The sequence below is a fragment of the Chiloscyllium punctatum genome, chromosome 36, assembly GCF_047496795.1.
Source record: "Chiloscyllium punctatum isolate Juve2018m chromosome 36, sChiPun1.3, whole genome shotgun sequence".
In the NCBI taxonomy this organism is placed as follows: Eukaryota; Metazoa; Chordata; class Chondrichthyes; order Orectolobiformes; family Hemiscylliidae; genus Chiloscyllium; species Chiloscyllium punctatum.
Genome location: NC_092774.1, coordinates 7,612,097 through 7,684,185, shown reverse-complemented (window position 1 = coordinate 7,684,185; position 72,089 = coordinate 7,612,097).

Below are 72,089 nucleotides of genomic sequence, written 5' to 3'. Positions count from 1 at the left end.
GATCTTTCCCAATATTTCTGTACCTCTGATCATTTTAAAAAAAATAATCTATGAACAAAATAATTTTTTAAAGAGACAGCTTTGCCACACTGTTGATCACTCTTCCTAAGTATTTTTTATCAATAGTGTGACCAAGTTACTAAACGTGCTATCCATGGCTCTTTCCATCTCACTGAAGCTCCAAAGTGAGTCCACCGGCATCTACAGAGCTATCAAAGTGTCAGACAGGGGCTGCATCTGGACGCACATCCTTCATATGAAGGAATCAGGGACATGGGAACTGCCCTTGAATTACCAAATTGCATTGCAGGCGCATAACACTAGGATCTCCTACCAAAATTTAACGCTTAAGTTAACAACAGGAGCAAAGTAAAGCGAAAGGAAATAAGAAACAATCACACCACTTCGTACAACAGAAAAAGTTAGCGTCGGCGTACTGGGAACAAAATGTAATCATGCAGTGGGAAATACAAATGAGTTTCGATTCATAAAAGAAAGCAGAAGGATCAGCGAGAGAAAAGGCAACTATGATAGTTACTTTTGATGGCGAGTTAATAACTGTTTGTAGATGTGTCTGTTGTACTTAACGAGGAGGGTCTCAGCCTGGTTTATGTCTGATCTGTGCTGAAATAATCAGTATTCATGCAGTAAGAAACCAGGGTTTCTCGATATTTTCAGCTTGAGCAGTCAGAAGCTGTTTGTAGTCCCAGAAGAGCTGGATGCTTCAGTGAATGATTCTGAGCTGCTACTTTTTCTGAAATCTCTCTTGATGTTGTTCCCTCTTATATTGGAGAAGTACATGAAAAAAACCTGTCTTTGAATTGACCTCTTTGCCAAGAGGTGGGTTGAGAATACAATGTAATAAATCAGAACTTAATATAACAAAATAGAATAGAATAGCATATTCGTTATTGTAACATGCAATCCATTGCGAGAATTTAGTGAAACTGTTTTAAACTGTCAGCCTTCTGAAGACGACATCTTAAGTACACGTGCCTCGGTAGAAATCCTGCATACATCAAGAGGTATACAAGTAGTTGCATTACTTTACAAAGTTTAAAACTAAGATCGAAAAAGAACATATTTAAAGGTTTGACATTACAGCAAGATAAGACATTTCAAATACACATGACATCGTTGCAGCTCAGCATAGCGCATCCAAGTCGATTCCAATCTACCAGCCGTCTGTGCTCCACTCCAAGCCTCCAGTCCGCTCCATTCTGGCACTCAGTTGCTCCAAGGTAAGTTCAAGTACTGCTTTCCCCACGTCAGACTTGGTCCAGAGCTCGTTTCTTACTCACGCGTCGGAGGCGATTTTTTTTTCTGGGGGTCACAACTCACGTGATGCTTGGAGACTTGATCCCATGCGCTGCTCAAGGGATTCTGGGTCCTTGCAACCTTCACGATAATTTTGAGCTTGCAGAACCCGGCTCTCTGTCAGGCCTCATTGCTCTAGTACTTGCTACGCATGCCTGCTGCTGCAAAACGATTCGGTTTTGGGGTTCAGGGGAGAACAAGAAAAAAAATAGAAAACTAACCGAAGTGAAGAAAAAGAATAGGCGTGGTAGAAGAGCTCCAGCAGGAACATTTTCTCGAATACTGTCTTGCCAGGGTACTGTTATGGTAGTTACTGTATTCGACCAATTAATTAGCAAATTGTACTTTATGTATTAATCGGTTATGTTTTTCACTCGTTAAGTTATTCTAAATTATGTTTTCTTTTGTTTGCATTTTACTTCAATGCATAAATTAATTGTGTTTTGTTTAATGTTGTGTTATTTCATCAATCACATCACATCTGGAACAATGAGTTCGTATCTATTTTTACAATAAGAAAATGTTAGGGTCTTGGCACCCTTCTTCAGATATTTTTACGTGCTCTCGGTCCCGTCCATAAGAACTGTAACACCGGGAATGAAGAGCTGATATTATAAAAATATTCAAATTACGCATGTGTTCAAAGACACAGAATTAGAAATTCCCTATTTAGTGGGTTGGTGAAGAATAAAGAACGACCAATCCATCAGTTCAATAACAGCAAAGTTAGAGAAAGGAATATTTTTGTTACCGAATCACATCAGACCTCATTGACAGTAGAGTGCATGGAATTCGTGGAGGTGATGTCAGGAGAAGAAAAATTACAGTGGGGAGAATGGAAGAGAAGAGCACGACGCCTTGGTGAAACTGGGTTGCTGTGGTTAGAGCGGTGAACCTTAATTGAAGAGTACAAAATTCTGTCATTCTCCAGTTGACAGTAGATTAGTCCACCTCTGTCCTGAGCATTGTACATAATGTAAAACTCAGAGTTTCGTGGAGCACCGGCCAGAATCAGGAATTTTTTTTTTGTCGGGAATTTAAGTTGTTGAGGACGTAGAAGTTGCACTTACTCGTGAGTAACAGTAAAACCACAACAGAACCTGCACAAACAGAATCTAACTGACAGTTGAGTCTTCCGGGCAGGTTCTCACGATGGTGTAAAACCTCAAACTAACCAAAATTATTTTATTCAAGGAATACATATGACAAAATAAAATTAACTTCTAAATTCAAATTAAGGTGAAGTGGAAAAATCTGCTCCCTTCAAGGAGGAATACACCTTCCATGACAATTAAAGTAATAAATGGAAATGGTTAGTTGTTGATGATGGAAACTCAGCTAAGCAGAATCTATCGTTTTCATCTAATTTTTCTGTGAACAGTAAGAAACACAGTTTGTGCATTCACATAAAATCTTGCTAGAAAGTACTTGTATAACTGGGATTCATTTCCCCCCAAAAGTATAAATATAAATTTAAATCAAATATTTATGCATTTGTCATATTGTTATTATCTCTGCTCTCTGAAGCAGTATTACCCCGACTCTTTCTGTTTCTCCAGAACTCCACAAATTTGAACAAATTCTGTAACTGTTCATTGAATCTGCTTTCTCGCTTGTCTCCCTTTGTAGAAGAGAACAAACCGTCTTCCCCAAGTACCAATTTTCTAAGGAAAGTATTCAAAAATGCAGAAAGTAATTTCTAAAATTATTTTTTACAAAATCACAATCTCATTCATGTAATTATCATCTTTCCGTTATGTACGTGGGATTACCACACAATGAATAAAGTTTCTATGCTGCTGTCCGAGATTTCAAATTTCCCATTTCCCTCAACTGCAAACCACTTCATTTGTTTGTACAGCTGTCTCTGTTCTCTGTATTGCTGTTGCTGTAATCGTCAGTACGTTCAGGTTTTGCTACAGCTCTCTGTGCTCTGCATCACTGTGTCCTTATCGTTAGTATGGTTATGTTTTTGTACAGCTCTCTCCGTCATTTTGATCATAGTGTTTGCTGAGCGCCGACTCAGTGCACAGTAATAAACAGCAGAGTCACTTTGTTGAATTGTGGCGATATATAATCGAGTAATTTTCGCTGCAGAGTCAATATCGGCAGAAATTCTTTCTGCAGCTGCATTTTTGTTATTCTGCTGTCCTGAAGTGTATCTCTGAAGCAGGTATTCCAGAGCCTGTCCTGGGGCATGACGGTACAAGTAAACTGTGTATTGACAGAATCCTGAATACTTACAGCTTAAAGTAATTGTGTCACCTGCAACTGAGGTTTTGACAGTAGGGCTGTGAGACACCAGGGACGGGGAATCTGTGGAATATATTAAAAAAAGATTTTAGAGCAGTGGTTGTGCTGAAAACCTGGAACTCGTGCAAAGAGTTCTGTTATTAAGATATTTTTCTGACTTTAACGCAGCTTTGACATTGTCTTCAACTTAATTAACAAATTAATATCTAGATGTTGCAATTTCTTGTTGTTGGCAGAGTGCGTTGTTATAACCAGATTCAAACATTAGAATGCATTATAAGAATTCAGAGTTTGGACTAAATTTCAAACGGTATTTGCAAATGAACTGCAACAGGGAAGGATCTGAGGAGAACGGGTAAAAATTACGGAATGGCAGGATATTTTTTTTGAAGTATTTGCACATGCACTACGGATACTGTGGTGTCTGCTTCAATCGATTTTATTAAAAATATTCTTCTGTATTTCTGTTAAATGTACATCTGGGAAAATAAATAGTTCATGCTCCTCCTCACTCAGATGATCACTTTGCAGATTTACATAATGGGCAATTACCCCCGCCAGGTTACATCTTTATGGTCAGTAAGATCCATCAGAACGTCATAAAACTCATCAGCAATTATTGATCTGTAGGCCACCGTATTCGGGAATAGAATTAAAGAACACTACTGGCACAGCAGAAGGTCATTCGGTCTGACGTGCACATACTGTATCTCTGAATGAGGAATTCAATGGTTACCACTTCCCACAATCTGCCAGCGGCCGACACACTCTTCCTTCTTAGATAATTATACAATTTGCTCTAGAACACCTTGGCCAAGTTTGCCTTTGTTGCAGTCTCCGGGATTACATTATACATCACAACCATTCAAATTAAATTCCCTTTACTTAAGTCGTCATTGATTCTTTTATCTATTCTGTTCAATGCGTTTGTTTCAGTTTTCAAGCTTTCCACCAAAGGGAGCAGTTTGACTTTATCTGCTCTGTCCACACTGTCCATGATTTTGATTATCTTCATTACGTAGGGAGGAAGCGAATGGTTTGGGGACCATACTAAAACTGTTCGACAGGACTTCCCTGGATTGGAGGATTTTAGCCGTGAAGAAAGTTTGGGTAGAATGGGTTTGTTGTCACAGGAACGCAGGAGATTGCAGGGCAATCTGACAGACGTCTGTAAGGTTATGAATTGCACAAAGAGAATGGAAAGTATTGGGCTTTTTTTGCCCAGGGCGGAGGGGTGAATTCCTCGGCAAAACAGGTGCAAGGTGCGAGGAGGGAGATCATGGAAGAGGTATGCGAGCCATGTTTTTCACACAAAGAGAGGGGAGTGCCGGGATTGTGTTGCAAGAGGAGACGATGGAAGCAGGCACAGTAGCAGATTTTAACAAGCACCTGGACGAATACACTAAAAGGAAGGAATGAAAAGATACAGATGATGTGTGTAGACAGTTTGGTGTGGAAGGGAAAAATGTGTCAATGGAAACTCAGAGAAGTGAAGGCCCTGATCTTGTGCTGTATTGTTCTTTGTTTTCGAGTTTTTTTCGAACTCCACTTCTTGAAGAAAAGTAGCCAGAATATCTTCAATCCATCGCCAGCTCCAAAGTCCTTGTACTGTGAAATAATTCATGTAAATGTTTCTGCATGCTCTCTCATGTCTTCACATCCGTCCAAAATGATGTTTCCCACTAACCAGTACAATGTTCTCGTTGGTTTCAAAGCATGTTCTACAGATTTAACAGTGTATTTGCTTTTGGACTCAATGCCCCTCCTAATACAGCTTATGAGCATTATTTTGCAATTTCTCACGACAGTTTCATTATTTTATGCCTGTATGTCAACGTTCTGCGACATTCCATAACCACACTGTAGCTCCAGGCTAACTTTGGAACTATTCGTCTTTCCATACAGCAGGAAACTAATATCGCTTGATTTCACTTCTCTGCTAATTGCTTCTAATCATTTCGTTTCAAAACCTATAACTCTCATTTTGTGACGTTGGCTTGCTGTTTCCCATCCTGTGAATTGGTCCCAGAGTCACACAATTTACATTTAGGTTCAGGCATTGCCACTTACACTGTGGTTTTTCCCTCACTGAGAACTAGATTCGCAGGGTATCTGACAATTTCAAGTGCCTCACTCATTTGATGAGCAGTTCTCCGAGATTCCTAGCAACGTGTTCTCTGAAATTTGCATCACATGGAGACATCAGATCAAGAATAGTTCATTCAGGGCAATTGACTGCATCTGTCTTTGGGCACTCCATATTCCTTCTCCCTCCCAAACTGTAACTAACACGTTTCTAACTGATTCCTGTTTCCGTCCATTCCCTTCCAGTTATCTTTCTCTGTTTTGCAATGATGCCATCATCATAATGAACCATTCATTCCAACCACTCCACTTGTCAGCCAGCTCCACATTCTGAACTGTCTCAGTTCAAATAAATTCCTCTGAATATATCTATCTATTGTCTTGGCGCTTCATGTATTGTAAGGCGCTTTCCTATTGAGTGACATACAATTGGACCAATCTCCACATGCATTTGGTTTCACTATTAACCGAAGTTCAAAGAATTCTCTGGAACCTCTCCATTCTGCCAACTTTCGAGAGGAGCCCCAGGCTTTTCAAACTTACCAAATGACATGCAATTCTGCTCAACCCTTTATTGAATGGTGTAAAATAAAATCAAGTTGATGATGCAAAAATCTGAACAGGAGAGGCCATTCCTCCCTTACATAGGGCCAGAAAATTGAGGACTATCAGCGTGGCTCATCTGTCTTCACATTCTGCCCCCCGCTGTTTCCAAATACTTTGACCATCGTTTGCATTAAAACATCTATCATAATGGGGATTATTTATCAGATCCCTTAAGAAATGCATACGTTTTTATGAAGTACAGTCGTTTTCATAAATTATGGTTAATATAATACAACTCCCTGTAATCCTATAGGTAACTGTGACCCTGTGCTTGCAGTTGAAATTTCAGCTTCATAGATTCAAAGAGATGTGTAGCATGGAAACAGACCGATCAGACCAATTCGTCTATGACGACCAGGAATCTTCAATTAATCTCGTCCCACTTGCCAGCATTTATCCCACATCCCACGTCAGCCATCCTATTCAAATGCCTATCCTGTTGACTTTCAAATGTTGCAATTGTAACTGCGTCTGTTCGTTGCTCAGGCAGTTCATTCCATAAATGCGCCACACTCAACATGAGAAAGTTAACGTTTAGGTCCGGTTTAAATCTCCCCCCTCGCATGAAAGCGATGCTCTCTAATTTTGGAGTCCCTCATGCTGTGGAAAAGATATTGGCTAGTCACGCTATCTATTCTGCTCATTATTTTATAAACTTCTGTCATGTTACACCACAGCCTCTGAATCTCAAGGGAGAAAAACCTCAGTGCATTCTGTGTCTGCTTATGCCTCAAACCCTCCAAGCCTTGGAACATGCGTGCAAATCTCTTCTGAGTCCTTTTTAAGTTTCACAATATCTTTCCTATAGCAGGGATAACAGAATTGAACGCAGTATACGAATGGCCTAACAATGTCCTGTTCAGGTGCAACGTGACCCTTCTAACTGCTATATTTAATACACTGACAAAGAATGGGAACCTTCGGAAACTCCCTCTCCACTGTACTGTCTACCTGCGACTCCAATTACGAAGAACCCTTACTACACCTTCTCTTTATTTGTCAAGGCTCACCAAGTCCTTAGCACTGAATGTAGACGTCTGCCCTGTTTTGCCCTGAAAAAGGTTGCACCTCATCTTTCATCTAGTCTAAACACTGTTTGCCATTCCACAACCCATCAACCGTCTGACCAAGATCGAGTTGTATTCTGAGGTAAATTTTTTTGTCGACTATATCACCAACTTTGGTGTTACTTGGAATCTTATTAACTAGTCCTCCGTTATTCACATTCCAAAAGCAGTTCACCCAGCACCGATCCTTGTGACACACCGCTGGTCACAGTCCCCCAGTTCTCAGAGCAGCACTGCACCACCGCCATCTGACCAAACAATAGATCCGCTTACTGTGAAAGGAAGAAGCAAAACGAAACACAAGGCCTTAGCAACCCACTGATATTAAAGGTTACTTCGCCTCTGTATTTAGACTGATTCAACATACGGTGGATAGTTATGTCTCCTGTTTTCAAGACTGTTAAATTAATGAGTTCAGTGGTATAAGAGTGTTGTTCAAGGGTGGCATGACATCAACCTGGAAAAAAAGTGTCGTTATAAAAGAAGGACTTTGGAGACGTCTACAGTGACAAATCGGGCAACATCTTAAAACCAGACATCGCTTGGAGGGGTCCTTGAGTGCAAAAGTCAGAAAATACCATGAATTATCAGATTGAAACAAGCCAGTTTATCATGATCGGGCATTATCTAGATTCTAGTCAAACTGTTAAATACTGCGTTGACTGTCTGCTTTCTATGAATTGAAAAGTTGAACATAAAGGGAAAGTTGCATTCGTTTCTAATTTGGCTGCTTGTGCTTTGCCAGGAAATTCGAGATCCCAGTCGAAAAAAGCCAGCATCAGTATTTCAAACATTAACATTTACGAAGGGTGGGTGCCTGAAGCTATTCGTTACCTTTCTAAGGGAGGAAATGGATGAACTTAATGCGAATATTAAGGCAACAGAAAGAAACATCAGAAAGGATAAAATTAAGTTCTGTCACTGATTGCCCAATTGTAAAATTCTGCCAGGACTAAACCTAGGACATCTGTAGCTTGCTCTAACATGTTCTCAGTTTTGTGCCACTCAGACAAATCATTGCAAAACAAGGCGCTTTTTCCAGATTCCTCATTCCCATTGCCAGGATCAGTCAGAAAACCTTTGCACATAAGACAGATCCTTTGTTCACAGTAACATCCAATTCAACATGTGTGCTTGGGACTTAGCAGTTTGATAACCTGAATCCATTTAGAACAATTGACATTGAGAGTGAGAGACTGGGATCATGTTTGCATTATCTTATGTCCTTTTTATACTAAGAATGTTACAGATCATGTCAACCCAACCTATTGTCTCTTGTATCGGGTTTTACTCCCAGCCGTGACTCATACTGCTAATTCTGCTCTCAAATCTAAAATTGCAATGAAAAGTTGCCTTAGAAAAGTGTTATTTTAGATGAAATTATGTTGATGGAATATAGATCTCAAGAATTCAGTAAGTGGTTTCCTGCACAGTGTTGAACACGAGCTGAAAATGTGTTGCTGGAAAAATCCAGCAGGCCAGGCAGCATCCAAGGAACAGGAGAATCGACGTTTCGGGCATAAACCCTTCTTCAGGACACAGTGTTGAACACGATAGGAATGAATTCACTTACCAGCTGTGACAGTCAGCATTGTCCCAGATCCATCCACCGTGTCTTCGTAGTACCACAACGACAAGCTTCTCGGTCACACCTACGCAAAACACTACTTACACACCAATCTCTTTGGTAAAAATCATCACTCGGTTTTACCTTATTATCGAGTTGCCTTGAGTCAGTACACTCAATTCCAATTTGGATATAATACGTCAGTTCAAGTTGTCCTTGAGGAATTCCTAAAATCTTACAGACAAGGCACAAGAACCTGAACTGGAGATTAGCTCTTCGAAAAAATTGAGTGTAATGTAAAAGATCCAGAATAGAAGTCAGAAAGTACAGTAACATCAAACCAGGACGCCAACTTCTTCTAATGCATACGTAGCCACGGGCCACAGAACATTGATTGCAATTGGACATGATATTTGTTTAGGTCTCATTCACTGTGTAATTCCAACCAGCCACACAATGTTTCTCGTCAGTATCAAATCTCCCGGTATTAGTCAGATGCGATTTTTTTTTGTTTTAAAAGCGGGTCCAGGTCCCAGCATCAGAATTGGATCCCATTTGTTATTAGTGACGCTTTAAAGGGATCTGTCATACTCAACACGGATTCATTAACAGCGATCCAATAAAATACATCACTAACGAACGTTTCAGCATTTACAAAACTCAAAATGATAGCAGCGACAACCTAGTTTTAGTATAAACTGGACTGTGGAGTTGGTGGTTAGAGGCGGAGATGTGGGGACTTCAAGGCTAATGGGCTTCAGAATTTCATTTACTTCTGTGATAATATGCGGAGAGAGATTTGGTATGGTGGGAGGCAGGGTCAAATCACTGTGTGCTATATTCATACCAAGCTTTACAATAATAGGTGGCAGTGTCTTTAACATTCACATCCTGAACCTCCAGCGAAAATGTCTTTTCTGCTTTATTCGTCCTCACAACAAACCGTCCTCCTGACAAGATCCGCTCTCGCTTTGTTCCAGTCGGTGTTTGTTTGAAGAACTCCCCCCGCCGCAAAGGATATGCAAAGAAGCCACCGTAGAAAACGCAGTTGATGGTGAAAGACTGGCACTCTTCCTTGATGTCCGCTGGTGGGGAATGTACCACTGACTGACAGAAGGATTCTGGAAATTAAATGGAGAGATATTAGTTCGTACAGTGGAACTCAACCAGAGACAATGCCTGAAAATTTTTTCATGGATTCGGGAAGCTTTGTACTACTTGTGCACCATGTTGGATTGTTGGATCCGTACTAACCGTGTATATAGGCACACAGTAAAAGGACAAGAATACCTCCCATCGCGCTGCTGCTTGGTGCAACAGACGATTCATGCAGTTTGGAAGCTGACTGCTCCTCTGGGAGACGGCAGCTCAGAGCTGGACGAAAATGAAGCAGAATGATCAAGTTAATTTGCAGATGCAGCTGTCCTTGATCCGGATGTGAAATCATTGCTAACATGACGCTGACGTACAGGGGGTGGGGTTGGAAACTGTTGTGTGAGTAGAGGCTGCATCTCCGCCCACCCAGAGAGCTGAGCAAAAAGGTTGGTCATCTGGTTTCATCTGTGCTTTTCTTTGAGTTTGAAATGTTGTTCCAGGACTCGGGGTATATTTGACAATCTGGAAACCCCACTCGCTACATTCTGTTACTAACACGGAGTCATTAATATTCCCCTGAATTGTTTGGCATGATTTTGGTACAATATATAATCAAGAGGAGCACGTCTTAGACTGAGTCAATCCGTATCTGTCTGACCTCTGAGTCTTAGGTTCATGTGTGAGATAACTCAGTTAAATTGTCAACATCGTGAAACACAGTATGGGGGGAACATCTTCAAGTATTCATTTTGCGAAGGGTTTCATTCCAATGTACAGTTTGACAGTTGGATTAATCAACTCAAGCCCGTCGTGACGTTTGAAAAGTCCAAGATTTATCTGAATTCTCCGCATTCCCATCGACTGACAATTAAGATCCATGCTTTTTTAAAAGCAAGAATGTATCAAAATTTGCCTTAAAATATTCAAATACCTGTTGTACTGCCTTTTGAGAAAGAGAGTTCCAAAACCTCACAGACCTCTGTGAGGAAATAAATCATCTTTATTTGTGTAGTAAATATTCGAATCCTCACCATCTATCTGGGATTCCGAGTTCAAGATTCACCAAGAAGATAGATCATTCTTTATATACTTACCTTGTCAAAACCTCCCAAGGTCTTATATTTGCGAGTGAAATGGACTCTTTCTCTTCTGGTCTACAATGAACAAGTCTCAACTGTTCATGCTGACTTCGCAAGTCAACCATTCGAGACATTGCTTCAGTATAATTTCGGTGTACTGCTTTCAATACATTCTCACTCTTCTGAACTAAAGAGTTCAGTACAGTGCATAGAACGACAGTTGTGTTCACAGAAACAAATGTGAATCTGAAGCAGAACCTTCTGAATGCTGCATAAGTTTCTGTTTAGAATAGAATGTGAGAAAGTGTTCCAACTCCCGAAATATTCGAGAGTCAGCAGACACAGATTTAACAGTGCGTGGGCCAAAAGCCTCAGAGCACCGTTTGAACCAATAGCCCCGAAGCAGCCCATGGCCCACGACCCCGGGAACTGCATAAGGTTTGCCGATTTTGAAGCAGGGGAACAGAATAGTGCGTGGAAGCAGTCCTACAGCAGCATGCCAGCAACCAGCCACAGAACACCGTATAGGCAGTGAGTCACAGGCAGACACCGGTACGGAGGAAGCAGTCCATGAATTACCCTGGAACAGTTGAATGCCGGTATGAAACGAACTGTGGCTTAGAGTAGAGCGAGGATTGCTGGTGGATGGTGGAGTGAGATCTGGCGCGTTTGGTCTAACCACATACAGAGACACTGTGCTGAGCTGCTGTGACATAATGTCGATTTGTATTTTTAAACGTGTTAAACTTGGTGTAATAATGCAATTCCTTCTTTTTCACTGTTGTATTCAAGAATTGCACTGAAAACGCGTACCCCTAATATTTCGCCATAGGAAGGCAGCCATTGCTAATGATTTTCAGTGTACTCTTGCAATGTGCACGTGACAATAAAATTATATTCTAATCTTGTAATATTCCAGAAGAAGCATTGCAAAAAAGGTAATGTGAGGATGAGATAAACTCTTTTTCACACAATGAACCATATACTTATGGATGAAAAGCCGAGGAGAGGCTGCAGACAGTTTTAAAAGGGATACTAAAGAGGGCATTGGATATTCTATATCAAAAAAAGTGCGAAGGTTATGTGCAGAAGTTTCATGAGTTTGATACTAAGCTGTTGAATAGCCGCCTCTGGTCAGTAAGAAAACGCGAATCTATTGCTCTATGAGTTCCATTGGGCAAAAATGAAAATATTCTATGAATCTTCCTAATTATTTCCTGCACATCTGTCCTAACCTGCCATTCTTCATGGACTGTCACACCCTTCTGCATCTCAGAGCTCTGCAACTCTCGCCATTCAGATAATGTACTTCTTTTTTTATTTTCCTACCCTATTGGACAACTTCAAATGTTTACGCGCATTGCTTTATCTTCCAGATCTTTCTGCAGTCGCTGAACCTATCTGTATTCGTCTTGTCCTTTGTTTTTATGTTAATCAACTTACTCAGCTTCTTCTTCTTGAGAGTCACTAATGTCACATTTTCACTATATTCAGATCCTGGTGACACTTACCTCACTGAACTGAATTCCAGTAACCTGGACTGCATTGTTCTGAAGGTGTCACTGTGAATCAGTGGTTAGCATTGTCGCCAGGTACTCGGTTCGATACTAACCTCGATTGACTGTCAATGTGGAGTTTGCATATTTTCCCTGCATCTGCGTGGGTTTTCTCTATGCGCTTCAGTTTCCTCCCACATCCAAACATGTGCAGGTTTGGTGAATTGGCAGTGATAAATTGCTCATTGTTCAGGGGTAATTATAAGATAATCGGGTTGGTGAATCTGTCTGGGTGGGTTACTTTGCTGAGGGTCGTTGTGGGCCTGTTTCCACACTGTAGTGATTCTCTATGAGAAGACGACAGCTATGCTTCAAGATGTTCAATATTCGCAGGTATTCACAGACAATCTGAGCAATGGGTTACGCAAAACAAAAAAACCCCCAAAAACTTGCCAATCTGTCGATACCAATCTGCAGACCATTATATCTGAATACGACTATTCAGAATAGATCTGCATGCTTAATTTTCATTGATAGTTGTATTGTTGAAACCAGGAGTTAAGCACACTCTTGTGTAAATAATGACCGAGCAATTAGATGCCATTGCAGAAAGAACTTTGAAGTCTTCTGTTCATCTTCATATTATCGATTCTTTAATCTTTGGCACAACACAGCACAAGTTTAAATTTTGATCCGATCTCGACTTTAAAGGCCACCGTTTTAAATTCAACAATGAAACTGATATGCCAGCAGCTTTAAATTCAAAGTCTTAACAAAAACTGTTGCCTTTTTTATGGAGAATATTTTATCTTTGTATTAAAATGTAAACTTTGTTTGTTCTCTGGCCTCCAGACGCTTGCATTATCTCTGATATCTAGAACACATAATTTGACCGACAATGATTAATTGTTACGAAATTAATTAGGTTTTAAATAGATGCAACCACAAAGTTACTCACTAAAATCTAGGATTTTAACACATAGTTATAAATAATATGTTGTTCTGTTACTCATATAATTTGAATAATCTTCATTCCCTTTAATTCTCAAATTAAACCTTGTTCAATCCCACAAAGGAAAAAACATTATATTCCTCCAAATCATCAAAGTCATTCGAGCAGCAGCTGCAATTATTTGTCTCCTGAAACAAATGTAATTAGGTCAAATCATCAAACCAACTCATAACCTCGCTGCAGCCTGGTATTATGAATAATAGCGAACAGTTTAGTACATTGCACAGCACACTCAGAGCCTCTGTTAAAAATGCACAGAACACCAGCATTTGTGGGATTTGCCATTTATTATCCTTTCCAAGGAGCTAAGGGAATTCCAGATAAAGTATTGTCGAGAGTTTGCAGGTGAGAGTATCATTGGTTCTAGTAATGCTACAATTTAACCTGAAGCACATCTATACGTTCTAGTTTAACATGCTTTTTTTCTTTGCATTCCATGGCAAGAATTCTCTTTCACATCATTGTCCAATATAATGATATTAATTTGCCAGTTGAGTTTATTTTTGGTATGAATGTTATAATTGCACTCCTTTAAACGTGGAATTTCTTCTTGTTAAGAAGAATGTACATGATCAAAGTCTTTTCCCGGCTTCAACTTAATGCTATCTTCTTGTGACTTTTGCAATTTGACTGTTTGAACGGTGTCACTGATTTTACGAGAATAGGACGAAATATATTTACTTCTACCGTTTTAACGGACAGAGACATATTGAATGAATTATGACACTGTTGTCGTTATTTAATGACTATTACAGGCCGTCACTGACAATGTGGGTGAATTACTGACGTAATATTATCATTGTTATTATTATGCAAACATAACTGGAATGTGACATTATCACTGTCCTGTATTGAATTGGCATAATGTTCCTACAGTTTAGATTACCTACAGATTACCCTTCGGCCCAACCCGTCGCTCCGAAGAGTAAACCACCCGGACCCACTTCCCTCTGACTCATGCACATAACACTATGGGTAATTTAACATGGCCAAATCACCTGGCCAGCATATCTTTGGACTGTAGGAGGCAAACCATACAGACAGGAGGACAATATGCAAATTCCACGCAAAAAAAAAACACCCAAGGCTAGCATCGAACCTGGCTATCTGGTCCTGCGAAGCAGCAGGGCTAACCACCGAGCCACCATGCCGCAGCTGCATGGATTGCTGTTATCTTATACATTCCTTGTTACTTCCTTAGATTTAATGCTTTCAGAATATGATAACATTCCATTAACCTGGCACATAGAACTTATATTTTAATGGTAGAATGTTTGTTTAAGGCGTAAGAATAATTTCTTACATCGGATCACATCTTAAATAAATGCTTCCAAAATGGAATTCTGCAAGATAGTCAGGAGATTTGACTGGGATCTGAACCTGTAACGATCCTGTTCTGCATTAATGACGCACAAAATGTCTCTCTTCCTCTCTTTTTATCGTTGTCTATCATTCACTTTCTTTCTCTATCCCTCTTTTTATATATCAACGAACGAATTCAGTGATTGTGCTGCATGTTTCTAGTTTTGCTTGTGTCTGCTGATTTCTTTGTTTGTGGCGGAATTTTAGTCATGATCATAACTGCAATGTCAAACTGGATTCTTTAATTCATTTCCCTTTTTAGTTTTCTATCTAGTAGACTCAAGCAATTTGCATCTTTTCTTAAATCCTCCACCTTTTGCCAATTCGCCTTGGTTAAAGTTCGTTTACATTTTAATTGATTTCTTTGTCCTGCATTCAAGCAAGTGGGAATGACACATTACACACAGAGGTGATTGCATGCATTAATATGAGCAACGTTAAAAATAAAAAGATCATGTGTTTCTAAGTTCAAATGCACATGGTTTAATGAAAGAATACAATTGTACATTGAGTTGCTCATGGATATGTAAGCAGTACAAGTTGAACGCTTTTAGAAACCCTTCATTATTTCCTAAAGCTCAATATTTTCATTGTGATTCTCTGAGCAATTCCTTAGGTTGACCTTCTATCACTTCAACAGTGAATTTTTTTGCAATAGTTTGTTTTTTGGGGCAGATTTTGGTCTTCAGAAAAGTATGATACTTGTTCTTTTTAGTTTCCTGATTTCTTTTGGATTATTTTCCTATTTCTCAGCAAGAATATATTTCCATACTTTGTTAGTATGACCATAATAAATCTTATTGCCCTTAATTTCATGACACTAATGAAAACTTTACATGTATTTTGCTGTCTGGTGTGTGTGTGTCATCATATTATTTTGCGTTCTTGTTCCATCGTTCTGTTTGTGTTCAAATCAGGAATCATGGCATCCGGGCAGTGCAGATAGAGACAATTCAACCAATTATGTGTGTTCTCACTCTCGGAAGATCCACCTACCAAATCCCCATAAACCCACACTCATCATCGTTAATGCACCTAACCCAAACTTTCCTGGACGCTATGGGATAATACAGCACAGCCAATGAAAATAACCTGCACATCTTTTCACGGTGAAAGGAAGTCGGAGCACCCAGAGGAAACGCACACAGACATGGGGAGAACGTGCAAACTCGACACATGCAATCGACCAAGACTGGAATCAAACATGGGTTCTTGTTGATATGAAATAGCAGGGCCCGCCAATCTGCCATGGTGTCGCCCAAAGACATGTGCTTCACAGGTAGTATGTGAAATGGTAATTTCTAATTCAAGTTCATGTCTCAAAAGCTTCGATTTCATTCAAGACCTTGTAGAACAGTCTCGTTATCTGCTCATCTCAGATGTTCTTTCTCCTCTGCTTTCTACATTTCCGTGTATATATTTTTATAACAGCTAACCTGACAGTGTTTATGATTCTTGCCCAAAGAAAATGCAGTCTTTCTAGTTGCATCACTTAATTACTTGGCTTCCAATGTAATGGCTGATCTCTTGGTCTGGTAACTGCTGTAATATTGAATTGCATTTCTGGAATTTACTTCCCATCAAATTTCTTGTTCATCACTCCAATATTCAGTCTCCATGATGCCATCATGTACAGAGCTATTGATTTTTCAGCGTGGTTGGTGGCTGCGTTCATCTTTGATAGATTTGTGGCCATTTCGTTTCAGAAGCTGAAAAGGAACTACTGCAGAGTACAGGCAGCAGCGCTGCCCACTGGAATCGTGATATCACTGAGCTGCATAAAAAGTTCCTTTTTGTCTGTTTTGAAATAAACTTATCTATGTAGTTCATAATTTACCCTGGTACTGCGACATAATGTTAATATTGAGTATGTCACTGGCATGGGCACCTTCTGATTGGATTTGTACCATTTTAAACCTTGTCTCCCATTCATTCTGATGTTCCATCTCAACTCTTTGAATGTTAGACATCTTACAGTGGTCAATCCGACCTACAGGAGACTCCGAATTCAGTGAAGAGGAGAACATCAAAGGGATTCACAAATGGAAAAATGCAAACACGTCCATGCCTTTTCTCTTCTCCATCTCTCGCAGCTTCATCCTGTTATATATTTTATTTTTCATAAAGCCCATCTATGTCTGAATTGCGAACCTACCTTATTTTTCAGAATTCAATTAAAGTCAGTTGTATTTTATTCAACAGGACCGTGGATACCTGCTTCAGTTTATGAATTCCTGCACCAAACTATTTATGAATCCTCAGACCCAGAGTAAATTCAGAGCCGAGTGAAAGAATGGTTTGAAGTATCCACTTGGGTTCCTTATGAAATCGTGTAACTTTTGAAAACAAGAACACCCAACATAAATCGATGTTAAATTGCAACTTTCATCTTATTAACCATAATTCTCAGACATTCCTTTCCAAGTCACATGCATTCTCATCTCCTTACCAAATAGGTGATTTCGGGTATTCCGACGGCATTACCCTTTGGCATCACCACACAACTCTGATTGGTAACTGTCCTGAATTAGATTCTCGTTTTTTTCGCCCATAATGGAACTGATCTATTCATCTCTCAAATCTTCAAGGATGCTGAGTTGATTTGCAGTAATCGGTAATGAACCTTGCAGTCACGAGTATTTCTTTCAAATATCATTTCTGGTTCACCCCGAAGGGCAGTTTACAGACAACCACGTTGCTGTGCGACTGGAGTAATGTGCACTCCTCATCAGGTAAGAATGGCATCCAGTCAAGCAGATGCTACCACTTAATACCATTTTTCTTTTTTTTGAATTGAATTTCGACCAATTGCCATGGTGAATAGTGAAACTTAGTCCGAGATCATACCCTGGTTTCTGGATGCACAGCCCAGCGGCAATGCCACCTGGCAATCGCCTCCTTCTTCGTTCAAGGGATGCATGTTTGTATATCCAGTGTGTGTGCCCTGCTTGAATGTATTTTCCCAGTTTTGAGTTCTCCCTGCATTCAGAGCTATGATTGTCTCTTCTATCGTTCATGGATGGATGCGCAGACTCTCATGGTAAAAGTGACATATGTGTCTTTATCTACCACTACTTTTCCAATTCCGACCACTTTGCTTGCAAATGCCTATGAATGCTATCAGCCTGTTGGTGAACACTGTTGCGCCCGAACATATTACTCTCTGCTGGAGGAGTGACTTCATTTCACAAACTGAGAAAACAAAACTTTTCAGGATTCAAGCAGAAGGAGCGAAACATCAGGTTGCACCACAGCCGGAGGCGGGAATGGCCGCATAGCGTTATCACTAACTGTCAATCCAAGCTGCCAGGTAAAATTCTGATGACCTCAATTCGAATTTAGCCCGTGGGACTTGAATGAATGAAAGAGTCTAATGATGAAAGTGAATCGTTAACCAGGGAAAAAAAATGCATTTTGTTTACTAATGTCCTGCAGGAAGGTAACTGCCAGTCTTACCTGGTCTGACTACATGAGAACACCAGACCAACAGCAATGCGGTTGACTCCTAATTGCTGTCAGGGCAATTAGACATCGGTAATAAATGTTAGATTTGCCACAGACGTCCTCATACATTGAATGAAATAATTTTTAAAATGGTATTGGTCTCAAATCACACGCTGAATCAGATTAGTGATTAATTGAACACTTCTGGAAATACTCAACATTGCAAATGAAATGTGATATATGCTGACAAATAGCATACAGTCATAGGGCGATGTACTCTCGCTGGGGCCCACATAAATCTAAACCTTCATAGTTTGCTGACAGTTACACTTTGTCTGTACTTTTGTATTTATTCTGAACTTTATCTATCATCATGCTATTTAAACTCCGAATTTTACACTTAAACGTATAAATATATCGTTTGCCTTCTCTTCCTTTACCTCTGCACCCATTATGTCTTCATTAAAGGGGAATTCATGCCTGACAAACTTAAAGGAATTCGTGGATGGCATGGAGGTAGGAAAATAAAACAAAATTAGGAGATATAATGTAATTGCAATTTCGGTCGACGTTTGATAAGGTGCCACATTTTAATGAAATAATTGCGGTGATCTGATAGTGAATAGACGACTGGATAACTAACAGAAGACCATATGTTGAGCAAGCACTTTCCTTAGTTTTGTTATTTGCTGATGGCATCACTAAATGATGCAGTCAGTGAGCATGGAACGGAATCCCCAAAAACTAAAACGGGACCCCTCAGAAAAACAAGCCAAGAGGAGCCCTAAAAACAGTGCTGCTGTGCAATAGCGCAGATTCGTCAGCAGGTTGGAGCATTGCATTATTTTAGTCGGGATAGCAATCATCGGACAGAGAGGCTTTGACATTTTAATTCATTCAACCTCCAGTCTAAGCATATGTCATTACTTGCAGAGATGAAAACCGAAGCATAGACATATTGACATACACACACGAATTAGAAACGTGAAGAGGAACGACCACAAACAAATCTCAAATCTTCTCTTGGTGTGTAAACAGTTCAGGACTGATGTATGGGATCATGCCAGATTGTTGTATTTTGTCAGTACACGGAAGTTCGACAGAAGGATCAGTTCCCATGCTGGACAATGATGACGTTATAAAAGCGGAGCACAGCAAAAGGCCAGTAAAGTGGTATTTTCGCATGGGCGTTGTGGGCAGGGATGACGTGTAAAATTAATACTACTGCATCTATATTCACAAATGATGGTATGACCTTCTCAGCCATTGTGACAGAGGACGAAATGGTTTCACCAGAAGAGTTCAAAATTTAGAAAAGGCAGTACTTAGATAAATTATGGAAATTTAAATTTGACAAGGCACTGGGATTGAACGAGATACATCGAAGGACATGGAACGAAATCATGATATAAATTGCCGGGACACTGGTAATAGTCTTTCAGTCTTCTATGGCTTCGAGGCACACCAGCAGTCTCGACACGCTGACTTTGTTTCTCCCTCCACAGATGGTGCCACTCCTCCTCAGCCACTTCATAATGTTCTGTTTTCATTTCTGAAGAATTGTTTCATTTATCGGTTTGAAAGCGGCCTCTGATAGACACTGACTGGAATTCACAGTGCAGGGTTTTTGACAGGGTTCTAAATATTTCTGCAGATGTGTGGGCTCCCTGGTACATGTATAGATATGATGTATAGAGATTTATAGATATGAAAATCCGGGGGCCGGAGATTTTGAAAGCAACGGGTTTGTTTGCTTTCATTAAATTTTCAGCGCTCCTTCCTGTTAAAAGTGGAGACTTCTTTTATCTCCTCGTGTTGTATAGTTTCAGTAAATATTTCAGAACTTCGTGGTGATACCTGATTTACAAGAACATGGTTGTACTGGATTAGGTTGCCAAATAACGGAAGCCCAGATTTATGATATCTCATTCTGAATCGTTAATTTAAATTGATCTTGTGACATTGACCCTTTGCAATTCGGTGCTGTAATACAGTTTCGAGATGTTTCAAAAGACAAGTAATAAATAAAATACCTGCGACGTGCAGTAAGTATTTCGCAACAAATTGACCAGGCAACAACGCAATTATCTTCATTAAGGATGATAGGGAACACGTGTCTGTTTCCGTGTTACGGCTTGGGGTAAACGCTCCTGCTTAATTTAAAGCCAACAACACAGAAAAGATTTATCCCATGTAGTAATCTGTAAAATATCGAGTGGCCAAGAACTATTTAAAGTTAAAATTAACAAGTTTCTTTCTTAAAGAATAACAGAGAACAATTAACTAGCCACTATTTACAATTTCCTTCTCCGAACTGTCGTTTACTTTCCCTTCTATAATGTTAGTCCAATAAAACTCCCAACTATGACTTGCAAAACAGAACTTCTTATCATAAAACCAGGCAGCTGTAGGTTCTTGTTTTTGGGCCTTCCTGTGTCTTCTTTATTCCTTGTCAGGAATTTCTACCTCAAAGGTTACTAATAGAAAAGGTACTTTTAAGGCTTTTGCTTTTTTACACAGTCTGTTACATGCAAGGACTTGGCAGTTGTCCTCACAACTGTTCAATTTTCCTCTGGTCCTATTCCTCAGAGTATCGGATTGTGTCATTGGCCTTTAAGATTGTCAATATACTAAATTCAAATTTGAGTTGATATTGGGTTTTTTGCGGAGTATAATTTAATCTGATTGTCCAAATTCGAGTTTGTTTTTGTCTCCAGGCAACGAGCTAATCAAGTCGTTCGACTAAATGTTACATACATTGATGCCGCATTGAGGAGACTTGGTCTTGTATCGATAATTCTGCTGCTTTTAACTATCTTAAAGTACACCCACATCTTCATAACACCTCTTCTCTTAAGAATAAAATGAACCATCAAAATAAAAAGACGGCTTCAGGTTTTCTACCTTTAAAATGCATTAACCTAACATACCGATAACATTCATATAATGACACCTTAATTTGTTCCCTATACTTACACCCGTACATAAAACATTAAGCAAAGATAAATCTCATCTAAACTCTATCTGTTCAATCTGCGATTAAACGATTATATTCTTCTGACACGACATCTATGATTTTTAAATTAAAAGTCTGTAACATAAGACTCCAATGATAAAGTATCATATTCTTAGCTTCAAAACATTCTAAGAATGTAAACGGATTGTGGTCAATGTACACAATCGTCTCCGAGACATTACTCGTGACATACACATTAAAATGCTGTAAGGACAGTACCAAATTCAAAAGTTCCTTTCGATTGTGGAATATTTCCTCAGGTGGATGTTGATCTTCGAAAATTAATCAATCCCGTCCTCATTTTCCTGTTGTAGGACAACTCCAACTCCAATATCACTAGCATCAATGGCGACTTTGTTTTGAACAGTGTGTTCGAGCTAAAATTGGTTTGGTGGTTAATATCAATTTGAAAAAGTCGATTGTCTTCTGGCATGATTCTGTCCACCGAAACTTTGTGTTCTTCTTCAGTAAATGGGTTAACTGTGTCATTAGACTGCTAAGGTTTGGAACAAACTTCCGATAGTATCTGCTGAGTCCGAAGAATCGAAGTGCCTCTTTCTTCAAGGGTGGTCGTGGAGATTCCTCGATAGCCTTCTTGTTGCATTCCGTGGGGTCAGCCTTCCATTACCAATGTTATGTCCCAAGAACGTCACCTCTGTTTTTGCATATTCCGTTTAATTCGGTAATTCACCAGGTTTGCTTCTGGTAATTGTTCAAAGAGTTCTGACAACTGTACTATGTAATGGTTCCAGGCCTTACTAAAGTTCACCTCATCGTTCAAATCGACTGCACACTTTGTTAACCCAGCCACAACATTTCATGGGTCTTTGGAATATGGCGGGTGCGTTCTTCATTCGAAAGAGCATCGCTTTAAACTGATATAGACCATTTGGGTTTACAAAAGCAGAAATTTCTTCAGCCAACTCTGATAAATGCACCTGCCAGTAACCAGGCATTAAGTCCAACTTTGTGATGTGACTGGCTTGTCAAAATTTCCCGATACAGTCCTGCAATCTAGGAATTGGATATGAATCCGATTTTGTAACAGCACTGAACTTCCGATAATCCATGCAGAATCTTTGAGTCCCATCCGGTTTGGGAACTACGATGATCAGCAAACCCCACTTGCTCTGGCTTGGTTCGAAGATGTTCTCCACCTCGAGCATGGCCTCCACCTCCACTGGACCTGTCTGGCTTTGAGAGATTAAGACGATAGGGGTGTTGTTGTATTGGAGTAGCATTCCCTACGTCTGCTTTATGTACAATAGCATTAGTCCTCCCCATCTGATTCTTACACTATCCTTATAGTGTAGTAGTGCTCTTTCAAATCCGTTCTATGCTCCTGCTACAGAGAGATAACTAATCTATCTCGCTTCTCAAGGACTTCGTCATTTTAAAAAGTTTTTTGAGCACCTAAAAATCCATGTCATCTGATTTTGATTTCTCACTCCGCGGGGCAGTAACTAACACCTGTTTCTCCAGTTCACTCTCTCTCATGTAAATCAGTTTCAACTTTTCATATGACATACATGATACCTTTTTTCCTATCTGGCATCTTTACGAAATAGTTCACCCTGACTCAACTTTTTCTCAATTTGATAGGGTCGACTAAACCTGGCTTTGAAAGGATCTTCTATCATTGGTAACAGTAGTGACACAATATCCCGTTGGGAAAACCTCCGAGTGCCAAAGGTTTAATCTGCCACGTGCTTCATTGCACACTGTGCCATCTTTAGATGCTGGTCAACTAACCTACCTACTCGATTTGAACTCTCCCTCACCTCTGATACATAATCTAATTGTGAGATCTCCGACTTTGGACCTGTCAATTGTTTCCTTCATTAATTTCAAAGGGCTTCTCACTTCATGACCGAACATTAACTCAAAGGGAGTGAACTGATTTGATTCGTTTGGGGTATCTGGAATGGCAAACAACACGAATGGGATACCTTCATCCCAATCATACGGGTAATACTCACAGTATGCACTTTAAATAGTCTTCAAGGTCTGATATTACCTTACTAAAGCTCCCTGGGATTCAGGATGATTTAATGTGCTGTATACCGAAGCTATCCATGCGATAATTAAAAAGGTCAGCAGTTACAATTACTTCCTTGGTCCGATTGAATCTCCTCTGGGTAGCCCATACCTTGTGAAGAAAACTACCAACTCCTCTACCACATTTTATTGCCCTGAAAATCCGGGATGGAATTGCCTCTAGAAATCTGGTAGACACATCCATTATGCTAAACCAGTACTGGTTCGCACATTTAGTTCTCTGGAGGGGACCGACACAATCAATTATAACCCACGTGAAAAGTTTTTCAAATGTTGAAATCGGCAACAACGGTTCTGGTTTTATTACCTACCATTTGGCATGTACGACACGTACGGGAAACTTTAACCACATCCTTGTGCATTCCAGGCAATTAAAAATAATTTTGCACCTTGGCCTGAATCTTTCGTACCCCAGGTGACCTCCAACAGGTAGTTCTTGTGCGACCTGCAACATTTTCTGTCTGTATGCTACCGGCAACAAAATCTGGTGCACCTCGGCCCATTTGTCCTCTGCACTAACCTGCCGTGGTCTCCATTTCCGTCTGAGGATTCCATCTTTCAAAAAATAACCCTCTAAAATATTCTCTGCCTCCTTTTCAGGGTGCACATTCACACATGTATCTTTTATCGTCTTGTCCTGCTGTTGAAAACTCTTTGACTTTTAGGACAAAACACTTCTGTCTGACCTTCTGCCTGTTCAGGTTTTTCCTGCAAAATTACCTCAAACAGGGTATCCATTAAATGAACCTTAACTCCTTTGTCTTTTTCTTTATTTTTCACTTCGTGCAGTGAGTTTTGATAGTGATCTCTGTTTACCACACAATCTGGGAAAATATCAGGATATTTCGGTTTTTAACTCCTCAGTCTCTTGGTCTTCTTGGGCTTTTCTACAACAAGGGGTAACACTCCCACCTTGGATCTTGCCAAGTCATTCCCAAGAACAAACCTAATTCCTGAAACTGACATTCTTTCAATCACTCCCACTGTAATTTCCCCAGTCGCCAACCTGAGCTTACACAATGGAATGAGAAATTTCTGTCCATCTATCACACAAATGATCACGTTCTCGGGTAACAAATTAAATAGAGTGCGTATGCGCTCCTCCCTTACGATCAGCGACTGGTTAGATCCGGTATCTCTCAAAATTAATCTTCTTCTCCTTCTTCCCCTGTTGTTTCTGAGTAAACTTTACCCGCAGAGGCGACTTCTTTGTTGATATAAGGTATTTACTCCATACCCAGCCCCTGTCTAGGTTGTGGACTCTCCTGCAGCTGCTCGGCTTTTCTTGGGGTATCCTTTACTACCTTCCCCAATGACACTGGCTTAGGTTCTTTTACCACATATTTTCCCACAGCGCCCATTCCTAATGCCCTGCATTGTTTCTTTACAATCGTGCTTTAGTACAATGGAAACATTTGAGGCCTTTCGCCTCTTTTCCATACTCTTCGGCATTTTTTTCATCCTGTGGTAAAATCTTACCAGTGCTCTCTTCTCTTGGTTTAGTAGTCTAGCATATCCACTTCTCCCAACTTCTATCCCTCACAGGACGAAATACCAGCTGGAAGCCTGTCTTATGCATCAGCATGTACTCGTCTAATAAGTTTGCTGACATTCTGACTTCCTATCTTTCTGTTCCTCCAGGTGAATTCTTACCGTCTCAGGAAGTGAGTTTTTAAACTCCTCCTGCAGGATAATCTCTCAAATTACCTATCTGTTTTCAAAGCACACAGCCATGGATCATAGAGTCAGCAATGTACAGCATGGAAAAAGACCCTTCGGTCCAACCCATGCCGACCAGATATCCCAACCCAAACTAGTCCCACTAGCCACGTCCCAGCCCTTATCCCTCCAAACACTTCCTGTTTATAAACCCATCCAACTGGCTCTTAAATGTTGCAATTGTACCAGCCTCCACACCTCTGGCAGCTCATTCCATACATGTACCACCCTTTGCGTGAAAAGGTTGCCCCTTAGGTCTCTGTTACATCTTTCCCCTCTCACCCTAAATCTGTACCCTCTAGTTCTGCACTCCCAGACCTCAGGGAAAAGACTTTGCCGATTTATCCTAATCATAATTTGGTAAACGTCGAGAAGGTCACCCCTCAACCTCCGACGCTCAAGGGAAAAAAGCCCCAGCTCGTTCAGATTCTCCCTATAGCTCAAATCCTCCAACCCTGGCAACATTCTTATAAACCTTTTCTGAATCCTTTCAAGTCTCATAACATCTTTCCGATAGGAAGGAGACCTGAATTGCATGCAATATTCCAACAGTGGCCTAACCACTTTCATGTACAGCCGCAACAGGACCTCCCAACGCCTATACTCAATACTCTGACCAATAAAGGAAAGCATACCAAACGCCTTCTTCACTATCCTATCTACCTGCGACCCAACTTTCAAGGAGCTATGAACCTCCACTCCAAGGTCTCTTTGTTCAGCAACCCTCCCTAGGACCTTACCATTAAGTGTATCAGTCCTGCTAAGATTTGCTTTCCAAAAGTGCAGCACCTCACATTTATCTGACTTAAACTCCATCTGCCACTTCTCAGCCCATTGGCCCATCTGGTTCAGATCCTGTTGTAATCTGAGGTAACCCTCTTCGCTGTCCACTACATCTCCAATTGTGGTGTCATCTGCAAACTTACTAACTGTACCTCTTATGCTCGCATCCAAATCATTTACGGAAATGACAAAAGGTAGAGGACCCAGCACCGATCCTTGTGGCATTCCAATGGTCACAGACCTCCAGTCTGAAAAACAACCCACCACCACCACCCTCTGTCTTCCACCTCTGAGCCAGCTCTGTATCCAAGTTGATAGTTCTCCCTGAGATCCAACCTTGACATTTAACCTTGCTAATCAGTCTCACATGAGGAACCTTGTCGAACGCCTTACTGAAGTCTATATAGCTCACATCTACTGCTCTCCCCTCATCAATCCTCGTTGTTAATTCTTCAAAAAACTCAAGCAAGTTTTGAGACATGACTTCCCACGCACAAGACCATGTTGACTATCCCTAATCAGTCCTTGCTTTACCAAGTACACGTACATTCTGTCTCTCACTTGCCCACCACCGTGGTCAGGCTTACCTGTCTATAGTTCCCTGACTTGTCTTTACCGCCCTTCTTAAACAGTGACACCACGATCGCCAACCTCCAACTTCCGGCACCTCAACTGTGACTATTGATAATACAAATATTCTCCACAAGAGTCCCAGCAATCACTTCTCTAGCTTCCCTCAGAGTTCTCGGGTACAACTGATCAGGTCCTAGGGATTTACCCACCTTTACCCTTTTCAAGACGTCCAGCATTTCCTCCTCTGTAATCTAAACATTTTGCAAGCTGTCACCATCTATTTCCATACAGTCTACATCTTTCATATCCTTTACCAAGGTAAGTACTGATTCAAAATATTCATTTAGGATCTCCCCCATGTTCTGTTGCTCCACACAAATGTCGCCTTGCTGATCTTTGAGGGGCCCTATTCTCTCCCTAGTTCACTTTTGTCCTTAATATGTTTGTAAAAACCCTTTGGATGTTCCTTAATTCTGTTTGCCATAGCTATCTCATGTCCCTATTTGCCCTCCTGATATCCCTCTTAAGTATACTCCGACTGTCTTTATACTCTTCTAAGTATTCACTTGATCTATGCTGTCTATAGTTGACATATGCTTCCTTCTTTTTCTTAAACAAATTCTCAACTTCTTTAGTCATCCAGCATGTCCTATACCTACCAGCCTTTCTTTTCATCCTAATAGGAACATACTTTCTCTGGATTCTTGTTGCCTCATTTCTAAAGGCTTCGCATTTTGCAGCTGTCCCTTTACTTGCGAACATCTTCCTCCAATCAGCTTTCGAATGTTCTTGCTTAATGCCGTCAAAATGGGCCTTTCTCCATATTAGAATTTCAATTTTTAGATCTGGTCTAGGCTTTTCCAACACGATTTTAAAACGAATAGAATTATGGTCGCTGGCCCCTAAGTGCTCCCGCACTGACACCTCAGTCACCTGCCCTGCCTTATTTCCCAAAAGTAGGTCAAGGTGCACCTTCTCTAGTAGGTACATACACATATGAATCAGAAAATTGTCTTGAACGCTCTTAAGAAATTCCTCTCCATCTAAACATTTAACACTATGGCAGTCCCAGTCGATGTTTGGCAAGTTAAATTCGTTGATCATAATCACCCTATTAATCTTACAGATAGTTGAGATCTCCTTACAAGTTTTGCTTCTCAATTTCTCTCTGACTATTAAGGGTTATATAATACAATCCCAGTAAGGTTTTCATACCTTTCTTATTTCTCAGTTCCACCCAAATAACTTCCCTGGATGTATTTCCGGGGATACCCTCCCTCAGCACACCTGTAATGCTATCCCTTATCAAAAATGCCACTCCCCGTCCTCTCTTGCCTCCCTTTCTATCCTCCCTGTCGCATTTGTATCCTGGAACATTAAGCTGCCAGTCCTGCCCATCCCTGCGCCATGTTTCTGTGATTGCTATGATATCCCAGTCCCATGTTCCTAACCATGCCCTGAGTTCATCTGCCTTCCCTGTTATGCCCCTTGCATTGAAATAAATGCAGTCTAATTTATTCGCCCTACCTTGTTCCTGCCTGCCCTGACTGTTTGACTCATTTCTGTTCTCAACTGTACCAGTCTCAGATCGACCTCTTTCCTCACAACTCCCTACAACCGCCCCCCCCCCGCCCCACCCCCGACACCTTACTAACTTAAAACCTCCAGAGGAGTTCTGGCAAATTTCCCTGCCAGTATATTAGTCCCCTTCCAATTGAGGTGCAATCCGTCCTTCATGTCCAGGTCACTTCTATCCCAAAAGAGATTCAAATGATCCAAAAATGTGAATCCTTCTCCAATACACCAGCTCCTCAGCCATGCATTCATTTACTCTCTCCTGCATTTCCTGCCAATTGACTATGCCAACTCTTTCGAACTCAAATAAGTCTAACCTGGTTCCTTCTTTGTGTTTCTGAACCACTGTCTGTATGCTTCTGGCACCAATTCATAAGCACTTAAAACAGCCTGTTTAACCTCTTCATAATCACTTGACACCTTATCTGGCAATGCAGCATGTGCCTCATTAGTTCTGCCTGCCAATTTACTCTGAAATAGCATTACCCATAAATCATCAGACGACACCATCTGCCTCGCCAATTTTTTAAAGGAAATAAGGAAAGCTTCAACATCTTCCTCATAAAAATGAGGCAGTTTTGGCATATTTACATATGTCACTAACTTGCGTTTTAATCTCCATCCTGTTAACTTGATTTTGCTAACTAATCCGCAACTTCTCAAGTACAAATACTCTCTCCCCTCTCTCTCTTTCTCTCGTCCTTTCTTCTCTCTCTTCTCATTTTTGTCTCCCTTTCCTCTTTCTGCGTCTTTGCTCAGCCAAGGACCGTCTCTCTCTTTTTCCTTTTATTCTTTTTCTTCTGTCTCTTTCTCTTCTTTTCTCTGTCTCTCTTTCCTCTCAATCTTTATGTTTGTATTCTAACTCCATTTTCCACAATTGTAATGTAAGTGTTTTCTACCTTTACTGCATTTGTCTGTTTCCCTGAGGTGTTTGAGTAATTCCCTTACAATTTCTTACAATTTCAGGTTTACTTTTGTCCTTGGTTAAATCAAAATCTAATTTTTTCACTAATTCTAAAAGTATGGAATTTTTCATTCATTCTAAACTTTCTTGGAAAACCTGAGAACCATTTTCAAATCCCGTAACATCTTTAGCAACTTTAAAAGCCATTTCTCTCACTTTTAATTTAATCAATCACAAGTCACCAAAATTTAACCAAATTGTCCCCCCTGCGTTTTATTAAAATATCTCGACCATTAACCTGCAACTGCTTAAATCTGTTGGGAGTTTTCGTACTCCCAAATCTGTTCAAATCTGTCTAAGCAAGTTCAAATCACGGACCGGAGTCGCCAATCTGTTACATCATGGAATAAACTCTCTTCCTTAATTTAAAGCCAGCAACGCAGAAAAGATTTATCCCATGCAGTAATCCGTAAGAATTCGAGTGGCCAAGCAGTATTTAAAGTTAAAATTAAAAACTTTATTTCATAAAGTATAACAGACAATAAGTAACTAACCACTATTTACAATTTCTACCTTTAATCGATGTTTTAGCTTCCCTTTTACAATACTATCCCAACAAATCTCCCAACTAAGATTTACAAAATAGCACGTCTTATCGAATGCCAGTCAGCTGTTAGTTCCTGTCTTCAGATCTTCCTGTGACTTATTTTTTCCTTGTTAGAAATTTCTGCGTTGCAGGTTACTGATCGTAGAGTTACGTTTAAGACAATTTTTGTCATGCAATCCATGACATGATAGGACTTGGCAGTTCTCCTCTTAACTGTTCAATTTCCCATCGGTCTTATAGCCCCCCAGAGTATCGGACTCTGTCAATGGTTTTAAGACTGTCAATATTCTCAATTCAAACTTGATGGGAAATTGTCTTCTTTCGTGGTATAATTTAAAATGATTGGCCGAAATCTAATCAAACTTTTCGGCCCAGCGTTGCATACATTATTGCATTATTGAGAACATGTGATGTTGTATTCAGTCCTTCTTCTACTTTTAACTCTCTTGAAGTACACCCTAGTCTTCATACCATTTGGAATTGAACAGAAAATATGCGAATTTCATTCGACTTAAAATATAATGCAGATCAGCATCAGACTTTGCTCTCTGTGAATATGGGGCATTCCTTCGAAGCACGATTGGCTGCCCTGTCAGCGCTGATGGCAACTACGTGATAATTAGTGAAACCTATTGACATTAACTTCCTCCGTTTATTACTTTGTCATTCTCAACATCCCTTTTTCTTTTCCTGTTTGTCTCGATCTCTGTCACACTGGTGAAACAAGCTCCACTTCAAATATACATCCTTTTTGCTGTAAAATACGTTACAACAAAGACAGGATAGATAATGGTTGAAATGAACAGAGTTTGACAGCTTAAAGAAATATAAACCAAAGTCTACCAGCAGAACGTGAAGAAACCCATGCGAAGTTTTTATTTATCATCCATATCGAAGTTAATCCATAAATGTTGTTTTAGCTTGTATGGCACCAATGCAGCAATAATGATGAAGGACCATAGCGACAGCACCCTATAATTAAAATTATGAAGCACTGAATGAATGTCTGAAGAAGACACGTAGTCAAAGATGCATCAACGAAAGTGTTCATGAATTCTGAGACAACGAATCAGAGAAAAATATAATAATATCAGATCTAAAGTTCTTAAATGGCGGTAATTATTTCATTTGAAATTTGAGCAAGATTAAATATTTTTGACGTACTCCATCCACTGCTGCACAATTAGAGAGAAGGGGAGGGAGGGAGGGGGAGAGAGAGAGAGTCAGAGGTAGTGCCATTCTTTTCTCTTCTGATTTCAACAGGTAGCCAATTCATGAGTGTGATAGTAAATGAAGTCTGATGATTACAGTCCATAAAAAATCCAGTTGTTGAGAATGTTGCTCACCATTCTCGCTATATATGAGGAGAATGTCAAACTCTCCCCTTTGCTCCTTCAGCGCCATCGCTGAGATCCTGGTATCGCCAGGAACTCCTGGGTTGGAAACAACAGACTAATTGACTTGCGTCTTTTGCATCTTCATGGCCATGAGCAGAATATCCTGCAATCACTTATTCCCATTTGGAGCTCTAATGTACTTCATATTTTGTGAGTTTTATTTTTCACTCAGACACCTTGTTTTACCATTCCGCAAATCCTTGTGGTTGAATGTTGGTTCTTTTGTTATAGCACTTTTCTGTAAGAATCAGAGCTCAAAAGCTGATCAGATGTTGTCCCTCGAAAGAGGACGGGTTGCACTTCATTGTAAGCTCTCCAATGGTACTGAGGATATGATTGCTTGGTACCGACAAACACTGCCAAAGGCTCTGACATTTACCGACTCGACATACGAGGGCAATCAGACCACAGGCTGCTACACACTGTCTTTTGACCGTGTGAAGACGGTCAATATCATCTCGATCTGTGAGACTGAGGTCAACCGTTTCAACATCAAGGCTATAAGTGTCGGTCAGCGGGTAAGAATGACACTGCAGGTAACTCACCATCTGACTCCCAAAGTCTGCCCAACATCCACAAGACACAATAAAGTGTGTGGTACAATACTATCCATTTACCATGAACCGTGATGCTGCAACAGCATCCAAGAAGCTGAAGAGTATTCGTGACAAAGAGTTTCAGTTACAGCTGTCAGAGGAGAACAGATTTTCATTGAGATAAAATTGCTTATTGTGCAGTGATGTTAGTTCTATGCAAGGGAAATGGTTACATTACAGTTGAAGAATAAGGATGGTATTGGCAAAGTTAAATTAATTCACTTTTGAAGTCGAAAACCAGCAAGTTTCAGAGAACAACTTATCGAGTTACCTGATCTCATGAATAATGTTTGCTGACATAAAAAATCACTGCAAGACAATCTTATCTGATCATGTTCAGCATTTTGTGTTTCATCATTAGTAATAAGTTTCATGGTTCTCTCCTGGCTGTTTTTGATTCTTGGGTTGAGAACTCCCTCTGGTGAGCACTAATTGGAATTCTCTAGTTGAATGTTCATACCGTTTTCACTTCAGCTCTGCACAGAAAAACACAGCGTTGTTAGAGATGAGACTATTGCTGATTTTTATTCCGTGATTAGATTAGATTAGATTAGATTACTTACGGTGTGGAAACAGGCCCTTCGGCCCAACAAGTCCACACCGCCCCGCCGAAGCGCAACCCACCCATACCCCTACATCTACCCCTTACCTAACACTACGGGTAATTTAGCCTGGCCAATTCACCTGACCTGAACATCTTTGGACTGTGGGAGGAAACCGGAGCACCCGGAGGAAACCCACGCAGACACGGGGAGAATGTGCAAACTCCACACAGTCAGTCGCCTGAGGCGGGAATTGAACCCGGGTCTCTGGCGCTGTGAGGCAGCAGTGCTAACCACTGTGCCACCGTGCCGCCCGTGATCTTGTCAAGCTTATTAAACATATAAGAGAATTAATCAGTGATGCGGTTATTCCTTTGCACATCACCCCCAATAAGCTGAAGCATGTATTTTGGAGGCTGTTCAGGATGTTCACTGTACCAGTACACAGAAAGGATAAAGTTGCTCTTCGTCATATTGAAGGTTAGTGTGAAATTCTTTGCCTCTCCAAGCGTCTTTACGGCAAAAGGATGTACCACTGTATCATGCTCGTCCATTCTAACATATAAATCGTTAAGAAAAACGACAATGAGCATCAACCTTATATTGATCAACATAATGGTCATTGCCACGTCGACCAACACTAACATTCATATTGGAACAATCATTTTTTTTCTGCGAAGGAGATACTTACTGAGAATGCATACAATGATGAAGAACTGTGTGTGGCATTTCTCCATTTTGATTTCTGACTCTGTGTTTCTGCAATGCAGGAAATTCTCTGTCAGAGCAGAAAGTCAGGACCGGAACTGGCTGCGTGACTGATCCTACCAATAAAATGGTTGGCAAAGTGGTAGAATTCTCTTGAAGAACATAATTGGTTCAGAGATTTGGAGAGGAAGAGAGGCATAGAACAGGAAATAGAAGCTATGGGCGGAGTTACTGTAGACTGAATTTGACGATGTGTGTGCTGACTCGCGGCTGCTCTCGGAGCTCATGGATTGGAAATAATGATGGCAGTGTCTCCAGTCTGTGACGTTACCTCTAAACGTGGAAGACATTACTTATCATGGTTCAATAGTCTATATGTTTTGTTGTAGCTACAAGGTGCTTGATCTGAATGGAAGTTTAACTCCGGAAAAAAATCTGTATATTAATGTCATTTCTATTGTCTCGTTTTTTGGAATGGTTGACGTTGCAAGCTGGGAAGACCAGCCTATCGACAATTTTTACTTCACAAACGGATATAATCTTAACATTACATTAAATTCAAATAAAGTTAAACAAAATTCATGTTTATTTTTAAACTTTAGTTCAGACAAAGTTTATTTTATTATTTTCATGTTTTCATTAACCAAACAGCATGATACAATGTAGACTACAATGTCGGGGGCAAATATTACTGCAAGAGTAATCCAGAGACTTGGAGTAATGCTCTGCAGCCGGTTAGTCTGGTGGAAGAAATGTCAGTTGTGTAAATTTCCAAGCCACTATGTTCAAGAGCAATTATGGAAGTGCAATAAATGCTGTCTTTCACAGCGACACCCCACACCTCACGAAGGAATAAGAAGCCGTCTCATGTCGAAGGAACACATATTGTCATGACGATCGCCCATCAAGCAAACATTTTAAATCCAACTGCCATCATTTTACAGGCGTATTTCAAAATATTTTAAGACGTTTTGTTAATGGTACTTTGCCCTTGCAGCTCCCTGTGGCAACGTTCCACAGATATGCAATTCTCTGAGAGGAGAAATTCTTCTGCATTCTGCTTCAAGGCAGCACTCCATTATTCTGAGATTGATCCTTTTGTCTGGACATTCTCTCATAAGTGCTAACTTCCTCTCAGCACTTACCATTTCAAGTACCTTAAGAATCCTACAAGATTCAACATAATCACTTCTCATTTTTGGAACTCCAGGAAGTCTGGTCCAAACTTGTTTAATCTTTGATCATTAGAAAATCTCTCCAGATCAGAGATCACCCCAGTACACTTTCTCTGAACTGACTCAAACAAAATTATGTCTTACATCAGACTTCCTGATTACCTGCTGCCTCTGTGAACTAGCTTACTGTCCCAGAATGTCTTTGTGTTGCATCTTTCTACTTTTTAATCCAATTAAATAATAGCATGCTCCTCCGTTCTTCTTTCCAAAATGAACAATGTCACATTTTACCTCTTCACTTTCCAAAACTGAAACTGTTTGTGACCTTCTCAAAATTTCCTTTCCACCTTTTTTGGTGCGATCTGCAAACTTGGCTGCAGTGCATTCGCTTCCTTCCTCCAATACAATACATAGTGTAAAAAATTGTAGTCCAAGCACTGATACCTGTGTTACCCCATTGACAACAGGTCATCAGAACGAAAAATGACTTTTCCCTACTTGCTCTTTCTTCCCTTCAGCGAATTCTTTGTTCATGCAAATATGTAACCTCCAACACCATGGCGGCTGTTATTGCATGAGTTAATCTTTTTTGACGTGTCTTATCGAATATATTTTGGAAGTCAAAATGAACACATCTACGGGTTCTCCGCTATCCAATTCGTTTGAGAAGTACCTTAAAAGCTTAGAAATTAATGAGATGTGATTTCCATTTCATGAAATCAAGTGACTTTAGTTTATTAGAAAGCAATATTCCAAATGTGTGCTTTACTTTATTAAGAATTGATTCTAATAAGTTTCCAACAATTGGTGTTAGTCCAATTGGCGTGCATTTTTTAAATTTTTACCAGCCTGTTGTTTGAAGTATCCTGTTGACCATCATTCAATTCTCTCGTACTTTTCCAGAGTTCAAGCATTATTGGATAATAATTGCAATCAGTCCAAAGATTGCTGGTTGGCTAAATTACATTGGATTCAATGGAAATTAAACGGAAGGTGTTTGCAACTCAGGCACAGGCACTTCTGGGATTTGAACCCAGAATTGCCTGTTTCGTGGCCAAGCTCCAACTAAGGCACAGCGCCACCATTGGGCTGTTTCTGCCAATTTCCTTGGACACTTTGTCATAGGAGATAAGTATTTTTTTTCTGTTTCAATTTTGTTGAGTGAGAATGTCAATTAGCTTCGACTTTTGAAAAAAAAACCGCACCGTTCACGCTGAACAGCCACCAGTGAAAACGCACAGAAAGATGCAATCTCCACTTGCATTGGTTTAAAAGTGATATTTTGATCTGTTAAGCTAACAGGATGAGGAGATGCACTCTTAAAATGAGAACCATTAACCCCGTCAATTCACCAAGAGGGAGCATCATAAAAAGAAGAGGATGAGTGGATACGCTCGTCCTCTTGGGGACCATTAACCACGTTAATAAACCAAGAGGGAGCATCATAAAAAAGAAAGAGACAATTTGATTAATTGATCAGGAGTGATTTCTGAGTCTTTGCAAACAATGTGTAGTAAAGTCTGACCCATTGTCACTTTCAGTCAGGCTTAAAAAACCAGAGGTACACTCACATCCGGCCTCATTCCTCTCAGTCATCGTTGCCTTTCATTTTTTTTCTCTTCCTTGCTCCGTCTCTGATCTTGCACATGGTCGTTTCCAGATCTCTGATTTGGAACTGCAAGATTTTTAAAAAAAAAACTGAATCCTTTAATATGAATGTCGCTCACTGGGATAGGATTTATTGTCGAAGACTATTACCTCAGAGAAAGAAATGATGAGTCACTTCTTAAAATCTTGAACTCCTTGGCACTTGGTACAATTGCCATGGCAATGTGGATGGAGTTCCAGAAGTTAGTTCTAGCGACAAAGAATAAACAGAAATATACTTCCAACTCACAGTGCTGTATGCCTGCAGGATGCCTTGAACGTGGCAGTTTTTCCACATACCTGTCTCCGCTATTTTTCTGGATCGAAGCACCTCTCATTTGGTTGAATCGGCAGGTTCAGAAAGCATGTGCTATTTGCATTCAGAAATCCGTTTGCATATGGAAAATTCACACAAGAGAAAAAGGTGAGAGACAAAAATATCCAGATCCATACCTATGGTGAAACAACATTTTCAATGAGGTTTTACATTTTGTATGTTGCAGCTAGACAGTATCCTACCTGGAATTTCCTGGAGTTGCTGTTTAAATTTAAGTCAGTGCTTCTCTCACTATATCTATTGTGACTAACCTATTTGTGCCTGACGGGACGAATGAGATTGTTTTTCCCTTCTAAATCCAATCTATTATTTTGGTAACACTGTGAATTACCCCTTCAGATCGGTTCACTTGAACATTTAATTGCTGATTTCCAATTTCTCAGTACTTGCGTTCCATATCTGAATAATGGAATTTCTGTCACTCAGCGGTATCCCTCGATCACACAGACCGACCCAGGCGATGTTACTTGCAACTTCACCTACATTGATGATACGTACTCTTTCAACTGGTGCTGTCAGTAACTGGGCAAACAGCCTGAGTTCACAGTTTGGATGTAGAAAAGCTTTGCTACTGAATTTAACGCAGGTTTCATTGAAGCCCGGTCTATTGATGCTCTCTTGCAGTCAGAGAAGTTGTACCAATTGCCCATCTTGGAGCTGCTGCAATCTGATACTGCGATTTGTAATGTGCTTGGAACGAATGCCTGATACAATTGGTTTCTGGGGGACACCTACAGCATTTTCAGAGGTGCTTATAACAGCGGGTCACACGCAGATACTCCAGTAGATTCCTGTGATAGACTTGTTGCGTGAGTGGTTCATGATCACTGAAGAGCGTACTGACGCCACAACATTAACTATTACCTATCAGTGTGCCAGATTGATTCTGCCAAAGACCAAAATTGAAGTTAATGGTCGTTTCGGCTTCATTCGGTCATCGGAATTTTCTTTCTTTTCCCATAGTGTTGAGTATATTTGGGACTTACGTTGATAGATTAGTGTGCATGAAAAGACGGACGTTGTTTGAAATTCGGCCAGGAGCGAGGTTGATCAACGATGTTCTTTTTCACGAGTGGAGCAAGGTCGATGCGCCAAATGGCCTTCTCCAGCTCGCAATCTGTGTTCATGTGCCAGCTCTTTGATGTCATGGATCGAGAACAAAGGATATGAAGCCGATTGGGTGATGCCTGATGACTGTGACAAAAATCATTCAATCGGGATGGAGATCGGAAAAGGCACATTTTTTATTGAGCTTCGTTTTGTTCCAACCCACTGTCCATTCCACCAACATGTCAGCTCTTGCTATTTGCTCATTTCTAACTGCTGCAATTTCTTAAGTTGTAAGTACCTGCGTTGTAAAATGTTCACCCCTGGGTAATATAGCTATAGCAATCTTCATTTTAGTTGTGTTTCTGTGTCTAACAACATAACCTTTGATCGTGAGTCTTGATTAGAATCGTCATTTCAATACCATTTACTTGCTATATCACTGCAGGTGTTAATTTTGCAGATGCTAACTCACAGAAGCTGGTTACCATGACACAACTTGAAGGAGATTCAGTGATTGTTCGTTTCAGTCGTTTGATAGCAGTTATTATATCTGCAATTCTACCATCAGGAACCTGGTAAATCTCCGATATTCTTAATCTGTATCACTGACTATCAGAATGCCATCAGAGGAAGTTTTGAGTTGTGAGCACTCGATTTTCTGTATCACTGGACACCTCAAACAGTGAGGGTAGTTTCACTGTCGTTGAGCTGCGGCTATTGGACAGCGGGGTGTATTATTAAGAGACAGAGTGACATGAACCAGATGGAACATTGGACAAAAACATTGCTGTAATGGGACAAAGTAACCGGAATTAGAAGTGGAAGATGCATGGGTCGTGCAGCGTGCAGAGAAATGAGGATTTCCTTAACCTCATCTTCAAAGAAACTGAATTGAGACATTTCAGAATATTTAACAACAGAAAAAAATAAGTGTCGCATTCGAGAGAGTCCCATTTATATCAAATGTACTCTGAACATCATTAAAAATGTGGCTAAGGAATTTCTGCCATTTTATACATTAAACTATTGTGACAGATGAGCTTTCTGAAATATATGATTTAACTTCCTCTTCCAGTCATTCATGATTATTAAACAGAAACAGGAATGCATCACTGAATCGGTAAGAAACATTAAAAAAATTATTTGGTTACATCGATTTCTGTTGAATTCAGATATATAAAAGCCTCTCTGACGTTCCCTAACGTTTTTATCTTTTTTTCAATTGAGGTTTCATATTCATAACGTGTTCCGACCAAGAGTGCTAATGCCAGTCCTTTCAGGTTATCATTGTTCATTATCCTCTCGTTATATCCTGAAAATATCCCCGTTTACTGTGTTATATATGGCTTTTTGTTCTTTAACATGTATATTTTTAACACTGAGTGGTGCTTAATCAGGTTACTGAAATTATTGGGAATTTCGTCACTTGGCGGTCTGCTGCTCACACTACATCCTGGAATCTCACGTAGAAAAATTATGAATTTTCCCCCAAAATAGTGGTAAACGGATTTGGGTAGTGCCAGGCAGATTGCAGAGCTTGTATTCTCGAAGAGTGTCTGTAGGGAGTTCCCAAATAAACAGCAAACAATTCGGTCCACTCGAGTTCAATGGAATAACCAGAATACTATTCGCTATGACCACCTTTTTATGATGTTTACCTGGATTGTCCTCTGGGTATTTCCCCTCAGTCAAATACACCGAAATATCAGTGTATGACTCGCTGTTATGTTCAACCATCAACAGGCTGCAGCTGTGACCCACAAACCTACAACAGTTATTGTACGAGTCTTTCACTGTCTCGCATCATTGTGAGCCTCATTGCACAGAAGTAGACGGCTGTGTCAGACAGTAGCAGCCCTGAGATTTTCAACTGGTACAATTTTTCCAACTGTTGGATTGCATCAGAAAACCGGGCCTGAGCAAAATCCGCTTTCTTTACTGCACCGCCACTCTTAAACCTTCGGACTGCGAACTCGGGCTGTCTGTCTGGGGTCTGACGGTACCAGAACAAGTAATCAGCATCGTCAGTGTAGGTACAATTTAAATAGGCATCTTCTCCCTCTGTCCGTGTGAGAGAAGGCTCCCGCTGAGTAACAGAATCTCCATTGTTCAGGTCTGGAACACAGGTGAGAAATTAGCAGTTAAGTATTCGAATGAACAAACCACATTTGGAAATTCATGGTGTTTCCTGAAATACGGTATAGAAATTAGAGTAGAAAGAGCTGATTTGATAGATTACGTCCATGTCCATGTGTACAATAGACACAAGCATCCTGCCTCTTCTCTCCTCTCATTCTCGTAGGAAAGCTCTTCACACTTTTCTCTGCATCCCTTTCATCTGGTCTCTTCTTAAATACATCTTCTTGTGAACTCTAGATATTCAGTGTGGAATGACAAGCACATTTTACCTGACACGTTACCCATAGACTTTTTGGCAATCGAGAAAGGATACCAAGCCTTCACATTGTTTACTGTCAGTTTCCAATCTCTCCATTCTAGTACTGTATCCATAAATCTGCTCATGCTGTGCTTTCTGTCCCTTTATTCCTCGTGTAAGAGAAAGGCCAGAAGTGCACACCATAAGCCAAGTGTGTTCCATTCCAGCTCCACTACTTGCCTTATGTGAGTACACTGTTTCACAATTTTATTCTTGAGACATTAATCCATCTTTTAAAGTTTAAATCCTTACCAAAAATGTAAATAATCCAGACCACAGAGACAAGGGCGAGGTGCATTGCTATTGCTCCGGAATGCGAGAGACCTTTCTATGCCAAAGAAATCTGCAAAACCTCGGAGAAGAAAAGCTGGTCCAATTGGCTGCGATAGATTTGATGTCACTTCCTATGAATCATGCAATAAGATAAGCTGGATTGATGTTCTGATGACTTCCATAAAAACAAGCCGATGTTTATTTCAGACAAGAGAGTCATGAATGGTACACTGTGATTTGTGGAAAAAAAATGTCAAAATATAGGTATGTTGTTCTTGACTGACACAAGAGAAGGTTGAATCATTCACCGAAAGCAGAAACAAATTGATCTTTGACTTACTCGATAAAGAGCTTGATGTCTAATTGACCTGACAGATGGCTTTTTTCTCGATCTGACCTGACAGACAATTTGACCACTGACTAGGCTGACAGACATCCTGTCCATTTAATGACATGAATTAATTACAAGGTCACACAATACCAGGTCATCGTCCAACAGATTTATTAGGAAGCACCAGCTTTTGGAATGCTGCTCCTTCATCAGGTGGTGTAGAGCAGGGCCAATTCCGGATGAAGGGTCATTTCTCCTGTTCTGCAGATGCCTGTCATGCTGTGCTTTTCCAGCACCACACTCTGAATTCAAATCTCCTGCATCTGCAGTCGTCACGTTCACCCATATGGTCATGTTCCACAGCTAACTGATGATTGAACAGCGCTCCGAAAGCTGGTGCTTCCAGATAAACCCTTTGGATTATTTGCTGGTGTTCTGTGATTTTAAACTTGTTCACCCCAGTAAAACACCGGTTGCTCCACATCGTGAAGTAATTAGTTTAAGTGCCAACGTTTAGCTATTGAAATTAGATGGCGATGTTCCCACATGATGTCCCGAATCCGTCTCAGTTTACAGAGTGGTAAGTCCTGATAATCTTCTGCGCAGGACATACACCAGGGAAATATTTTCACATGTCACTGCTTATTAGCGGCACCCAATAGAGATAGGAGAAGGTACCAAAGAACAGGGGAAAGCGCACATATAACAGAAAGGATGATTTATAACTTCACGACATTTCTCCAGCAACTCTTCATTGTGGAACTGACTGAAGTTTGAAACCTCACTCATTTATTTCGAGTTCCTGGGCGCAATTATGTCGACATATTATCCTTTCTTAAGTGCTAGTAATCAATGTATAACCCTCCACACTCTTGTCGCTGGTTATCTTGCCCAAGATGGTGTGCTTTTGTACGAGACTCCTTCTGGTTCCGTTCACGGTGTCTCTTGGTCCACTGTCTCGGTCAGACAGTCGCAGATCACGGATGGTGAAATTCCCCTCACTTTTCCCACTGTCAGTATTAGCCGAAAATCGAAGCTCTACCCCCTAAGCTCTGATAACATCACCATAGGTGATGGTGTGGATCAAGAATGTTGGCGATTTTCCTCGATCCTGGCGATATAAATCTAAAAATACTCAGCAGTAGCAGCGGCCAAATAACTTTAATTAAGGTTCAACGCATTTGCTTCACACTTCATTGCTGAGACCAACTCCTGCGAGACTGAGTCTGCACTACCAATACCTGCAGAAATGTTAGAACACAGACCTTCAATATATTATCATAGCTATAGTACCGGATAACATGTGGGACTGCACATTTTATAAATTGAGTATGTGCGTTTAAAACAATGTTAGTAATGCCTGAATGTTGAAGAGTGTGCAGCTTTTAAAATGCTTTACCAGTTATGAGCGTTGCTGTTGCAAAGAATCCATATTAAGATATTGTTCTATTTGTGGACAGTTAATGTGTGTTTGTATAAAGCAAACTGAATTTGAAATTGTTAAACTCGAGAACTCTTCCTGTTGAGAATAACATCCGGAGTCTCAGACCATTCTTTGGTTGTTGATATACATGTAGTTAACCGAAGACATCCAGCAGCTCACTGTTTGTTAAGACTCGAGCTCCTGAGATGAGTGGGTCTGCAGTCAATGGAGCACAGACGAGATCTAGAATCAAAGCTAATGTTGTCCCTTGGATATTTTCACTCTAGGAGCTAGACAGTATGAAGTAAATTAGCTCGTACTACGTTTGTATGTGTACCAATGATTCCTTCTAAGGTAGCTGTGCAGTTACCTTTGACGTTCTGACAGCTAATATAAAGCGGATTATAGATGAATAGTGCGGGTTTAATGGTTTAAACTTAACAGTACAATCAACAATGCCTCCTATTATAAAAATAAAATTGGTACTGATTTCATAGATTTGATGGAAAAGGCATTATAGGTGCAGCAGATGTGAAATGATGAACTATGAGAGCCAATCTGTTCTACTGGAATAAAATAAAATGTTGTTCACAACAACTTCATTGTTCATAATGCAGTTTACAACAAAACACAAGCATTTTCCTCAATTTCAATTCATTCCGCCTCCTGGGGAAGCATCTGCTGCGATTGGGACAGTACAGGCGCCCAGTATCGGTGGCTACAAAATAGAAGACATCTATATTTAAGGCGAATTTATCCCTACAGAAAATATACACCTGAAATCAAAACCCGTGGAAGTTGCCATTTATTTCCCTGCATTTTGCTGGTCCATGAAAGTAGTGGATCAGGAATATTACAACAGAGAAGAAAACAGAGAATGAACGTTTCGGGTCAAGTGTTCTGCACTGACGAAGGGTCACTTGAGTAGAAACATTAAGTGTTTTAAAAACTGTTGCCGGAACTGCTGAGTTTCTCCAAAAATTTCTGCTTTTGCTCAGATCTCTAGCATCCGCAGTTCTTTGGTTTATATCATTGGAGAATTGGTTTAATTGTAATTGAATTGAGTGTTTCATCAAAAGTGTGATTTTGATCACAAGGAAGATGTGTGCCTTTACCCAGAGTAATTGATCAATCCAAGTAGTTGTCATGTTCTCACTGGCACAAGGCCTTGAGATAGATGTCTCGTTTATCTCATCCAATAAGAAAAGCCTCTGCAGTACCTATTGTATTACTGGTGAAGCACATTCAAGGCAGAGAACTTCACTTCCATTGAAGCTACGCTAAAAAATCCAGTTCCAAGCAGCAAGGGTGAATATTTCATTTTGCTATAGTTCTGTACGTGGTGTTGAAGCACTTTTGACATTAACAATTCTTTCTATTTAAAGATGCTGCAATGCGGGAGCAAGTACATATGCCGTCTCTGTTCGGCCCTCGCAATCAGGTTCTTGTTATCTTTTTATATTTAGGCAGAGTCTATGAAGTAAGTGAACAGTGTCATTGAATTTACAGATTATGCCTTGATGTCAATGAATTTACTTTAAGGAGCCTGTCGTTGCATTGGTTGTTTATGACTGACAAGGTTTCCTTCTACTTCGGTAATGATCAGCAAATTACGGACTGTAGTGGTCAAGATTCCCTGCAGTATAGGATCGTCAGACTGCCATCTTGTGGAGCAAAGTGATAAATACTTTTTTCTTTGCGTATGGAGATTCAGGCAATAAATGATTGAGACTAAGAGAGAAAAAGTAAAGGGAGTCAGAGGACAAAAAGCTGACAGAAGCACAGGGAATTAAACAATAGGAAATAAATCGTTAGAAATTTAGGTAAAGATGATTATATTAGCCATCGTGACGTGGAAGGACTGAGGTGATGGTCCAGTGAGAGAAACACAAAGAGTAGTTTGGAACCATGGGGAGTAATAACTAAAGAGAAACAACTAAGTAACTGAGTCAATTGGAGAGCGAGACGTCGAAGGTAGAAGCCGCACAATTGGAGAATCTTGATTCATATAATAAACCGAATTTGAAGAAATGTAAAAATATAATGAAATGTCATGTCACATGGAAGATGACAAGAGTAAATTCTGTGATCGACTTGTAATTAAATTGTTAAAGCGAAAGTGGGCCTGGATTTGCATCAGGAAAGTGCAAATGTAAGCGTTGTATGTAAAATCAGAGGTGAATTTGTTTCCACCACACATACATTCGAGAATTCCAGTGATTATTTCGAATTGCAATTTGCTCCAAAGCGGAGTGGGTTATTTATTTTTGTGAATTATAACTGCTCACATTACTTGACGTCCGTGTTGAAAAGTAGATGACTAGTGCCAGGAAACCGCTGATCATATAAAGTTGAATCAGACACTCGTGGATAGAGGTGCGAACAGAATTATTCAGAAAATTTGAGATTCCATGTGAACAGCCACTCTTATTGATAGGGCGTTTCTAGGTTTGGCCACTACTGCTGCTTTTGACTTATTTCCCAGAGAGACAAGAACTTACCGAGAGTAACCCCTTCAGCATTTTGACTTGGAATCATGTAGCTGTCGCTAACATATAGCTATGCACTACATTTTGGTACTAAATCTTTGTGGCAGAATGCACTAGATGTGGATTCAGAAAGATTCGGTTGCCTGCACTGGACAAGCGAAATGTGCAAGTGAAATCTGGATAATGACATCCACCTCTGTCATTTATTGTATCCGTTGCTCCTGATGTGGTCTCTTCGACATTGGGGAGACTGGACGCCTTCTCACAGAGGGTTTTAGGGAACATCTCCAGGACGCCCGCAACGATCAACCCCACCGCCCCATGGCCCAACATTTCTTCTTCCCGTTCGAGGACATGCCGGTCCTGGGCCTCCTCCACCGCCTCTCCCTCAGCACGAGACGCCTGAAGGAAGTACGCCTCATCTTCCACCTCAGAACACTTCAACCACACGGCATTAATGTGGACTTCACCAGTTTCTTCATTTCGCCTCCCTGCCTTACCTCCGTTCCAAACTTCCAACTCAGCACCACCCACATGACCTGTCCTACCTGCCAATCTTCCTTGCCACCTATCTGCTCCAGCCTCCTCTCTGACCTATCACCTTCATCTTCCTATCCATTGATTGTACTCTTTGCTATCTTCCCCATCCTCCGCTCTGACCTATCACTTCATCCCAACCCCCATCCACCTATTGTACTCTTTGCTACCTTCTTCCGAGCTCCACCCACTCCCATTCATCTCTCCACCCTGGAGGCCCCCTGCTTTCAATCCTGATGAAGGGCGTTTGCCCGAAACATCAATCTTCCTGCTCCTCGGATGCTGCCTGACCTGCTGTGCTTTTCCAGAACCACTTTAATCTAGACATTGGTTTCCAGCATCTACAGTCCTCAGTTTTGCCTACGTCTGGAGGATGGACTATCACAGCACAGTGCCACCTCCAGTTTTATTGGACATAAATGTCAAAGAAATCTCAAATGCTATATCTCACAACAGCGAAGTATTCCATGTCAAGTTCTGGAGGGAGCTACAATACATTAGTAGTTAAATATGTTCCTTATTAGTTTTACACTAATTACTCTCTATTTTACCATAGAATATTCCAATAATTTCGAGCTTTTTGTTACATATTTATATGTTTCGATGCTTTCACTTTGCTGAGTGGAGTCTTTGATTTTTCTTAGTGCTTCCTTTTGTTCTGTTGGAACATTATACATTTTTGTGTGATAGATAGACCTTATTTCTAAAGAGAATTAATATTTTGAAGACACGTCATAATTTTCCAAACTTAAAGTTTGGAAATGGAGGGGATTCGTTTCACATCTTAAAGATGACACTATTTGGAATCGAAAAACTGCCCTTCCAGTCCTCACACGTGCTCATGCAGATTATCTCAGCTTTTCTATTTTTCCATCTCTTACAGATAACAAATTCCTCCTTCTAATCTTTTCTCAGACAAAGGTCTGCTCTGCCTGATTGTACCATCTTTTTTCCTGGTCTCCACCAATCTCCTGATTATGCTCACACCTTTGTAATATTAAAGTGTATTGGTGGATTTTAATTCGTGTTCATTTTCAGGTATATCACATCGATGTGCAGTCTGCATTCTGTCTTAATTTATGTATCTTCCTGGTTAACAAACTATGTCGATTTTGATCAATTTTTGACCATTTACTCTCAGAGCTGAAAATAAAATATTGCACTGAGAAGACAGCAATACGGGTTGTAGAACAAAGAATATTCCAGCGCCGGAGAGGCTCATCAGCCCTTGATTTTGCACGGAATGGTGGAACCAATCTGAAGCCTATTTATCTGACACTTCCATTTTCATCTACATGTTTATCTAATGACCATTTAACCACCCTTAGAGTTGGCGAATCTACTACTGTTGTAGTTAGTGCATTCCACCTCGCCACTACTCTCTGGGTAAAACAATTACCTCTGACATTTGTCCAACTTCTGTCACCCTGTCGTACGAACCATCACCATTCGAGTTAAAGGCTATCACTGGCCACTCTATACAACCCTCCGATTATTTTAAAAATCTCAATTAAGTCACCTCTCAACCCTCTACTCTGCAACGAAAACACGCTCAAGTCCCTTAGCCTTTCCTGAAACGACCTTCCCTCCATGCCAGTTAACATTCCAGTAAATCACTTCTGAACCATTTCTGAAGCTTCCACATCTTCCCTATAATGCAATGAACAGAACTGTATGGAATGCTCCAAGTGCAACCGCTCCAGACTTACGCAATTGCAGAATGCCCTCCTGGCTCCAAATCTCATTCCCTCTGAATAAAAGCTTACACACCCTATGTCTTCTTAACAACCCTGTCAACCTAGGTGGCAACATTCAGGTATCTAGCGTTATGGACTAGGCCAGACCATCAAAAACATTCCTAAGCAGGCAGCCCAAGACATATCTTTGCAATAAGTGTGGAGTGAAAATTACCTGGCGTAAGGTAGCTAGGGTGACTACTAAATTTTAAAACATAAACGTCACAAATTTTCACAATGAAGCACAGAAATCGAAAAAGATCCCCTATAGGTCTCACCTTATCCAGCTTGCATTAACTATGGTGTCCCAATAAGCAAACTACCTTTACAACACAGTATAAATGAAACACATGCTTTCAGGTTAAAGTTGAAGGGCAGAAACAAGACAGCGTTTCCACACCGCCCACAGTATTAAACGTCCCCGTTCAAGGGTGAACTAAAACTGATTTGGAGATGCCGGTGTTGGACTGGAGTGTACAAAGTTAAAAATCACACAACACCAGGTTAAATTATACTCAATAGCCTCGTAATGAAGGAGCAGCGCTCTGAAAGAAAGTGCTTCGATTTAAACCTGTTGGACTTTAACCTGGTGTTATGTGATTTTGAACTAAAATCTGCTCAGCTCAGCTGGCTTGTGAGCTGGCTACTCCCCCCCTCTTTACATGGGTGACTTCTAAACCATGATCACCTTGGTCTGAAATCTCATCTCTCGACATATAAACAATGGGACTCCTAAAGTCCTTTTCATCTCTATATCAAACCAGACTGATCGAAGTACAGCATGGTTTATTGTCCATCTGAAAAAAAAACAAGGATAGCGCCTCCCTGAGCAAAGGAACAGCTTTTAGAAATGAAGGGACGAGCTTTGTGACACCTCCTCCCTTAAAAATACCCATCAATTCTAAAAGATGGCTTCATTTCTCATCCTAAAAATTCCCGGTTAGTCGTTTAAACACACTGATACACTATACTAACGATATACATGGAAACATGCACAACCAAATGAAACTTCAGGCCGGGTTGCACCCACCACCAAATGCCTCTGCATCCTGTTCGAGTCTCAATAACACATAAGTATCCATGTTTTCGCGACCTGCCAAATGCACAATTGTCAAATTGAATGACAGCAACAACAAGCTCCATCCAAACATTCTGGCCTTTGTGTCAACAAAATCATCCACAAATGTCAATGGGTTTTGATCCGTGTACATGATTGTCTCAGCTGCATTGGTGGTGATATAAATACTGAAATGTTGTAATGCCAACACCAAGCTTAAAATTTCTCTCTCCACTGTTGAATATTTCTGTTGATGAACGTTCAAAGTCTTGGAAAAATACCTGATGGATCTTTGTGTTCCCTCGTCATCCTCCTGCAGGAACACCGCACTGGCATGCACATCACTGGCATCGGTATCCACCAAGAAAGGTTTCGTTTCATCCATTGTGGCTAATACTGGGGCCGTGGATAACACAGTTTTAAGGCTGTCAAATGCCTTTTGACAGTCCTCTGTCCACTGAAACTTCTTGCCTTTTTTTGAACAATTTGGTGAGTGGAGCAGCCCCATTGCTAAAGTTCAGTACAAACTTCCGGTAAAATACACTCAACCCTAAGAACTGTAGTACTGCCTTTTTCGTTGACGGTGCAGGGAATTCCCCAATTACTTTCGTTTTCACATCCAGTGGGGCCGTTAGTCTATGTCAAATAACATGGCCCAGGAAGGTGACTTGGGCTTTGGCAAATTCACGTTTAGCTCGGTTTACCACCAAGTCTGCCTTCCGAAGTCAATCTTCAGAAGTCTGATAAATGCTGTAAATGTTCCTTCCACGAGGGACTAAAAATCGCCAAGTCTTCAATATACACCATACAGTTGGGTAATTAGGCAATGACCTTATTCGTCAGTCTCTGAATGTGACTGGAGCGTTTTCAAACCTAATGGCATGACGTTGAACTGATATAGCTCATTTGGCGTTACAAAGGCAGACATTGCCTTTGCTTTCTCTGACAGAGGTAGTTGCCAATAGCCTCTGAGCAAGTACAACTTAGAAATGAAAATTGCTTGTCCCACTTTTCCGACACAATCCTCCAATTGTGGAAGTGGATATGCATCAGACTTTGCAATTGTGCACATAACCGGTGGATAACAGCTGGCTATGTTACCATGACTATGGGTGAGCTCCAATTATGCCATCTTGGAACACGCGCTCTATCTCCCTCTGAACCTGTGCCAACATTAGAGGGTCATGCCTATGATGACGTTGCTTCACCGGAATGACATCTCCTATACCAACATCATGCACAATTAGGTTAGTACTTCCCAGTTTATTTCCCATGTGATAGTGATACCTGTTTCAGGACATTTCGATTTTCTTGTGGAAGGTAACTCAATAAACATCTGAACCTGTTTCTTCCTTTTGTGCTGTAATTGTTAACATCTTCTCCTTTTGCTTTCCTTCCGTTTCAAAGTACACTGAGTATATTCGCATGACACAGTCTGTGAGATTTCTTCCTGTCTGTAGTCCTTATCAAGTAGTTCACCTCACACAATTTACTCTCGTTTTGATAAGGTCCACTAAACCTTGGTTTTAAAGGTTCACTTGTTACTACGAGTAACATTAATATCTTATCCCCTATGCAACATTGTAAATTTGTGATTTCATATCTGCTTCTTGTTTCATTGTATTCTATGATACTTTTAAATGAGCTGGAGGCAACTCTCCAGCTCTATTTAATCGTTCTCTAAAATTTGGCACATAGTCAAAATCTGTGGTCTCTGAATTCTGACATAATAATTTCTCCTTAATCAATTTTAACCTTCCTCTGACATCATGCCAAAACATTAATTCAAATGTACTGAATTTTGTCGATTCATTCGGTGCATCTCTGATCGCAAAAAAGTACAAACGGAATTCCCTTAACCCAATCACTTGGATATTCCTGACCATAAGCCCTCAACATGGTCTTTAGTGTTTGATGCCATCTCTCTTGTGCTCCCTACAATTCCAGATGCGACAGAGTAGATTTGAATTTCAGTATTCCCAAGTTATCCTTTAGCTTCTTGAATATAATGGATGTGAAGTTTGATCCTTTGATCTGACTGGATCAGTATTGGCATTCCGTACCGAATAAAAAAAGATCAAGTAATTCTTTCACAACCATTTTAGCTGTGATGTTGTGTAATAGAATTGCCTCTGGAAATCTCGTCGATGCATCCATTATTGTTAATAAATACTAATTCCCACTTTTTGTTTTAAGTAGGGGACCTACACAATCAATTAAGACGCTTGTGAAAAGTTCCTCAAATTCTAGAATAGGTATTAAAGGTGCAGGTTTTTATGACTGCCTGTGGTTTTCCGATTAGTTGACATGTATGACATGTCTGTCAAAATTCACTGACGTCTTTGCGTAGTCAAGACCAGCAAAATTGTCTTTGTATTTTACCCGGGGTTTTCTTCACCCCTAAATGACCTCCAAGTGGTAGCTCATGCGCCACTCGCAGCACCCCCTTTCTATACCCTAGTAGCAAACAAGATTGTTGAACCTCTGCCCATTTTTCATCTGCTTGAATGTGGGTATGGTCTTCATTTCATCAACACATCATTTGCTAAGTAATAACACACAGGAATGCATTCACTTCCTTATTCTGCAAATGTATTTTTATATAGCTGTTTTAACTCCTCATCTTTATGCTGTAATTCAATTAGATTAGCAGAGCTAAGTATACTTGCATGTTTACCTATATGCTCCATCTCTGTCCCACTCATCTGATCAAATGATGTTTTGGATAACAGTGCGACAGCTTCCTTATCTGTGCCGTGAACTTCCTCCATTTTGTTGTACAGCATTGTCACTGAACTGAATAGGATAGATTTCGAACAAATCTCGCCAATCAAGACTTGGCATCCAAGACGCAACATCGGCCATCAAGAGCAACTGAATCCAACGCAATCTGTTACGGCATGGCCCGTCATTATCTCCACTCAATCATATAATCAAGGCAAGGGATCATGCTTAATTAAATGAAAAATGTAGTGGACACGCAAAGAGCAGGAGTAACACAAAAAGTCGTTGCTAACCTGGTGAAGTTACGCAGCAGGAGTATTTGTATGCTCGATGGCAGAATTATCAATGACAGTCACTGCTCAGTGATCGCACAACCTAACGATCACATCTAAACTCTACAATCCTGCTGCGGATAGTCATAAACGATCGTGGACAATTTTAACAATTCACTGGAAGAAGATGCTCCACAAGCATTATCGATATGTGAGTGCAACCAATCAGTCCAGAAGATAAGGTTGAAACATTCACTGCAAACTTCAGCCAAAAGGGGCAAAAGGATGATCTTTCTCGGCTCTCCAGTGGTCTTGAGTATGACAGATGCCTGTCTTCAAGCATTTCGATTCACTCCATTTGTTGGCAACACTGGATATTGAAAAGTCTTTGCGACCCGAAAACAGTCTGTTAATAGTCCTGAAGACATGTAGTGCACATCGCACCGTTGCTGTAGCCGAATATTTCCAATACAATTACATAATGGTCATGTAACTGAAAACGTGACAAATGTTCCTGCTATGTCCTGTACACCACCAGGACAAATTCAACCTAGTAAATTACTGCTGCACCAGTCCACACCAAAGTTATCAGTAAAGTGATCAAACGTGTAAACAACAGTATTATCAAACAGTACTTGTTCAGCAATAACTTGCTTACGGACTCCTGGTTTCAATTTCGCCAGGGCAACAACGTTTCTGTTCAAGTTGTAATCTTGCTTCAAATATAGATGAAAGGGCTGACTTGCAAAGTCGAGATGAGAGTTTAGAGTGACAGGCCTTGACTGCAAGGTCATATTTGGCATAGTGTGGCATCAAGGAAACTAAGCAAAACTGTAACCAGTATAATGGCAGTTTAAACTGTCCGCTGATGGGTACCAGATGGAAGCATAGGAATACTGCTATCGTTGTTGGAGGCTGTTTTGCCGCTCGATGGCCGGAACAGCCTCTATTCTGCAGGGTAGGTGTTCTATGAGTAACTCACCACATGACTCTTCAAAGGCAGTTCACCATCAATAATGCACAAGTTAAGAATATGATGGAATACTCCCCACTCGTCGTGATGATTGCAACAACATTCAAGAAGCTTAACACCATGCAGGACCAAACAAATCGGTGGCTTATCAACACATCGAGAACATCTATCCCCTGCACCAACGATCTCAGCAGAAGGAGTATGTATTATCTGCAAAATGGACTTTGGAAACTGAACAAAGATCCATTGACAGCACTTCGAAACCAATGACCACTTTCATCGAAAAAGGAAAAGGAGCACATTCAATGGAATAGTACAACATTTCAGTTATTCTCCAAACCGCTCACCATCCTGACTTGGAAATACATTGGCATTACTTCACTGCAGCTATGTCAAAATTATGAAGCTCCCTCCCTTCATGAATAATTTGTCCATGTTTCGCATTGTAGCAAGAATGTAACTTGTTGCCACCTTCAGAAGGAGGTAATTAAGGAAAAGGAATAATTATTTGCGAAGCAGTGACGCCACACTCCATAATGCAATTTCACAAAATGTGTTGGACGGTACCTCTGTCAGCCCTTTTAAATGAACACCGAAACGCTTCTGAAATGTAATGATCATTTCAGCCTCTGCTGCCCACAGTGATGTAATTTCCTGATTGCCACCTACACCCAGTGAAAGAAAGTAGAAAGAGCTGCTATCCACTCTATTTCTTTTGCTTATTACCTGATAGTTATGGGCACTGTGAGTGAAGAGGACGTTGCCAGTTCATCCCCATCACAACTTAACCACGGGAATTATAACGAGCAGGAGTGCAAAAAGGTTTCAGGACCCCAAAATCGATTTCGATTTGATCACCTTAACCCGTCAGCCATGACCACAACACTTGACTGAGACGTGTCGTACTGTCAGGTTGGTTGGATGTCTGTGGGATCATGGATTCGATGATAAAATCTGAATGTTCTGAACTAGGTCTACAATCAAAATTTCCCGCTTTGGAAAGTGTTTGTTTGATTCTGTCCCCTAAGAGTGATAACATTCGTACTAGGTGATATTAAATAAAATTTTCATTCAACGTAATATGAAGAGATTTAAAATTGCAAATGGCCAAGGAATTTTGAGAGGAAGCGTTTGGGCCAAATATCCAGGGGAATAATGGAAAATTCACTCCTGAAACATCGATTCCAGATACCATAGTGGCACCTGAAACGAAATATCTGTGATCCTCAGAAAAAAGGACAGAGAATGTTGGGTCACGTTTGAAGTTCTCACTGGAAGCTCCAACGCTCTGAAGCTTCCCACTGAATCATCAATAATATCATTGCGAAATTCCATTTATGACCTACACCACCTCCCAAACAATTCCTTACAGGTTCCTTATCATTTAGAACTCAGAGAATAGATCATTACAGAGTAGTACATACCTTTCAGTCCTCAATGCTGCACCGAACTATGAAACCAACCTGAAGGCCACCAAACCTACTCTATTCCATTCTCATTCATATATATATCGAATGACCATTTAAATACTGTTAAAGTTGTTTCAGGCAGGGCGTTCCATACCCTTATTATTGTCTGAGTAAAAAAACCTACCTCTGACATCTGTCAATTTCAAGCTATGTCGACTCGTGCTCTCCATCAGCATCTGAGGAAAATGTCTCTCGCTGCCCATCCTATCGAATCCTTTCATGACCTCGTATGTCTCTATTACATCTCCTCAGAACCTTCTTCTCTAACGAAAACAGCTTCTAGTCGCTCAGACATCTCTCATATGACCTCCCCTCCATACCAGGCAACATCTTGGTAAATCTCCTCTGCACATTTCCAATGCTTCTACGTCTTTCTTAACATGCGCCGAACAGAACTGTGTAATATTTCAAATGTGCCTGCCCCAGATCTTTGTAGCGCTGCAACATGACCTCATGGCTCCGAAACTCAGTCCCTCTCCATATAAAAGCTAACACACCCGATGCCTTCTTAATAACCCTATTTCCCTGTGTGGCAACGTTCAGTGATCTTTGCACATGGATATCGTGCTCTCTCAGCTCATCTACACTACCAAGAATCTTACTATTAGCGCAGGACAGCACTCTGTATACCTGTTGTTCCTTCCAAAGTAAAACAAACTTCATACTTTTTCGCATTAAACTCCATTAGGCAGCATAGCCCAGTTCAGTAGCTTATCGATGTCCCTCTGATCCATGCCACACCCTTCTGCACTGTCCACATCTCCATCTTAGTTGTCATCTGCAAATTTACTTATCTATCCTTCAAAGCACTCATCCAGGTCATTTACAAAATTGACAAACAGCAGTGATCCCAAATCAGATCCGTTCCATACACCACTAGTATTTGAACTCCACAACAAACACTTCCCATCAACTGCCACCCTTTGTCTTCTTAGAATTAGCCAATTTCTGATTCAAACCGTTCAATCACCCTCAATCACAAGCCTTCGTATTTTCTGCAATAGCCTACCGTGGGGAACTTTATCAAACGCTTTACTGAAATGCATATACATCACAGCAAACGCTTTGCTCTCATCCATCTTTTCGGTCACTTTCTCAAAGAACTCCGTATATTCTGTGAGGCACCACCAACCCTTCACAAAACCATGCTTCCCCTCTCTAATCAAATTATTGCTTTCCAGAGGATTATAAATCTATCTCTTGGAATCCTTTACAACACTTCGCCCACAACCGAACTAAGGCTCAATGGTCCATAATTACCAGGGTTGGCTCTTCTTCCCTTCTTGAAACATTTGCTATCCTCCAGTCCTCTGGCAGTATTCCTGTAAATAATAATGACCTAAAGATCAAAGCAAAGTCTCTGCAATCTCCTCCCTAGCTTTCTAGAGAATCCAAGGAAAAGTCCCATCTGGCACAGTGGACTTCTCCATTTTCACCCCTTGCAGCATGACTAACACCACCTCCTTATGAAGCTTAATCTCATCTCTTCCAATAGCCTGTATCTCAGTAGTCTCCTTGTCAACATTGTCTTTTTCCTTTGTAAATAAAGACGGAAAATATTCATTTCGTGCCGCTCCTATCACTTAGGACTCGAAATACAACTTCGCACTTCTGTCCTTAACAGATCCTAATCCTACTCTTGGCATTCTTTTATTCCTATAGAATACCCATAGAAAGCTTTCCAGTTTCCTCGATCCTACCTGCCAAAGACTCCTCATGTCTCCGCCTGGATCTTCTTGGCTTTCTTTTTCCATCCTTCCTGGTTAACTTGCAATTCTCAATCACTCTTACTGAGCCTTCACGTCTCAACTTTGCATAAACTTTCTCTTCCGCTTGACAAGAGATTCAATGTGTTTAGTAAAACGGGATTCCCTCGCTCGACCATTTCCTCTCCGCCTGACAGGGTAGATACTGATACAGTAACGGTTCCATGAACAATCTCCACGTTTCAATTGTGCCCATCCACTGCATTTCCTTCCCCATCGTATTCATCGTAAATCTTGCCTAATCGCATCCTAACTGCTTTTTGCGCAGCTATAACTCTTGCGCAGCAGTATGTACCTATACCTGTCCATCACTAAAGTAAAAGTAACCGAATTGTGGTCACTATCACCAAATTGCTCACCTACTTCCAAACCTAACACCTGGCCTGGTTCTTTGCCCACTATCAAATGCATAGTGGCCTCGCCTCTTGTTGACCTACTTAGATACACGTCAGTCGATCTTCCTGCACTGATTGGGCAAAAGCTGACTAATGTAAAGGTCTTGAACTAAAATGTTTCCAGTAAATAGTTAGAATTAGTGGGCGGCACGGTGGCACAGTGGTTAACACTGCTGCCTCACAGCGCCAGAAACCCGGGTTCAATTCCCGCCTCAGGCGACTGACTGTGTGGAGTTTGCACGTTCTCCCTGTGTCTGCGTGGGTTTGCTCCGGTTTCCTCCCACAGTCCAAAGATGTGCAGGTCAGGTGAATTGGCCATGCTAAATTGCCCATAGTGTTAGGTAAAGGGGTAAATGTAGGGGTATGGGTGGGTTGTGCTTCGGCGGGGCTTTGAGGACTTGTTGGGCCGATAGGCCTGTTTCCACACTGTAAGTAATCTAATCTAAAAAAAAGATAACGTCCCCCATAGCACCTACCCAGTTACTTTGCAATCCTTTTCTCTACATCTCAGAGCTTTTCCGAGGCCTATAGAAAACTCCCAACAGTATGATCTGTCCTTTTTTTTCATGGATTTAACATTGTCCTGCTGTCTACCCTCATTCAGAAATCAGATTCTCTCATAGACCCACACAAACTAAATTACAAACAACGGGAAAAAAAAATCATTGATTGGCAAGAATCCAATTATCTCATTGTCAGATTCAGAAAAGTTAGCTTTTCCATTAAATGAAAGAATTTTAATTGTGAATTATTTTAGGAAATTGATGCGTCTTTTACTTATTAGTCTCGCACAGAGATTGTGCCGATGATTCCCGGAGGTTCAGCGTCTGGAACGCAGTCTCGCTTCATTTTATTTGAAGTCTTGCCTCGGGTTGAAGGATCTTGTGTTTCAGGGATGGGCAGTAAGCCGCTGTTTGATGCTGCAGTCGCCACTTGTTGCTGGCAGCAGGTGATTGGAGGGTGTGTGCCTGAAATCTTATTGCTTTTCTGCTTTTCCTCGTCTCTGCTTTGGAGTCGAGGAAGAACAAATCTTTGAGGGCTATGTTTGATTCGACTCACTTCATAAATTTCTAAAGGCTCAGATGTGAGACATATAATGATCTAGCTAATCAATAGATTTGCAATGAATATTCATTTGAAAATCGAAACAACATTTTAATTACTCCCCACATAATAGTTCTCGTCTGGGAACGTTTTCCTGACAGGAATACTGAGCCGAAATGAACACTGGTGAACTAATAACAGCATTCCTGTGATGTTTTTTGTAAATCTTCAGAAATCCTGTCCCTTTCCTTTCAAATTAGGGCTGAGTCACTTTAACATTCTGCGATTTCTGCACAGTCGGCTGTCAATCAGGTTCTAATTTATTTGGTGCATTACACTTTATTGTAGTGTGTTGTGTCTAGTTTTGAATACATTACCTCATGCGACTTTTATTCTGGGCATTACAGAATTATACTCAAATTATTGTGCTGTATTCTTAAAGAAATACTGCTTAATGACTTCTGAAGAACGAGTAGTAATGTATAACTTCCAATCAGTCCATATATTATTGATCATTGTATTCTATCCTAATGTAGCAAACTTCAGTGTTGCACTTTCGTAATTGTGGGGAATAACAGCGTTTCACAGTCTAGGAAAATTATTTTTGCTTTTTTTAAGTTGTGGAACATGAATAATTACGGACAATCATTACATCAGGTTAATTGTAATATCAAAGTAAAAGCTTTCGTGTGTTATAGGAGTGTATAGCACGGTATATAATCACGTATTCGTGACTTCATGATGGGGGATCCCAGTTGTGAACGTGGTTTTAGGCATTTGCAATAGAAACAGTTGAAAGAAGTGGATGGGGATCCAAGATTCTCCATTGTAGGAATGTGTCTTCTTCTGATAAAATTTCCTCGCTTACATTTATATGTTTACAAATTGGATGGTTATAGCTATTGCTGGTTATTGCAGCAGTGACTCTCAGTTTTCAATTTCGAATGTAGTTTCGCTGGTTACTTCAGAGGTGCACTCGTTTTCATGCAAACTGTTACACAAGGAGAAATGTTATCAATATTTTGAAAAATGTCTTGAGTTTTAACTATGTTGCTAAAGAGGGAAAAAGAGAGGGTGCTACCAAGGGAGAGAATTACAGAGGTTGGGGCCTGGACACTAATGAAATGATAAATATGATGGAAATGCACAAGACCAGAATGTAGGTATTCTGAGATCTCAGATAGCTTTGGATACTCAGTGGTTGCGGGGTTGGATGTTATGGGAGTTCTTGAGATTTGGAGATAGGGTTATTGCATGAAGTTTTTATCCGAATTCAAGGTAAAAACAGTCAGCAGGAATAGACTTTGATGGATCGACTTGATGCAATAAATGACATGGGGCTTCAACCGTTTGCATTAAGGGTAAGCTGGAAAACCAGCGACATGGACTGATTGAGTGACTGGTCAGTGTAGTGGCAATGAGAAATTAAAATAACTTTTGTCATGTTTAATAAACGATGAACAAATGCGATTTGCCTCATTATATGATCCTTTACATCATAACATTTCTGGTGGTGTCTCAGGAAGCAATCTTACGTTTTTAGCAACAGATTAGATGTGAAAGTAGCTGGTAGTTAAATTGTACTCTACGTTATTTCACTCTTTTGTTTTCTGACATGAAATTTGATAATGATAGTGATACTTTACCAAACACGATGCGGTCATCTCATGGCATCACCTATGACTTGTTTTCAATTGCAGTGACTGACTAATTTGTTATCATTGTAGTTGTCATAATCAATCGCACTGGCAACATTTATTTTAAGGAGAACCTCTTATCCACCACTACCAGGTGCAGGGTCGGTACTGTATTGCTCTGTATCAGCTGGTATGGCTCTGTCGGTTGACTGTTGCCTTCACCATCGACCGTTTTGTGGTCATCATCTACCAGACACAGAAGGTCAGGTACTGCACTGAGGAAATTAAATCACTCGTCATAAGAATCTTCTGTCTACTGAGCTATATCAAGGATGTTCCTTTTGTCTTCATCTACCAAAGCTTATAGATCCAAGATGGGAGGCCCTGGTTTAGTGACTTAATGTCCAGCTATTAAATCTCGAGGCATGGCAGAGTTATCACTGGCTGAATCATATGTTAAACCTCTTTCTCCCTTACCTGCTTATTCTCCTCCTCAGCGCCCTGACTGTTCGACACAGTCTGGCAGCAAGCATAACCCGGAAGACACTATGGCGCGCTGAGAATTGCAAGGATGATGAATTGGCCAAACGCAAGAAGACCATTATCTTGCTGTGCGCAATCTCAATCAGCTTCCTCCTCTCCTGGGCCAGCTATATCGGGTGATTATTATCTGTGAAGTTTACAAGGAAGGGAAACTTTAGAGGAATGGATTTCAGTGACATCCAATGCATCCTTTATGAGATGACCAATCTGGTTCAGTTACTCAGTTCTTTTGTTAATGCATTAATATATGCAGTGACCCAAACCAAGTTCTGGTAGGAGCCGACCAGCCTGCGGATATGTTCCTATAAGTTCTTCAACAGTTGCGTTAAATGATTAAAACAGCAACAAACCACTCCCCACCCCAACACTTTATTTATTTTCTATTTGTGTGGTTTCCCTTTCTCTCTCCCTCCCTCTCTCTTTTTCACACACACACACACTCACACACACACACTCACACGCAATCACACAAACATATAATTGAATAAGAAAGTTATATTTTCATGACCCTGCCCTCTTCACATTTAAGGTCAATTCTCATCCTGTGAAAGCTTTATATTGATAGCATGATTTTAAAAAAATGAACTGTGGGAGGTTCTGTGTGTTTCGTTGAGAAGCACACCATTATGTGCTTTCATCGCCATTATTTCAGCAATCGAGTAATCTGGGCTGATGTTTGTGCTTCAAGTACATCCTTTGCCCCATCCATTCCTCCGTGCATTCCTCTTATTTTTTTCCTGCTTCAATGGTTTTAATCCTTATTTACCCCAAACTCTACTTCTTGCTGTCATTTTTCTTCAACATCTCCCAGACAAAGGCCCCATGAACCTGGACAAAGCTTTAGATCTGTGCCTTTAGTCACAAGATGTACGGTTCTATTATTTATATAACCTATTATAGAATCCACATGGCAGTTATACATTTTAGACTTTTCAACCGAAAAATATCAGAGAAACAGATTGAAAGTTTCCATTCCAATATGGCTGCTCTTTACATTGTGTCATTTTATCTTGTTCAAAATGAAGCAAGGAGTTGATATGTTGCTGTCAGGATTCACACAGCAATGGATCGTATCGGTCTCCATAAACACGAAATGTCCAGACAATCTGCTGGCAACATTTGACCACAATAAGGAATCCGACAAATACTGAAATAAACGTAACAATTTCCCAGAAATTTGCTGGAAACATTATATTGCAGGGATTGTGAGCTGTTTTCTCCCTGCAGTGGCAGGGAAAGGTGCCAGGAGTGGGGTGCGGGCTGCTCTGGGGGGCGGGGGGTTGAACCTGATGAGGGAGTCGAAGAGGGAATGGTCTTTTCAGAACGCTGATAGGGGTGCGGAGGGAATTATATCTCTGGTGATAGTGTCCGTTTTGAGGTGGCGGAATTGGCGGAGTATGATGCTTTGCCTGCGGAGGTTGATGGGGCAGAATGTGAGGACCTCGAAGGGCCGAATGGCCTACTCTTGCATCTATAGTATATTGACCTGAGGGGTTCGGTCCTTGTTGTGTTTGGAGAGGTAGGGATCAAGGGCAGTGGTGCGTGAAGTGGAGGAGATTCCCTGCAGGGCATCGTCAACCACGTGGGAAAGGAAGTTGTGATCGTGGAAGAAGGAGGCTATCTGGGATTTTCTGAGTTGGAATTGGTCATCCTGGGAACAGATGCGGTGGAGGCGGAGGAAATGGGAATAAAAAGTGGTGTTTTTATAGGAGGTAGGGTGGGAGGAAGTGCAGTCTAGCTAGCTGTGGACGTTGCTGGGCTTGTAGGCGGAGGGATTGTGAATAAGGGATGGCGTTTTTACAAGAGGTAAAGTGCGTGGAAGTGTAGTCGAGATAGCTGTGGGAGTAGGTTGGCTTGTAATATATGTCTGTGGTTAATCGGTCGCTAGAGACGGTGATGGAGTGGTCCATGAAGGAGAAGGAGGTTTCTGAGATGGTTCAGGTGAAATTGAAGTCGGGATGGAAGGTGTTGCTAAAGTTGATGAACTGTTTAACCTCCTCGTGGGAGCACAAGGCGGAGCTGAAACAGTCAGCGATGTTACGGAGGAACAGGTGGGTTTCATGCGGACTTCTCAGACAAACAGCCAGGCATACCTTGGTCCCGTGCGGGTTCCCAAGACTGACCCTTTGGTTTGGAAGGAGTGGGTGGATTTTAAAGAGAGGTTTTTGAGGGTGAAGACCAGGTCAGCCAAGCGGATGAGGGTGTTGGTGGAAGGGTACTGGTTGGAACGGCGTGAGAGGAAGAAACAGAGGGCTTGGAGACATTTGTCATGGTGGATCGATGTGTGCAGAGACTGGATGTCCATGGTGAAGATGAGGCGTTGGGTATGGGGAAACGAAAATCTTGGAGGAGGTGAAGGGAACTCTTGGTGTCACGAACGGAGACGGGGAGTTCCTGGACTAAGGGGGCAGGACGGTTTCGAGGTAGGAAGAGATGTGTTCGGTGGAACAGGTGCAGGCTGAGACATAAAACGTCTATCCAACGACATTTTTTTTGGAATTTCATGACCGTTGCCACACAGTGATAAAATTTTTTAGTGTTATCAAGATATTGCAAATACTGGATTTTGTTGCAAACTATGCCTTTGTTGCAAGTTCTGTTTGTTCCTTAAGTTGCAAAGCCATGGATGCAAAAAACTGAGAGATAGAATTCTGCAACAGTTGTCCTGAATATTCCCCGAAACAGAGGTACCTGGCAGTCGCAGGAGAAGGCCTTTCAGTCTGCAGGAGCACTGCCAACTCTGAGCTGAGTGATTCAGTTAATAATTCCCTACTAACTTCCCAGACACGTTACATATGTTTGCAATTCAAAAAACACTCAAATCCCCTTTCGTCTCATCAAGCTCCACATGAAGTAGTTTCTTTCATTGCAAATTAAACTTCTTCAAAGATAAATCGTTCTCAATTCCTATATGAATCTTTCTCAGCATGTAGTGCATCACTGGGATCTACCAAGATGAAGATTGCTCTTCCAGAGAAGGGGAGCAGCGGATTTGAACATTTGTGCATCTCATTCTCTCATGGCACCATTGTGAGATTTATCGAGAATGAGTTTAGCAGTGTGGGAGTTTGACAGCGAAATTGTGAGAGAATCTATGTGAAGCTACCACTGGACTGAGAATTAATTTTACAGTGTGACAACGAGTGTGAATGGAAGAGAGTTTATGAGTGTAAGATAAAGCGAGTCTGTGTGTCCATGTGAGTGAGTGAGAGCTTTTCTGGAAGCACATTTGAAAATGAGAGAATGCGAAAATATCCATCCTCGAAATTTTACTTAAGTGAAATGCAATCCTTGAGGGAATTTAAAAGGTAGAGCTAGGAGTGAATGTTTGATGGATTAGAGCAGAATGAAAGAGTGAAGACATTGCTCGGTTCAGTGACCATGAAATGTGTTGATTCTTCTGATTATTTATAGCACCTATGCATCCAAAGTACATGTGGTGTTAGAAGGTCGTTTGTGTGACTGGAGGGCAGTGTCCAGTGGTGCACAATCGGGAGCAGGGCTGCGTTCCTTATTGGTCTTTGCAAATACAATCGTTGTCTTTGAGAATGTGGCAGAGGTAGCAGAATGTGGGTGGGGGAAATGGCAACTAAGTTTGATCTGACTGAAAATTATGCCAGATGGTTGGCAGTGACGATGATGGTCATAGGTTACTGGCAGATATAAACAAATTGGTTATGTGGTAGATCAGTGGCAGATGGAATTTAACCCTCATAATTGTGAAGTGATGCATTTCGAAGGAAGTAGGAAAAAATTCTTTAAATGAATGCGAGGAAACTAGGAAGCTTGAGGAACAGAGGTATCAGGGGTGCTTGTCCACAGATCACTGAAGGCATCAGGGAAGGTTCTTGCGAAGTTTGGAAGGCATTGAGGACACTTGCCGTTATCAATGGAGGCATGTATTATAAGTATAGGGATGTGTAACCCCACCTTCTCCCCCTTTTTAGCATATATATTACAAATACCTAACACAAACAGACACAGGTATAGCATTCACACAGGAACATAGACAAAATATTATCCTTTGGAAGACAGATCTACAACACACAAGGATGCATACACTCACGAATAGGGAAAACACAAATTCAAACGACACAGGGAGAGAGCGCGTGTCTTATGAGTTGACGTAGACAAATATTGACAGATGTACACTTTTGCATGAACACACAGACAGACACACAGTCACTTGTCCCTCTGTGAACAGATATTGTTACAAAAAAGAAACACAGACACATATGCAGGTCCACAGAAAGAAAAAGGTAAAACGCGTGCACGACTGTACTCCTCCACCATAAGATCATAAGACAATAATTGGTAGGGGCAGAAATACGAAATTCAGCCAATCGAGTCTGCTCCACCATTAAATGACATTATGGCTGATCGATAATTTTCATCACTACATTTCTGCTTATGTTCATAACTCTTGATTCACTTCATGATTACAATTCTATCTATGTCAGCCTTGAATATAAATAAAGATCGAACCTTGATTGCCTGGAACTCATTTAATTTCACACAGACTGGACAAAGCATGGGAAACGACGTATTTGGGATTCCTAGTCACAGAAATTGCTGGCATACAATTTCAGCGAGAAATACAGAACACAACTGCAACGTTGTTTTTGTTTTGATTCACAGGAAAATAAATATAAACACAGCGAGGTTTTGTTAAAATAGCACAAGCCACTACCAAGACACAACAGGATAGAAACACTTTCTTGTGAGGAGTATTTGACTTTATTTGGGACATTAACTCATTGGAAATTAGAAGATGAGAGTTGATTTATTAAAATATAGAGGATTCTTAGAAGAGTAGACAGGGTAGATACGAAAAAGTTGTTTCTCCTTGTGCGAGATTCATGATCAAGAAGACCACATGTTTCACACAGAGATGAAGAGGATTTTCTTTTCTGAGAGGATAGTGAAACTGTGGAATTCTTTGCCGTAGAGGTTCAAGAGGCCAGCTTGTTATGTCCATTCAAGTCTTTGAAAGTGGAGGTGACGATGATGAATGCAGACATCTTTACACTGAGTGTCGGAGCAGACTCGATTGTACTATCTCATGTGACCTACTTCAGCTCCTACTTCTTGTTGTCTTAATACCTTCCAATTTGCCTTTGAGGTCATTGCCTAATTCGTGAATTTCGCTTCCCTGAGATATCGAGAATAATTTGCAAACAACAGAAATGCATACGGTTTTCATAATACGTAATTTTCCACGTTTTTCAATTGCGCAACTCGATACTAAGAAGAGAAACCACATAAACCACGCAACGATTCTAGTAGTTTCCTTCCGTATTTACATGAGCATTTTGGCACATAACCGATGATAGCTTCCTTTGCAATGGGAGGTTGCAATTTGAAATCAATTCTCAATTTGTCTGTGGTCTTCGACACATAATTGATGATTCACTTCCAGGAGGCTGTCGTTTCTTGTGACATCGAGCATGGATGTCATATCTTGTCTCAAAACCACTTTCTCTTTAAGTTTGGTGTATGCCCAGGTACGTTCCATTATATATTTAAAATATAATATATGATGTAACATATATGTTAAAACATCGAAGGCTGCAGATTGAGTGGTGGATAATGTTTCTGTAGTGCATAATGCACAGTGAAAAGTGCGAATTGGGTTCAGCGGCATGAAAATGAAAATTGGGGACAAATCTAAAAGGGGGAAGGGCGCAGGAGTTATCATTAAAGTTTTTCAAACCTGTAATGGAACATGGGGAGTGTGACAATTGTCACGAATCTAACTTCAAGGACAGCAGGTAACGCGATAACCCTGACAATTGTGCTGTTAGTGAAGAATGATAATGTTTCATTTCAATGTATACAATGTACTAAATAATGTAATAGATCTTTTGGCAAAGACTGAAATTTGCGAGTACTATGTTGTGGATGTCACTCTTATGCAATTGCAAGGGGATCGGTGCTGAGCACAAAAGATGTAAAGATATTGAAAGGATACAGAGTGGCGGAGTTTCCTTGCTCGTAAGAAATGAACTTAAATCAATAACAAGGAATGATTTTGAGTTGGGAAGCGTTGAAGGTGTATGGGAAGAGTTGAGAAATAACTTGGCCCTGGTAATATTAATGGACAGGCCTTCTCGAGAGCAGAAAATACACACAAAAAATGAAAAAGGAATGTCAGAAATACACAATTACAAAAAATCAATACGTAGGTTGTTTGAGAAAATTAGGTTGTTGGTGGATCCCAAGTAAATGAATTAGTGGAATATTAATGAGAAACTGTTGTTTTCGAGCAGCTTGAGAGAGAGCCCACCAAAATAGATAATTCTGGATTTAGTGTTAAGCAATGAGACAGACTTCAATAGGGAGTTTAAGTTGATGGAAATCGTAGGGCACAGTGATCATAATATGAGAAAATTCAACTTACAGTTTGAGTGAGAGTAACTTGAAGCAACTGATTATATAATTGAATAAGTTAACTACAAAGGCATAAGGAAAGAACTGGTCAGAGTTCATTGCTCGTGGAGGCTAGCAGGTAAGACGATAGAGCAGCAAAATCGGAGTTCTTGGAGATAATTCGGGAAGATAGCAGAAATTCAATGCTGGAAATAAGCAGCATCTAAGGGGACAACAAGACAATCATGGCTGAGAATGAAGTCAGGGACAGCATGAAAACAAAAAGAAAAGGGAAGTAAGAAGTCAGAGGAATGCAAAGAATTTAAAAAATAACAGAGGACAACTAAAAAACAAGAAGAGATGAGAAGATATCATATGAAGGTAGCTGGTAACTCATATAAAGAAGATTTCCTGAGCTGTTCAGATATATTAAAAAGTAAAATAGATTAAGAATGGACAGTGAACTACTTGAAATTTGAGATTGCATAAATAGAAATGGGTAACAAGCAAAAAGCAAAGGAACTGATTAGATACTTTGCGTTGGTCCTAATAGTGAAGACATCATTGGCAGATCAGAACTTCAAGATAGTCAGGGAGAAGAGGTGAGTGTAATGGGTATCACTAAGAAGAATGTGCTGGGGATGCTGAGAGATCTGAAGTGGATATATCGCTAAGGCAGAATGTATAAAACTTCACATGAAGCTGACAGCTGAGGAGATTATTGAGGCATTGTCGGGGATCTTACAGCAATCACTGAAGTTAGGAAGAGTTCTAAATGGCTGCAAAAGTCTAATTTAACAGTCCACTTTAAGAATGGAGGGAGGCAGAACACAGAATATGAGAGGCCGGGTAACTTTACCTCAACTGTGTCAACGTTGTTAGTATCATGTACTCCGCAGAACTTGGAAGGACATTGCAAAATAGGCCTGGTTCAAAGTGGATTCACCAAGCTGCGGGACTGCGTAAAAAAAGGCGGCATGGTGGCCCAATGGTTCGCACTACTGCCTCACACCATCAAGGGCCCAGGTTTTCACCAAACGTCAGGTGACAGTCTGTGTAGAGTTTGTAAAATGTCTGCGTGTCTCCCACAATCCAAAGATGTGCAGTTTAGCTGGATTGTTCACAGTGTTCAGGGATGTGTAGGTTGATTGTATGTATGGGAATGGGTCTGGGTGGGCTACTCTTTGGCGGGTCGTTGTGGAGTTCTTGGGCTGGAGGGCCTGTTTCCACGCTATAGGTATCCTAACTAATTTTTTAAAAAACTTAGAATGATTTAAGGAGGTAACGAGGATGTTAGAATAAGAAGAGGCAGTGGGCATAATCCATTTGGATTTCCAGATGGCATCTGACAAAGTGTTGAGCAGGAGGTTGCAGAAAAAAAAAATAAAACTAACGGGAGTTGGGGACGGTAATAGCATGGATGGCGTGTCCGACTGGTAGAAACAGAAAGTGACGATAAAGCAGTAGCTTTCAGGATAGCAGCGGCTGACTAGTGGAGTTCTGCAGGGGTCAGTGTTTGGAACACAAAAACTCACGTCATACATTAACAATCTAGACAAAGGAGGTGATTGCACTTTTGCTCAATGTGCAGATGAAGCAAATATAGTTCGTGGAATAGATAATGTTGGGGAGCTGGTAGCGCTGAAGTAGTACTTGAGCAGGCTACGAAAGTGCGCAAAGAAGTGGCTGATTGAATACAATCTGGGGAAGTGTTGAGTTATGCCCTTTGGTATAAAGAATAGTGGCATGCACTACATTCCAAACGGGGAAAAGGTTTGGAAATCTGAAGCACAAGCGGACATAGGTATCCGAGGATCTGAGGATTCTCCTTATGTTAATATGGACGTTCAGTTGTCACTTAGGAAGACACATTCAATGTCAGCTACGTTTCAAGAGGGCTACAATACAATAATGGGGATGTAATACAGACGGTGTATAAGTCTCAGGTAAGATCGTATTTGGAATAATGTAAGCAGGTTTGATTCCTGCATGTCAGGAAGTATGTGATGGCCTTTTAAGGAGCCCCGACGAGGATTGCAAGATTGATCCTGGGGATGAAGGCCTTGCCACATTGAAGAACGATTCAGGAATCTGGGTATGTACTCGACCGAGATTAGAATAATGAGATGGGATCTGCCTGAAACTCATAAAAGATTGAGAGGCCAGAATTGAGTGCAATTGGAGGGGATTTTCTAATTGTCAGAAAGGGTATGACCTGGGGTCACAGCCTTAGTGTAAAGGGGTGACCGTTTCGAAGTGAGATAAGGCGATATATATCATGTCATGGTGTCTCAGTGGTCAGCATTGCTGCGTCACAGCACCACAGACCAAGGTTTGATACCAGACTCAGGCGACTGTCTGTGTGGAGTTTGCACATTCTCCGCGTGTCTGCGTGGGTTTCCTCCAGGTGCTCTGGTTTTCTCCCACAATCCAAAAATGTGCAGCCCAGGTGAATTGGCCATACTAAACTTCCCATAGTGTTAGGTGCCTTAGTCAGGGAAAAATATAGGATAGTGGAATGAGTCTGGGTGGATTACACTACAGAGGGTTGGTTTGGAGATGTTGGGCTGAAGGATCAGTTTCCACACTGTAGGGAATCTAATGTAAAAAAAATGTGGTCAGCCAGAGTAGGTGGTGAAAGTGTGGAACGCTGTTGTATAACTCTGTGGTGGTGAAGTCAGCTGATATCTTTGTGGCAGAGATAGACAGAGAGAGCAGAATGATGTTGTCCTGCTCTGTCCTCTGACTCTATTTAGAGCATCAATTGGGGAATGGAGACAGCATTGAAGGCATGGTTGTACAGACTGTGAGTTACAAGCTAGCTGCATTTTCCCATAGATTACGATATTGTTTTTAGCCACATCAGTAAAATAATCTGACATCATGATGTTCAGCACTCGTTTTCCTCAACTGCCAAGCATCATTCACCCTGTGTCACCACGTGTAATGATGCAATGACAAAAAAGTACAATTCGGTAATGATTTGAAAAAAAAAACATCCTCAGCTTTACTAATTTAACATCTTAATAACTAGTTTCCAAATATACTTTGCTGCATTCTTCAACTCCCCCCTGAATTTTCTCTGAGTAACGGCATAGATACAAGTGTTGGTGCAACAGCTCAGGAGTTGAAGCATGTTTCCACTTTCTTGCCGAATGAATCTTGGATCATTGAAATTGGAACCTGAGAAATAAGTTTCTTTCGTAATTTCCACACATAGGAAATTTATAACATACGTCATCCACAACAGGATGAAGCTTCCTGAGGTGGCGAAAAGCAAAACAATGGACTTTCGCTGGCTCCCCACTTCTGGATTACTCTGACTTTCCCCACTGCATGTGCTGGCTCGTAGTCGCCGCCGAGCTCTACTGGCTGCAAGAATGTGTCTGACAGGCAGAATATTTAGCCGTGAAATAAGGAGGAAAGGCAGACTGGGATTTAAAACACGTACAAATCAATCATAAGTTGTCCATGCTAATGAAGTATAGAAGCTTGATTTAACGTGACAAAACTATGGCACCTTGTTAATTATATACAGTGGTTCGTACATAAAGTACCAGGAGATGCTTTTTAAACAGCTCAACAAACCGACCAGCCCCATGATCACAGCCGATGTTTTGTCTGTGCAATACTGTGTTTTCAGAATCTGACAGCAAATGGCTATGAATCGATCGAAGGTTAAAGCAACAGTTAACCAGACAGAACTTTCTGTGGCTGCATAGATGATAACAGCACTGATAGTACAGGCTAGAGTCATGGACATAAAACTAACTGGGAAATAAATGCCAGTAATCCGATTGAATATCCAGCACTTATAACTACCAAGAGATCCGCCATTGCCATAGACACCAGATACCGAGTGATGCATCCAGAGAGACCACATCTTCCCCAGGAGAGGTTTACGATTGTCATCACATTTACTGAAAGGTGCAAACAAAAGTAAGATATGAAACAGACATATGGTTGTGCAAGGTTTGATATTTTGGCATCCTTTCTGAAAGGAAACCAAAACAATTATTTTTGCATCACCATTAATGCCTCAATCTCACCAATAAAAATGGCAACTTATGTTTGTATAACTTCTTTAATATACTTTCCACAAGATGTTTCAGTTAACAATTATAGGGTAATTTTTGATGCTGAAGGACAGAAGGTAATACACATATTTGTTTAAAAAAAGAACAATATTTGCACTTGGACTACCACATTTTCTTCAAGTGAACTCCAATCAGACTTGAAAAACCTCAACATATTAGGTGCCAAGTCAGATTCCAGCCCTGATATACCTGTACAACTACTTCCACATTCAAACTGCCTTGATATTAAAAGCGCATTGTAGTTATCCTTATGGAGGACACGGTGGTCATTGAATGGCCAGCTAATTTTGGCTCTGAACATTTGCCCTCCAGAAAATGGTACTGAGCCAAACCTTTTACGCTTTACCCAATGACAGTTAAATTTAGAGGACCATAAATATTCCAGCACCAGGATGTGGACTGAAACAAAGTGAAATGTAAAGTCGTCATAATTCCAGAGTATTGTCGGGCTGTTCACTCATGAGAGAGATGACTGGTGGCAGTTAATCTAAGCGCTACCTCACCTCAGGTGCATGAAATGGTTTTTGTTTCCAGAAATAACATTAATAAAGCAATTGGAGTTTTTCAGGTAATCCACAGTCCGGGATTATCATTAGCATTGATGTTAAATTTCAATGGGAGATTTATTTACTTGAAAACAAAACTGAGTTGTGAACTTACGTCATAACCCCCTGGAATACTACTCTAAGAACATTAGCGCATGCTTCGATGCAATTAACAAGATTCCATTGACGATGAATGCGAAATTTACAATGCCAAGCCTTCAATTTCCACCCATGATCTCCAGATTTTGAATAATTGGCCAAGTATTCATAGTTCTTTTCAATCATTCAATGGATATTTACATCGTGGTCTTTAAAAGATGTTAATTAGGTTGAAAGTTTACTGAGCATATGCCATTGCCACATATAGCTGTCGGATTTCTATGACCTATATTCAATGGTCAGTGGCCTCACTTGCGTACTAAACTAGCAATTTTCACAATTAGTAAGTGACCTGGAACTCCGAATTGGATAGTAAATTGCATAAACTGGACCAGTTATTCGCCAGTGCATGTTTGTAAACTGTGAAACAATATTCTCTGGTGCTGATTGTCGATCGCAAAGATTGTCTGTGACAGGCTCAGAGATCTCCCAATTTATAAAGATTACAAACCCACAGGAAGCCAATTAAGCTTCTCAGTTATTTTGAGTTCTTTTAACAAACAGACACTGCTGCGATATTTAATTTGCAAGACATGAAAACTTTGGAAATTGCCTGTGAGATCGACATCGACTCCTGATGTCCTCAGCTAACTAATGTATTTTGGTGTATGATATGCTTGGTCTTCAGCAAAATACAAATGACCTTACACCTGCGAGATTTTGATTCTGTGATACAATGAAAGGATGTCGTTGACCATGAACTCAGAACAAGAGCACTGTGATTGCAGCAGAAAAGTGAGGATGACGTTGACAATGGTGGTCACATACTATTGACTGTACTTACACTACAGAAGTTATGCTGACGCAACAGAGAACGTTTCATTACAATAGATGTTACACACACACAAATCAAAGACAGAAAGTCTAAACTCAGAACGATAACGATGTGAAACAAATTGTAAATAACTGGAAACAAGGGCAACATAAGGTTAGGCTGGCAGAGACTGTAGGACCTTCAAAGGCCTGTTAGCGACGGTCTTTCGGATGTTTCAAGTCAGGATGATCAATGATGTTAGGAAAATTGCATATTTTTATGTTCATATATAATATGTTGCTGCCAATCCTTCTAAATAGTGGAATTTGCAGGAGTGAAGGCGGTATTCGAAGGGAATCTAATGAGTAATTGGAATGCATTTTGTACATGGGGCAAGAATGCGCTTAATGTGCATTTTCGTGAATATGTCAGGCAGGAAATTAGAAGCAATCACGTGATTTCTCATTTCGGATATTGCCAGGCTTCTTGAGTCAGGCTGGATCTAGATTCATCGGCCACGTGGAGTGTTTTCAATCACATGATTGATTATTTGCTTGTAGATGATGAACGGTGGACAGTAACTGTGAATAAAAGAAATGAGTTAATTGCCACATAATTCCAAGCCTCGAGCCTACTCTCATAGCTATAATATGTATTTTTCTAGTCTGTTGAAATGTCTGGTCACGACAAAACCTGGAATCTGATTATCATGGATTCAGCTGTGCGAAAGTAATTGAATATCGGGGGCGATTGTTATCGTCACCCTTGTTAGAGTTAGTCACTTCCAGGCATTTACGTGGCACACTTACTATTTTCAGTTAACACTGCATAGTGTTTCAGACAGACTGAGTGACAGGTAGGTTCAGTAACTGAGAAGTTGGTAATGATATTGAATGTTGTGTAATCATCAAAGTTCATCTCCATTTCCAACAATGTAATAGAGTGAACATACTTGATGAGGAAGATGATAACGTTTTGAAATTGAAGAGTACTCAATCGAACTCGTATGGTGATTGACCTGTGGCTGAGATGAATGAACTTCGAAAATCAGAATCCGGCCAGGTATCACTGTAACTGCGAGAGATTAAGTCAGTTTCATCGACTTTATGTTTGGTTAAATGCAATATTGTTCTTAAGGACAATCACTCTCAATTCACCTCTGGCATTTTTGGACCACGGCTGTAATGTGGTTAGCAGATGAGTGGATGTTGCAGAAATCAAACTTCACTCAGTCTGCACGATTTTCTGTTTCATGTTTATTGTACTAATGAAAGAACACAGAAAGGGTAGCTGTTTAGATTGCATTTGTGTTGAGCTTTATTTAGAGAAGAAGGCCAACAAATTTCGCACATTACTATTTTGCATACAGTTTTATTAGATGGTTAATAGCAATTGTGCCACAGAAGTGTGAGACAGTGGAAATCTGCGACAACTGATAATCTAATCATCACTCTTTAAAATGTATCATCATTAGCATTGCTGATTTCGCCAAGGTAATGTCCTTGTTAACAAATGACCGAATCTGAAATTGACTGACCATGTTTATACTGCAGTTACAAGAGAATGTTAACAAGAACCGAAAACACAAAAAGCTTGACACCATCTAGGACAAAACGTCTCATTAGACGGGCATAATTTGCAGAAGGAGTCACTCCTTTCAACATCCATTTAAGACAGAATTTGCTATTGGCTTGAAACACTTTATTATTTAAGGAAATGCCATTTCTTTTCTTGAATGAATTCAGGACAGCGACAACTGTAACAGATCGGAAGTCACAACAAACCCCATCATGGTGCAGACTTTCCAGTTAATGATCACTGCCAGTTTCTATTATCATCAGTGTTAACTCAAGCTTGATGAACTGAAAATAAAACAGCTTTATATCTAAAATTTTCACTTGCAGTTTTCTGTTTGCACAGAAACCGAGCCGTTCTGTGTTTGTGAGCAGATGGGTCGACATGGAACGCCGAAATCAAGGTGTCATCAGG